Genomic DNA, 69,411 nt, shown 5'->3' with positions numbered 1-69,411 from the left:
GGCTTCTTTACTTCCCCACGAGGCCTTCCAACATCCTTCCTCCACCAGGAGACTGTCTCTGGTTTCTCCTGGATAGAAGGGATTTGTGTAGACAGGAGAGAAGAGGCAGTATGGCACTCTCTGACTTTGGCAGGGGTTCACAATGGACTCTTCCTCTCTCAGGGTACTTTTGGCTTGTATGATTCTTCCAAGACACTCTTCCATCCCCAATCCCTGAGCTCCAATCTGCTCCCATGGGTGGGGTCTCGCTCAATCAGAAGACCCCTTGATTTTTATGACCATTTATAATTCTGCCCTCAGCCCCCAGACATGTAGCCTCTTTTGACTGAGGTCACCTCACGCCTTGGGGCAAATATCTTCAACCAGATTCAAGCTAGTGTTCCCCAGCACGGCCCAGTCTGATATTCAGGATACTGTCCAGCCCCCTGAAACAGTACATGCACTTCTTTCTGCCATTATCAGAGCAGGTAGACAGCCATGGTTCATTTCATATACTTCTCAGGTATGAGTCAAGCACTACCTCCTGTGTCACTTGAGCTTCTAGAGATGCATCAAGCTCATCAGGAGGTCTGACTGAAGTGCCTTCCTTCTTTCATTCCCACAAATGGGTGGAAGTGTACTCATGGCTCATCAGTGCTTTCCAAACATTTTTTTTTTGATATTCAGAAATTCCAACAGGCCTTTCATACTCTTGCAAAACCAATTTTTATTTTTTTAATTTAATAGACTTTATCTTTTAGGACAGTTTTAAGTTCATACCAAAATTAGAATAGGGTGGAAGGTACAGAGTATTCTCATATCTTCCCTACCCCCACACATGCACTGCCTACTCCACTATCAACATCCTCCACCAGAGGGTACATTTGTTACAGTCCATGAACCTACATTGTCACATCATTATCACCCAAAGCCCATAGTTTACATTAGGTCTCACTGTTGGTGGTGTACATTCTGTGGATTTGGACAAAGGTATAATGACATCTATCCACCATTATAGTATCATGTAGAGTTGTTGCATTGCCCTAAAAGTCCTCTATGCTATGCTCATTCATCCCTCCACCTAAACCCCTGGAGACCACTTATCTTTTTTTTTTTTTTTTTTTTTGAGACCACTTATCTTTAATTGTCCCCATAGTTTTGCCTTTTCTAGAATGTCATATAGCTTGAGTCACACCATATATAACCTTTTCAGATTGGCTTTTTCCACTTAGTAATGTGCATTTTAGTGTCCTCCATGTGTTTTCATGGCTTGACAGCTCATTTCTTTTAGTGCTGAATAATATTCCATTGTCTGGATGTAGTACAGCTTATTTATCCATTCACCTAGAGAAGGATATCTTGGTTGCTTCCAGGTTTTGGCAATTATGAATAAAGCTGCTATAACCAGTTTTTAGTCACCTCTTTTACAAGTCCCGCCTAGGCAGACATACTTTGGAATGGGGAAGCATCACCTGAACCTGAGACTGAAATAGTTCCCTATCTATATCCTGTTACACAAGAAAATGAAACACCAAGGCAACTTATAACTTCAGGAGGGGAAAGTTATAAATACATAAAATGTAATCATTATACTATACATGGCTTAGTGGTGAATACTACTTATATATGCTTAATAATGTAAATATTAAATATTGATTGATTCAATAATTATGGTAGAAAGATAATTGGAACAACTGACAAGGGGAAATTGTTTTGTCAGAGTGGATGGGAACAGGACTAAGAGAATGAATTCTCATTTTCTATGGTAAGCAGTCAACAGATCTAAATGGAAGAATCAAGAAATATCAGTATAGGCATGCCCTTCAGAAATATGAAGGAAGGATCCCTAGGTGGCTCCAGCGGTTTAGCACCTGCTTTCGGCCCAGGGCGTGATTCTGGAGTCCCGGGATCGAGTCCCACGTCGGGCTCCCTGCCTAGAGCCTGCTTCTCCCTCTACCTGTGTCTCTGCCTCTCTGTTTGTCGTGAATGAATAAATAAAATATTTTTAAAAAATAAAGAAATATGAAGGAAGAAGGGTGCCTTGCTGGCTCAATCAGAAGAACATGAGACTCTTGATCTCGGGGTTGTGAGTTCAAGCCTCATGTTGGGCATAGAGATTACTAAAAAATAATAAATAAACTATTTTAAAGAAGGAATATAAAGAAAGATACCTGAAGAGTTGAAAGTGAGTGAATTGGGGTAATGTTTTCCATGACAAGCTTCTTAAAATTGTCTTTTTAAACTATGGGTGCATATTAAGTTTCTTAAAAACTTAATTTTTAAGAAAGTTATTTATTTATGAGAGAGCACATGCAAGAAGGCACAGGAAGAGGAAGAGGGGAGAAGAATCTCAAGGACACTCCCTGCAGAGCATGGAGCTTGATGTGGGGCTGGATCCCACCATCCTGAGGTCATGACTTAAGACAAAACCAAGAGTCTGATGCTTAACTGACTATGTCACCCAGGCATCCCAAGAAACTTAATTTTTTAAACTATGTAATAAAACATAGAAATTATCTAGAAAGTAGATGATAACTTGACTACAAGAATACTTTTGCCCTTAATGAGAAGTAATTTGCATGAAGCTAAAAGCTATTTTGTTTTGTTTTGTTTTTAAAGATTTATTTACTTTTTATTTTATTTTTTCAATGATAGTCACAGAGAGAGAGAGAGAGAGAGAGAGAGAGAGGCAGAGACACAGGCAGAGGGAGAAGCAGGCTCCATGCACCGGGAGCCCGATGTGGGATTCGATCCCAGGTCTCCAGGATCGCGCCCTGGGCCAAAGGCAGGTGCCAAACCGCTGCGCCACCCAGGGATCCCTAAAAGCTATTTTGTATAGCCAAAAAGCTAACATTCCAGGGAAAATGATTCCCTGTAGCCTTCTGCCTCCAATATGATATGAAAGTATACCCTCCTATTTCCAAATAATCTTGAGATAACCAATGGATTTTCCTATAGGATCGATTTAAGCTTATATCATGGGGAATTTGTTTTCCCCACTGCCTTACCTGGTATTATATATGAGAGATAACCAGGTTACCTAAGCCAGTAAGAGCTACTTTGTTGACCTAGAACTAACTCATGATCACTACTTTTCACTTCACCATGGAGCCCATAGCATCGCTGTACAATATCCTATCAAGACTTTTTAGGACAGGGGGTGAGAGAAAAAGATCAGTAGAGAAAAGCAGAGATATGTTCTTTATGTAACCTCCATGAGGGCAGGGGCCTGTCTGTCTTGTTCATCTCAGTATTCTCAGTGTGTGACATATAATTAATGTTCAGCAGATATCTAAGTATCTATTGAATAAATAAATTGAATGATTCTAATTCCCCATTTTCCTGAGGTCTGTGAGCATTAGAATAAAGTTATTATAAATATCTATAGTTCATAGATACATAAAAAATTAATAGGTAAAGTAGCTCTTAGAAAAGGGTACTCGGCAGGGAATCCCTGGGTGGCTCAGCAGTTTAGCGCCTGCCTACGGCCCAGGGCGTGATCCTGGGGTTCCGGGATCGAGTCCCACATCGGGCTCCCAGCATGGAGCCTGCTTCTCTCTCCTCCTGTGTCTCTGCCTCTCTCTCTCTCTCTCTCTGTCTCGAATAAATAAGTAATTTTTTTTAAAACAAGGGTACTCACTGCATATTTTGAGCAACCATTACAAATATAGGAAATGTAAAATCTACAAATTGCATGAGGAGATATGCAAGAATGCTGATAGTAGCAGTATTTACAACAGCAAGATATAGCAGTAACCTAAAAGTCCAGCAACAGAAGACTGGGTAAATACAAACTGATAACCATGTGATGGTATACAGAAGTGAAAATAGGGGATCCCTGGGTGGCTCAGTGGTTCAGCACCTGCCTTTGGCCTGGGGCGTGATCCTGGAGTCCTGGGATCGAGTCCCACATCGGGCTCCCTGCATGGAGCCTGCTTCTCCCTCTGCCTGTGTCTCTGCCTCTCTCTCTGTGTCTATCATGAATAAATAAACAGAATCTTTTAGAAGTGAAAATGAACGAACTAGAGCCAAAATAGATATAGCTGAACTACCCAAAAGTGTAACGTTGAAGGACAAAAAGCAAGTCACAGAAGAATTCAAATAATATGTAAAATTTTCCTTTTTTAGATTTTATTTATTAGAGAGAGAGAGAGAGAGAGAAAGAGAGAGCACACAAGCAGAGGGAATGACAGGGAGAGGGAGAAGCAGACTCCCTGCTGAACAGAGAACCCAATGCAGTACTCGATCCCAGGACTCTGGGATCATGACTTGAGCCAAAGGCAGACTGACTTAGCCACTCAGGCACCCCTATATAAAAATTTGAAATACACAAAGTGATATTGTTTTAGGAACTTCATTTGCAGTGTAAGTATAAAAATTTGTGGAAATAATGCATATCACATATTGAATGAATGAACATGCTTTTAAAAACCAGCAGCCCTCAGGATACCTAGCTGGCTCAGTTGGAAGAGCATGTGACTCTTGATTTTGAGGTTGTGAGTTTGAGTTCCACACTGGGTGTAGAGATTATTTAAATAAATTTAAACTTTACAAAGAAATAAATAAAAACTGCCAGCTTTCAAATGAAGTTTTTTTTTTTTAATATAAAGCACTTTATTTTTGTTACGTTCTTTTTAAAAGATTTTGTTTTTTCAAAAAAAAGTCTTTCAATCTCTACACCTAACATGGGGCTTGAATTTACCACTTTGAGATCAAGAGTCACATGCCCTACTGACTAAGCCAGCCAGGAAGGTGCCCTCTATTTTTGAATAGGTGATTATATGTGCACATTCAAAAGAAAACTGAAAGGTATTTCAGTAAAAAGTATTTTCTTCATCTCATCCCCAGCTACTAAATCCTTCTCTTCAAAGGCAAATACTGTTATCACATTTTTATGCTTCATTTCAGACCCCTGGAATCCAGAGGTGGTCTGTTCATTAACAAACACACATGTTTATTCTGTACCTGCCACAAATTTTCCGGCTCTTTTTTCTTAATGAGTCTGGCTAGAGCTTTATTAATTTTGTTGATTTTCTTTTTCCTTCAGAAGAATGAACTTCTGTTTTCATGGATTTTCTTTATTGTTACTGCTTTCCAGTTGATTGATATCTGTTCATTTCTTTATTATTTTTATAATTCTGTGTGTTTTGGATTTAATTTGATCTTTTTCTGGGATCCCTGGGTGGCGCAGCGGTTTGGCGCCTGCCTTTGGCCCAGGGCGTGATCCTGGAGACCTGGGATCGAATCCCACATCGGGCTCCCGGTGCTTGGAGCCTGCTTCTCCCTCTGCCTGTGTCTCTGCCTCTCTCTCTCTCTCTCTGTGACTATCATAAACAATAAAAAAAATCAACAAAAAAAAATAATTTGATCTTTTTCTAGTTTACAGAAGAGACTTAGATTACTACTGATTTGAGACCATTTTTATTTTTCCAATACAAACATTTGTTTTTGTTTTTGTTTTAGTTTTTTTCAATACAAACATTTTAATACTACAAATTTCCCTCTGAAGATTGCCTTGACTGCATCCCCAAGTTTTTTGTATAATTTCGTTTTCATTCAGCTCATGGTATTTTATATTTCTCATCTTTTGAGAAACAAATTACGAACTAAAGGACAGTGTTTATGTGAAGTTCTTTTTGCCTTTAGCTTTATAGTTTCCAGTTAGAGCACTTTTCCAAAGTTAATTAGGGTCAGCTCCTTTTTTTCCCAACCCCACCAGTGAGGTTCATTTGTCACAGTCTTTAACTACGTCTTGGGAACCTTGCACATCTTTACTAATTTTTAAACATTTGTGTACAGTAAAATTTACTCTGTAAGCATTTTTTTAAATGCAATCATGTATCCACCACATTGGTACCATAAAGAACAGTTCAATCACCTAAATACCTAAACACTAGGTGTAGGATTTTATTATTTATTTATTTATTTATTTATTTATTTATTTATTTATTTAAATATTGAAGTGCATGTGTTTCTTTATTTTATTTTTTTTATGACAGTCACACACACACACACACACACACACACACACACACACAGAGAGGGGCAGAGACACAGGCAGAGGGAGAAGCAGGCTCCATACACCGGGAGCCCGACGTGGGATTTGATCCCGGGTCTCCAGGATCGCACCCTGGGCCAAAGGCAGGCGCCAAACCGCTGCACCACCCAGGGATCCCTAGGTGTAGGATTTTAATTGACTACCTCCCCCACCCCCAATCTCTGACAACCACTGATTTGTTTTCTGTCCCTATAATTTTGCCCTCTTCAGAATGTCGTATAAATGGAAGCAAACAGGGATGCCTGGGTGGCTCAGTGGTTGAGCATATGCCTTCAGCTGAGGTCTTGATCCCAGGGTTTTGGGATCGAGTTCTACATCAGGCTCCTTACAGGGAGACTGCTTCTCCCTCTGTCTATATCTCTGACACTCTGTGTCTCTCATGAATAAATATATAAAATCTGGAAAAAAAAATGGGAGCCTTTGGGGTTTCATTTTTTTTCATTCATATTGATTCAATTAAGATTCATCTATGTTGTTTCATGAATACATCTATTCTTCCTGTTGCTGAATAAGGTCCCGTTGCGTGGATAGACCACTGTTTGCTTATCTGTTAACCTGCTGAAAGGCATATTGTTTGTTCCCAGGCTTGGCTGTTAGGAAGAAAGCTACTATAAACATTTAGTGTAAGGTCTTTATGTGAACATAAGTTGCTGGGTTGTATGGCAAGTGCATATTTAACTTTATAAGAATTTACCAAGTACCTTCCCAAGTGGCTGTACTGTTTTGCACTCCTATCAGCAATGAATAGCATTCCTGTTGCTCTTCATTCTTCTATTTGGTGTTTTTGGTTTACTTTTTTTATTTTTATTTTAGCTATTCTGATAGGTATGTAATGGTATCTCTTTGTGTGTGTGGTGTGTTTTATTTGCATTTCCCTAATGACATTTTTTTCATGTTTATTTGACACCCACATATCCCTATAATTTCTTTTTTTAAAGATTTATTTATTTATTTATTTATTTATTTATTTATGTATTCATGAGAGACAGAGAGAGAGAGAGAGAGAGGCAGAGACATAGGCAGAGGGAGAAGCAGGCTCCATGCAGGGAGCCAGATGTGTGACTAGATCCTGGAACCCCAGGATCACGCCCTGAGCCAAAGGCAGACACTCAACTGCTGAGCCACCCAGACATCCCCACATCCCTATAATTTCTTTGGTGAAGTGACTATTCGGTTCTTTTGCCCATTTTTCCCTTGGGTTTTTATTTTCTTACTGTTGAGTCTTCAGAATTCTTTATGTATTCTGGATACAAATCTGTTATTAGATATGTGATTTGCAAATGTTTTATCCAAGTCTGTAGCTTGTTTCTCATCCTCTTTGCAATGTCTCTCCTCATTCTTTTTTTTTTTAACCTGATGATTAATATTCCATTGTAAGATTTTCTTATACTTTATTTAGCCAGTCTTAGGTAGGTAGACATTGATGTTATTTCCAAACTTTTGCTGTTATAAACTTTAATATCCTTGAATTTATGGTTTCCTTCCTTCCTTCCGGCTTCCTTCCTTCTTTCCTTGCTTCTTTTTCCTTCTTTCTTTCTTTAAGAGAGGGAGAGAGTTGGCAGGGGGACAGAGGGAGAGGGAAAGAGAGAATCTTAAGCAGGCTTCATGCCTAGCGAAGAGCCAATGAAGGGCTTGATCTCACAGCAGTGACATGAGCCAAAATCAAGAGTTGGCACTTAACTGACTGAGCCACCACCCAGGCACCTCTCATGGTATTATTTGTAAGAATCACTACTTTTTCCTTTCCTGTAAACTGTCTGTTGATTTTTATCCATTTTTCAATTGATTTTTAATCTTTTTTTTTATTTTTAATCTTTTTTTGTAATTCATAGGACATGTTATAATTCTTTACATGTTATAAAATTTGCCTTTCTGGGGTGCTTGGCTGGCTGTCAGGAAGCCCGTGACTCTTGATCTGAGAGTCATGAGTCTGAGCCCCATGTTGAGTGCAAAGATTACATAAATAAACTTTTAAAAAATAAAATAAAATTTGCCTTTGTGTGCTTGAGATGCAATTTTTTTCAGTTTGTCTTTTTTTTTTTTTGCTTTCCATGATTATATTTTATTTTCATGAAGTCAAATGTATCAATCTTTTTCTTTAAGTCTTCTGAATTTTGAATTATAGTCAAAAGGCCTTCTCCATTTCTCCCAGAAATTCTTTTGGTACTTTTATGGTTTCCCTCTTTCCATTTAAATCCTGGATCCATTTGGCATTTTTCCAGGTGTAAGATATAAAGTGTGTATTTAGCTCTTTTTTCTCCACAGATGCTTTGTAGTTGTCCCAAATCATTTATTGCATGAAATCTGTCTTATCTTCATCAGTTTGAAATACCAGATTTGTTTAATACTGAATGCCTACCTGTGTTTGGGTCTATTTGGGAATCTCTTCTGCTAATTTGTGGAAATAATTAGGCATTAGTACCTAACAGTTGTTTGTTATTGTTATTGTTTGTTTGTTGTTTGTTTAAACTCTGTGCTCAATGTCAGACTTACACTCATGACCCCTACCTAGATTAATGGTCGCATGATCTACTGAGTGAGCCAACCAGGCACCCCTGTAACAGTTTTAACTAGTAAGACATGATAGTATGTTTAATACTTGGTCAGGCATTTTCAGAAATGCTTTCTTGTTAATTTTTCCATAAGAAAAATCTAGCTCCAAAACAAAGTCTTTTTTTTTAATTAGGATCTAAATAAATGTCTGCTATCTTAATGATGTAGAGTCTTGCTAGTCAAGAACATAGCTTATATTTCTATTTATTCAAGTCTTTTTCTGTATCCTGTAGAATTTAAATCTTCCTTTCATATAGATTGTGTATCATTATTGTAAAATTTATTCCTAGGAATTTTCTTTTTTATTGATTTGTAAATGACGTCTTTTTTCAACAAAAAATGATGTCAAAAAATGATGTCAAGATGTATCATGATGTCAAGATGTAATAATGTCATTCCATTTTCTAAGATATAATGCTGTCCCTCTATGATACTGAAGTAGCCCCAGGGGAGCAGTCTACTTCAAATAATCATGAGAATTACTCATCTAGACTAGCAAGTAGATCTCAACTGGGTTTGCCCTTGCAACATATACTATGGGTGATTTTGACATACACTAATCAACCCTACAGGTGTTCCTTGTATTTTTAAGGACTCCAGCAGATATGACAGGCTGTGGTTCTTCAGTAGCTGATGGAAATGTATGTGTACCAGGCACTGTCTTAGGGGTTAAGGACACTATGATGATCAAGACAGCCTGAGCCCCTGCCCTCATGGAAGTTGATCACCTAGTCCTAGCTAAACAGAGGAAAGTCAGCAGATAATTGAATAATTATAAGGGTGCAAAGTTCTGCTAAGGAGCTATGAGGATGGAGCAGAGGTAATTTGTCAGGTGTTAACATCCTACTAACATCCACACCTGAGGCTTCAAGTACCTCTCAAATGCTACTCACTCACACATTACATCTCTCTGACTCCCCTCTGAGCTCCAGACCTGCCATTTACACTTGCTCATCAGGAGGTAGGGTCTAATTCCCCTCTCTTTGGATCTGGACAGGCTTACGTCTCATTTACAGCCAAGAAACTACAGTGGACATGACTCTGTATGATGTCTGAGGCTATAAAGTAAATGCAGCTCTACCTTGCTCTCTGGGACACTCATCCTTGTAGCCTTCAGCCATGGTGTAAATAATCTGACAGCCCTGAGGCAGCCATGCTGTGAGGAAGCCCAAAGTAGCCCATACAGAGACCACATGGACAGTCTCTGAGGCCCCAAGAAGAGGGAGAGGCCCAGCCAGCCCCCAGGTGCTCTATCATTCAGTAGTCCAGCTTTACATTAGAAACCCAAGTTAGGAGAGCCTAGCCAAACTCTTTTCCAAATTCCTGACCCATAGATCTATGAGAGATGATGAACTGATCAGTGTTCTTTTAAGCCACTAAATTTGGAAGTGATTTGTTTTGTAGCAATAGTTACAAGCATCTGGGCAGCATGGTTTTGTACATCTTTTCCTCCTACTTGGAATCCTTCCTGTACCCCTTTTGCCTAGTTAGCCTGTACATATCCTTCAGATCTTTGCTGAAGCTACAATGCTTCCTCATGCACCGTCCCTAAACCTTGAAACCTGGGTTCATAATGCCCTCATGCCATGTACCTTTCCTGGGTTTATAATGCCCTCATGCCATGTACCTTTCCTTCCTATACTTATCACAGTTGCATTTGGAGATTCTTTGACAAGTCTTCAGCTCCACATAAAAGCATTCAGTCCATGCAGTTACACAGTAGTCCAGGCATGGCAAACTTAAATGCCAACAGGAAGGGAAAATAACATAAAAGAGAGACATGGGCAGGGTGGGGACTGCAGTGAGATGAAAAGAATGTGCCCATCTATAGGCCACGCAGGCTGCCACTCTGTGTGCTCTGTGCAGCCAAATCTGCCTCATTTTTAGAGATTATACCAAACCTATTATTATTACCATAATTTTTTTGAATATTTTATTTATTTATTTGAGAGAGACAACACAAGCAGGGGGGAGGAGCAGAGGGAGAGGGAGAAGCAGACTCCCCTGCTCCGCTGAGCAGGGAACTCAATGTGGGCTCCATCCCAGGACCCTGAGATCATGACTTGAGCTGAAGGCAGATGCTTAACCAACTGAGCCACCCAGGTGCCCCTCAAACCCAGATTATTATGTAAGGTGTTAGAATGGTACCAACTAATTAAAACTAAAAACACGGATGAAAGAAAAAGGAAGAAAAACAACAAGCTGAAGATTTAATACTCCTTGGGGGCTTTAGAGGGGGAAGAGTTGTTTTTGTTTTTCCATCAGGTCAGCAGACATCAAGCACAGGTCTAGAAATCAGTCAGACAATACATATGATCCCTTCAGGTTCAGGTGGTCCCTAGCGGTTCTCAGTACTCCTTGTTTTTTGAGAAAGACTCTGAATTCACTTTGTGTAAACAAGGAATTATATTTAAGTGAAGCATAGGTTTGCTGTGGGGTTGGCTGGGTTTAGAATGGGCCACTTAGATTTGCTTTCTCTTTTTGTATTGTGAGTCAAATTCTCTTCTAAGGGCTGTAGACTTCTCGACTCTTGCCAAATAATAAGGGATTTTTTTCTTAGAGATGAAGATGGAAATAAGAAACTGTGACCATTAAGTAAATTACACTGAATTCTGTGTGTTCCTTCCTAGAGGATAAATTATATGTATTTGTAATAAGGAATGGGAACATGCAAATCATATAAAAACCCTGTGAGAAGTTGCCTTTTACCTAAAAATTATACTTGGTACTATCTATGTATCTATTACAAAAAATGGAAAAAGAGATATCAAGCCATGAAAAAACATGGAGGAAACTTCATATATTATTAAGTAAAAGAAGTGAATCTGAAAAGACTGCATGACTCTATATGACATTTCTGGAAAAGGCAAAACTATGGAGTTGTTGAAAAGATCAGTGATTGTTAGGGGTTGAGGGGAGGAAGGCGGAGGCAGTACCCTAAGAACATGTGACCCCTGAATGACACATGAGAACGACACATGATCAATCCTAGCAAGAGCAGACTGTAGCCTAGGCTGCTCAGAGCAGCACACTTAAAACTTCACAACTCTAAAGAGAGTCCTATCACTCTTCAGATGAGTAAGATGAGACAGGATATCAAACTCTAAGTATTTTTTTTTAAAGATTTTTATTTATTTACTCATGAGAGACACAGAGAGAGAGGCAGAGACACAGAGGGAGAAGCAGGATTCATGCGGGGGGAGGGAGGGCATGCGTGGGACTAGATCCACGGATTCCAGGATCACGCCCTGGGCCAAAGGCAGGCACTAAACCACTGAGCCACCAAGGGATCCTTCAAGCTCTAAGTCTTACACCGTACTGGGCAAGATAGGAAATTGTTCCTATTTAACTACAGGGGGAACCGAGGCCCAGCTGTATCAGGATCCAAGTTGTGGAATAAAATCTGAAGGTGGGATTAGGAGAAGAAAAATAGAGGGATCTCCCCCTCAATATATGGAAGGAGGGAAATGAGACTGGAAGTCATCCATCCATCACTTGGGTCCCCATGGGTGATAGTAGAACAGGTCAGAACACCCTCTTCTACCTTTACACCTTTGAAGAGATTGTGAAGGGACCTCAGCTTTGAGTTTAAAAAAACTCCTTTGTGTCTGCACCTTTACCCAACTGACCTATGGGGTCCAGACTGCTTAGGAGTTAGAAAGAGAAAACAATTCTCCTTTAGCAGAAGGCTAGAGAATTATCTGAATGTTGCTTACCACTTAGGCGGTAACTGGACAGTGAAAGTCCTTGAACAGTTTTTGGTGTCCTGACATTCAATCATTTTACAAGAAGCAGAGTTAGGAGGCCTGGTCCAGAGAAAAGTGTCCTCTGAGATGGGGGCAAGACCCCAGAGCCATGTTTGGAGAGGCCCCTTCAGCCACAGGACCTCCTATCATGAACTTAAGCAGATTAAACTGTATTGCCTTGGCAATAAAGATTGAGCAATGGTTCGATAGAAAGATACTGAGTAAAATAGGCAGAGACAGAAAATAAACAGTTTTGGGGCAGCCTCGGATGGCTCAGCGGTTTAGCTCCACTTTGGGCCTGGGGCCTGATCCTGGGGACCGGGGATCGGGTCCCACATCGGGCTCCCTGCATGGAGCCTGCTTCTCCCTCTGCCTGTGTCTCTGCCTCTCTCTCTGTGTCTCTCATGAATAAATAAATATCTTAAAAAAAAAAAAAGAAACTGTTTTTTTTTATTTTTTATTTTATTTATTTATGATAGGCACACAGTGAGAGAGAGAGGCAGAGGGAGAAGCAGGCTCCATGCACTGGGAGCCCGACGTGGGATTCGATCCTGGGTCTCCAGGATCACACCCTGGGCCAAAGGCAGGCGCTAAACCGCTGCGCCACCCAGGGATCCCAGAAACTGTTTTTAAATAGTGGGGAAGCAAAATAAAATAAAATAAAATAAAATAAAATAAATAAAATAAAATAAAATAAAATAAAATAAAATAAAATAAAATAAAATAAAATAAAAAATAAAATAAAATAAAATAAAATAAAATAAAATAATAAATAAATAAATAAATAGTGGGGAAGCTGTTCCAGATTGAGCAGGAAAGAAGACCCATCAGCAGCTCTTCCTCTGTTTGCTGCACCTCTCACAATGCGCGCATTATTCTTTCCTGAGCGTGGATTCTAGAGGTCCCAAATTTTCCACCATTAACCCCCCACGCCCCACCCCTGTCTAGGCGTGCTGCTGAAAACCACTTAGTTTATCCAGAGCTGGGTCAAAGAAATAGCAATCTGGCACTTCTCGCCCTTTCACTGACTATAACAATGACCGATTTTATTTATTACGAGCTTCACCGTCACTAGAACGTAAGCTCCATGAGGGCAGGGCTTTTTGTCTGTTCATTTCTATATTCTCAACTCTTGGAGCAATATCTTGCACACAACAGGGGGTTCGATAAACATTTACGTTAGGAGGAACTAAGGGAAGGAGGGAAAGAAGGACCGGAGGCGGGAGAAAAGGAAGGACAGCGTAGAAAACGCGAAGGACGATGGGGGCGGGGGGGGCGGGCGGAGTTAAGAAGGCCGGCCCAGCCTCGTTGCGCGTCCAGTGGGGAGCCCTCAACTCCCAGCAGAACTACAACTCCCAGCTGGCCCCGGGGGCCAGGGCGGGCCGCCGAGACCCAGGACCGACCAGGCCCCATCCCGCCACGGCTCCCGGAGTGCCTTGCGAGAGCAGGCGCCCTCGCAGCGCCCGCCGGGACTTGTGGTTCGGGCCGCGGGTGGGGGTGGGGCCGGGCATGGAGGCGGGCGGGGGCCGGGGGCGGGCGCAGGCCCCTCCCCCGTCACTTCCTGCGGGGCTGCGGGCGCCGGAGCGGCTCTTCAGCGTTTGCGCCGGCGGCCGCCGCGTCTGGCTCGGCTCCCCCTTCCTCTGACCCCCGGCCCGGCGGCGCCCGCCTCCTCCGCGGCCACTCCGCCTCTTCCCTCCGCCGTTCCCTTCCTCTTCTCCCTTCTTCCTTCCTCCTTCCCCTCTTCGCCGCCCCCGCCGCCGCCGCAGCCGCCGCAGCCGCCGCCGCCGCCGCCGCCCAGGACCGCCGGCCGGGGGACGAGCTCGGGGCAGCAGCCAGGTGAGGCGGCCGGGCCGGGCCGGGCCTGGCGGGGCCCGCGCGGGCGCCGCGGCCGCGGGGAGGGGGGCGGCGGGTGGGGCCTAGGCCTCGGCGGGCCCGCGCGCCCGGCCTTCGTGCCCGGGCCTCCGTCCCGCCCGCGGGGCCTTCCCGGAGGAGGCGGGTCCTCGCGCGCCCCCCCCCCCGCTCCCCCGCCTCGGGGCGCCCCGCGGCCTGCAGCCCGGCAGCCCCCGCTCCCCCACCCCTTGCTGGGGCCAGAAACAGGTGCCACGCCGCCTTTGGCGATTCCTCCTCGCGCGCGGGGACGCCGAAGTTGTTCCAGGGGCGGCGGGCGGGGGCCTGCTCCGAGTCCCCGGGACCCCGAGACCCCGAGACCCCGAGCGCGCCGTGCCCCCCGCCGGGTCCGGGGCGCGGTGCCTCCGAGCGCGGCCCAGGTGCCTCGCTCGGGTGCCAGTCCCCGCGCCACTCTCTCCGGCAAGTCCCTTCAACTCTTTGTGTGTGTAGGTCGGGGAAAGGGGCTAACGCGGCTGCTGCCTCTTGGGGCTGTTAGGGTTCCGTGAAACGGGGCGTGTGAGGCGCTTATCAGAGTGCCAGACCCACAGCGCGCCCCAGCGAGCCGCCTGCATGATTTATTAGCGTGATATTAAGGTATGGACCTACGGGGGCAAAGTGGGCTGGGAGTTGACCTACCTGCGCCCGTCCGGGTTGCCTTTGAGGCGGAAACGTCGCCAGCGCCGGGGCTTTGTTTTTTGGGTTGTTAACATGTGAGAGGGGCGTACGTTTAATTGGGACACCGTGTAAGGAGGCAGTCGGTAAAGATGCTGTTATTTGCATCTCCTCCGCTGAGCCAGCTACGAGATTTCCGCCAGCTCCCTCAGTATGAGCAACCTGTCCATTTTTGTTTGTTTGCTTTTGTTTTATTTATTTGTTTGTTTGTTTGTTTGTTGATCTTTTTCCCTCCCCTCCCTGCCATCATCCGGCTTCTTGTTGTCATTTCATTTCTGGGAAAGTTGCTGGCAGCCGCCTGCCTGGAGTTGAAGCCTTTCTGGAGCGCTCGCCCCGCGTGTCAGGTTCTGGAGGGGGCGGTGGGTGAAGCTGGCAGAGGTACAGGAGTCTGGTCTTTCCTTGCGCTACGTCTCTAACTTCTAACTTTTTTTTTCTTTTCTTTTTTTCTTTTTTTTCTTTTTTTCTTTTTCTTTCTTTCTTTCTTTCTTTCTTTCTTTCTTTCTTTCTTTTTTTCTTCTTCTTCACCGCAGCTTTGCTTTTCATTCCGTCCGTCCCCGTGGGGCCGACTTTGCTTTTAAAGCCCTGGCCCCACCTCCGTGTCGCAGTGTTGCTTATGTGGAAGTTTTCTTCTGTTCCGGCGAGGATGTGTGCTTCAGTCGGTTCTGCCTCTGTTCCCTGGCTGTGGGGACGTTTTTAAGGTCACTCTTCCCCTTCTGCTTGTAGCTTTCATTGTGGAGTGGGTGGCGGAGAGAGAGAGAGTTAATCCGGTTTTTTTTTTGATTGATCTTGGCCTTTCAGGAAATCAGTGTGCTTACCAAATATAAATTACATTGCTGCTTGCTGAGGTAAAAACTAAAAATACAGTTGGATGGTGGAGTTGAGCAGTTCCGGTCCTCCTGGTGACAGGTGGGATTTCTTTTTTTTTTTTTTTTTTTTAAACAGCAACTTTATTTGAAGCTACTGAGTTTCTTTTCATTCTTCTACTTGGTTGTGTGCACCTTTCCTTAGGGAAAAAGGCAACTCCACTCAACTCGTGGGCAACTGGTGGACGTTCACATTTACAAGAAAGTTGTGTGTGTGTGTGTGTGTGTGTGTGTGTGTTTGCTCAACGGAATGTACCTCCTGTATTGTAGGGCTGTTTTAGGTAGTAAATTTCTTTGCTGAATTTAAAGCCGTTTTGATGTATACCTGTCTCTCAGCATGTAAAGCGGCCTCTCCTGTTTTTTGACGTTTTCCTGTAACTTTCTGACAGGAGTCTTACTGTCAATTTCTAGTTTAAAAAACTTTGGATGACTCTTCAAAAACACCGAGAAATAGCTGTATGACAAATATGTCTTCTGCTACGTCAAAAATTGTAGTGTTGGGGAAATAATGCTTTAATATTGCAGTCGATAACCTTTAAAAAAAAAAACTATTACGGAAAACATTTAAAAATTGGATAACTGTAGAGAACCCCCATGTATTGGTCACTTAGCTCTGACAATGATTAACTTGTAGCCAAGGTCATCTTGTTTCATGTAGTACTTCCTCCCCCAAACTGGGTAATTTTGAAACAAATCCTGAACATCATATAATTTTACAAGATTGCTCCAGACTGTTAATCTGTCACAAAATTTACTTTAGTGGAATCTTAGTTCTCATTTTGTTTATTGGGCTTCTCATCTCTGTTCACACATGATTACTATACAGGAGAAAAAAAAATGAGTGGCCAAATTAGCTCTTGGTTCAGTGCTTATCCCTCTCAAAGTCATGTCCAAAATATTGCTTTGCTTTTTTGTGTACAAACGCAACAGATCTTAAGCTATCAGTGGTTATAATTGAAAAGGAATAAAAAAAAAACAAAAACAAAACAGATATCTATAAACCTGTTTTGGTGGAGACCTACCTGTTAAACCACTTATAATGGGGAATAACTTTTTGTCAAAGGTAAACTACAGTTAATAATTCATAATGAAACTTTCAAAGTTTCTTTACAGTAGTTGTGTAAATATGCTGGTGTCACCTTAGGTTAAGAATTAAGCAAAAGGTAATTTGATTTCAAAACTCTGTTGTAGGATTATTTTTAATAAGTGAATGAATTTCATAGGCTAGATGCTCTTGTTTTTCTTTCTTGTCTGAAAAGAGATTTCTCCTAGAATCGAAGTTGACAGGAATATTATGTTTGTCATTATTACTTAATTTTCAAATTTCTGGTCATGGACTCTTCACAGCTTTAGACAATTGCAGTTTGCTTTTAGGTAATTGTAATTTCAGTTACGTAGGTTTATTTTTGAGCTTGTTCAGAGGTAGTGAAAATGTGTGTTATGTTTTAGTTACTACAATCTGGGAGATTGAAAGGGATATGCATACCTCTTAAAATTAACTCTGGAAAAAAAAAAAACTAATCGGGTATCTAAGAAAGGGCACAAAATGTACTTTATTTAAATAAAAAAAATGCTTAGTGCTTCCCAGGAGGCTTAAAGTAAAACTTTTAAGTATTTGGAATTATTTCCATAAATACAGTTTGTTCAGACTAAATTGCTCTCTTTTAAGATTCAACCAGAAAACCCATTTATATACAGATTATTTTAAGTTTAGAAATGAGTATGACTCATAGAACTTTTCCCCCTCATTTCTGAAGTCTAACCCATTAACATTATTCTGAGTGTAATCTTTAAATGTTGGCCTATACTGTGCTGCTTCATCCAGTCTCCCCTTAGTAAGACAATGACGATATTTCATATAGGAGGCACAGAGTGGCTCTCAGCTTGCAAGGCAACTTTCTCTCTCTTGCCCTTTTGCTGGATGGAGTGAAAGTGAAATTCACCAGCATAAAAAAGAAACTTTTATGAAAAAGGCATCTTTTTGTTGGATGTCATAAGTCAATTCCAGGGACCTTGTTTTTATGAGCCTCCACACTGGATCATCTTACTCACTGTCATACTTTGTGACACAGAATTGCTCAGTTCAGGGAAATGTAAATTCTTCCCCTTTATTTTTTTAAAGATTTCATTTATTTATGCACAAGAGACACAGAGAGAGAAGCAAGAGACACAGGCAGAGGAAGTGCTTCTTAAGCAGACTCCATGCAGGGAGCCTGATGTGGGACTGGATCCCTGGTCTCCAGGATTAGGCCCTGGGCTGAAGGCAGGCGCCAAACCGCTGAGCCACCCGGGCTGCCCAATTCTTCCCCTTTAAATGAGAACTTTTGAGGTTGCTTTCTTTCTCTTGGAATGGAATTCTGCAGCGTTCAGAAATGTTTAGAGAATTTTATGGCAGATTTTGTTTCACACTAGACCTTTTGCTTCACGCTAAACCTATAACAGGTTGTTTTAAATTATAAACTTTTGGTGACAGATCTTTGTGGCTAACATGCTTCTGGTATAGTTTTCGGCATGAGCTTTTCCTTAAATAAAACCTCATTAAAATCAAGGTTTAGCATTATGCTGTTCCAAGAAGTGTAATTTATGAGTTAGAGATTGAACTCTGAGAAGACATGTTATTTGCTATCCTTATTTTTGCCTGACGTTTTATTATGAAAATTTTTAAATATATAACAAAGCCTAAAGAATGTTAGCGTATGCCTCTATATCTACCACCTGTTTTCTGCCATTGACATTTTACCACACTTGTTTTATCATGTCTGTTCCATTTGTCTGTCTCTTTGAATTCATTAATTCATTTTATTTTTTAGTACATTTCAAAATAAATTGCAGCATCAGCACACTAAATACTTGAGCACACATAGCCACCACAGTGAATTTTAATTTTAAATTGAGGCAGCCCTGTAAGGTGTCTCTGGATCTTTAAAAGCCAAGGGTTTTGATAATTTTTGTTTCAGATTTGCTTAGGCTCCAGAACTTTTTGCTTTTTTTAAAGAAATGTTTAATGAATTTTTTGCACCAAGGTGTGCTTATGTATTAGTCAAGTATTACAAAGCTTGAATAATGTTGGCCAAATCCTTTGTTCTCACATACTAAGGAGATAATAGGATTACAAATATATAGCTACGTTGATCTTAACAAATAACGCTAGGTGGTTGGTTTGGATATCTGTTTTGCTGACAATTTAATGCTCTGAACTAGAAAACCTTACCAAAGAAAATTATTTATTATTAAAAAAATGGTAAAATGAGCAAATTATTGCAAAGAGCTTAATTTTTTAAATATGTACATTCCCATAGTAGGGAATAAGGTTGATGTAAAAGTGATCTATGTCACCAGATAAGAGCAGGTAGAAACAAATTCTCTGCAGACTTAGTTATATTTTCTGGAATTATACAAGTTTGTTTATTTGTTGAAGGAGTATATTCAGGGGGCCCCTTCAAAGTATATTTACTGAAAGCAAAAAAAGTAGGAAAATCTATCCAAGAAAGTATTTGCTTTCGATTAAAAATTAGTCTTCTGAATATTAAATTTGTAGCCCATCTGCTTCTGTTTAATCTGTAATCTAATTTGGGGGAGAAGTGTGATGACTTTGTGAGTTTATAACAGTAATGGGAGCAAACCAGGCTATTTTATTATAATATGATACACAGGTCATAATTGTTCTGGAAGGTTTTTGTTAAACCAGACTACAAAGTCTAAAAAAATTTAAGTGCCCTGAGGTCTTTGCCTAAATAAAAAGGATTGTTCATTAGATTGTCTCTATATTTGATGTAGTTTTAGAATTGGTTGTGCAGTGAGTGGGTTGATTTTAGTCAGCATGTTCTCTGTTCCCATTTAAAATGTTTTTTACAAGTGGTGTGTAGCTATAAGTTTATATTTATAGATGTTTATGTGGCTGAGGACAGGATTAGTAAATTTGCTGGATAATAATACTTGCTACTATTTATTGAGCTCTTAACCATGTGGTAGGTAGGTTAGGATTACAGGGTGAGGGTTATTTGATGCAGGAAAGGGATCTGAACGGTCAGATTGAATTTATCTAATAATATAAAAGCTGCTGTTCATCGAGCTCTTCCTTGGTGCTAAAAGTTGAAGTAGATGATTTATGTTGTATTTCTGATACTTGAAAACGTCTTTGCGGACATCAGTTCTAGTAGCTGCAGATACTGAGGCCTGTCTGGGAGGCCAGGTAACTGGAGTGAGGTCTTCAGCTGTTTTCACTGAACCACACTTCATCTCTAATTATGTTCGGGTGCTTTTTGTTTAGGACAGTAGTTTTCTTGTGTGTCACCAGTGCTTCATCATAGCTAGGATGATTTTTGTTCACTAGAACTTCAGACCAATTTGAAAAAAGTCTGTTTCAGTAATACTCAGTTTTTAAAATGAACTCTATTCATCATTCCCTTGAAATGGACTTATAGTTTACTTTTGTTTGTTGTGATAGATTGCTACAGTCACATTAAACTAAAACTTGTAAGTTGATTCAAAGGTTTGTGGGGTGCAGGGAACTACTTAGAAGTAAATGGGGAAGAAGAGGAGGTTTCATTAACCTGTGTATTGTAGGAGGCTCTCCTCTAAATTATTGCTATAATCCTTCATGAAGTTCGTTAAAAATGACTTATGAACTATAGACAAGGTTGTTGCTAAGAACATTAGTTTCTTTAGAATTATAATATTCCTTTTTTTTATTTTAATTTTTATTTATTTATGATAGTCACAGAGAGAGAGGGAGAGAGGCAGAGACACAGGCAGAGGGAGAAGCAGGCTCCATGCACCGGGAGCCCGATGTGGGATTCCATCCCGGGTCTCCAGGATCGCGACCTGGGCCAAAGGCAGGCGCCAAACTGCTGCGCCAAAAACAAAAAAACAAAAAACAAAAAAAAACCAAACTGCTGCGGGATCCAGGGATCCCAGAATTATAATGTTCCTACTGGATATGCATTAACTAAACTTCCAATTAACTTTATAGGCCTTGGTGATTGTTTCCCTCTTTGCTTTCCAGCCCTAACATCCCTTTCCTTGCTGATGGTATTGGGAATATTTCATGTAACTTTCTGTTTAGTATTGAACTGCCTCCTTAACAGTTTTTTTTTTACTTTCTTTGAATCAATGATCTGCATAGGAAGCCTCTTTAGTTCTCCACCCAGGCAGTAGTCCTCTCTTAATGGCTAGTTTTAAAAGGCAGATCAATGAAATTAAACCTGCCTGTTAGATTTGAGGTTTTCATGAGATGGTGTGTGTTTCCGTTCTGTTTTATAACCTCAACTGAGGTGACCATGTAGCCTGTAATGACATACGTGTATCTCATTAATCACGAAAAGGTGTTGGAAATGTGTCTTGTCTGGGGATGAAGTGAGCACATGCTGCTTCTTAAGTTGTCTATATTGGCTCCCCTCAGGCACAAGCTTTTCGATCTAACTAGATCTTGTCTGATTCTCTCACGGTTTTGCTTTTTGAAGTCCATGCTTTCTATAGATTAAAATTAACTGAGGCATGAATTTTCTACTCTTGCAGATTCCACCCTGATACAAACAAGGCCATTGTCTGCTGATGCCATTGTGACTTTGTACAAAATGCTAGGCAGTCCTTTCCTCTTTTAGAAAGAAGATAATTTATATGTAATGATAAGTCTGATTATGCTTAGAGGCTTATGTTCTTTGTTGCACAATTTAACCAACCTGTGCTCATTGAAGCTCTATGACCCTTCACCTAGATGACAGTTAAATAGAAATAGAGTTAGGTAAATAATTCCCTTTTTATTTGTAGTATACGGAACCTTTACAGTCTGGAACATTTAGGATATGACTATTGCTGGGTACTGATTTCCCTGTTAAAAGAATTTACTTATTTAGGCACCAAACATAAAAAAAGAATAAGTTTTTTTTATAAAGTTCTTTCTAATTTTGCAGGGTTTTTTTCTTTCTTAAATAGCATGTTTTGAACAAGTATCAGTTATAATATATCCTAAGAAAGCGATATTTGACAGCTAACTTTGGTATGGAGTATCATACTTTACAGGCATTTTACCTCTATTACAAGTTAATCCACCCAAGCAGTACACAGTTATTATTTTATTAATCATATGAAATTGATGGTGGTCACCTCATTTAATATATTAAAAGGTTGAAGCCTCTTTTTTAAAGATTTATTTATTCATTCATTCATTCATTCATTCATGATAGACACAGAGAGAGAGGCAGAGATAAAGGCAGAGGGAGAAGCAGGCCCCACACTGGGAGCCCGGCACAGGACTCTATCCCGGGACTCCAGGATTGCACCCTGGGCCAAAGGCAGGCGCTAAACTGCTGAGCCACCCAGGGATCCCCGAAGCCTCTTAACATATTAAATGAAGCATTTATTATTCAACTCAACACCATAGTTGGGACCCAAACTCACATCTCTAGCCAAGACTCCTCAGTCATATCCGCACAGCCCTGTTCTCTTTGCCCTTACCCTAAATCAGCATCTTACAGCCAAAGGGTCTTTTTGTCCTTACATGTCTTTAGTTGCGAGATAATGTGTATTATAAATGATTTGTTATTATGAATTAAAATGCCACTGTGAATTATTTCTTTAAATTTGTGTCAGGTTCAAAGTTACTCTTGTATAAACATGAATTCCACAATTCATGGGACTGTATCTTATTTGTGCACTTCCTTCTCTCCAGTGCCTAGAATACTGCCTGCAGATAGTAGGTGTTCAGTAATTATTTGTTGAGTGAATAAAGCAGTGAATGTAATTCACTCTTTTGCATTCTAGTATGTTTTCTTGAGTGGGAAAGTAAGGGAGTTGGGCTTAACCCCCAGTTTCTCTTCTCTAACACTGCTTGGAGAAAGTAAGTGCCATGTAGCTACACTGGTCATAATCATGATGGTTTCGGATCATCATTTGAAAGTAGTTAGGGGATTTCAAAAACTGAGTTTGCTCACAGGAGTGTGAATGTATAGAGTGTCAGCTATCCTTGTCTTGTGTGAAGATGTCTGAAATCCAGATGGTTGCAAGCTGCTGTATTTCTCCCCCCACCCCCTCCTTTTTCCTCTGCTGTAAAGTTGTTGGCGGTTGTTCTTACTGTTGTCATTGTCTGACTCTAGCAGCTCCCTTTTCCCATTCTTATTTATTTATGTATTTCTAATTTTTTAAACTTCTGGGTTGGGCTGAAAAAACTTAAATACCCAAACCTACCATAATTGTTCCTCACAGATGGGCTTAAATTGAGGGGCACCCCTAAGAGTAGAAGACATGGGCTTTCCTAGGTGGTCTTAGAGATTTGTAAGGGCTGCTCAGAGGCTTTTTCCAGTTTCCACTCCTGCTAGTATTGTGAATGGGTGAGGTTATGGAGCTGCAGGCCTCTAGATTGGAAAGTTATTAGTATAGCATACTATTTGCAAAAAGAACTTGAATTGTTTAAAATACTGTAAAACAAATCAGTTTATTTTATTTCCGAAATTATTCTTTTTTTAATTTTTATTTATTTATGATAGTCACAGAGAGAGAGAGAGAGAGAGAGAGAGACAGAGACATAGGCAGAGGGAGAAGCAGGCTCCATGCACCGGGAGCCCGACGCGGGATTCGATCCCAGGTCTCCAGGATCGCGCCCTCGGCCAAAGGCAGGCGCTAAACCGCTGCGCCACCCAGGGATCCCTATTTCCGAAATTATTTTGATAGTGAACAGCTACTTTTATCCTTTGTTAAGTCACAGTAGCAGTGAGAAATTGAAATGAGTGAAATTCCTTTATGTTGTAAAAATGCAAAGGGTATCTCAAGGTAAGGAATTGTCTTTGTTACTAACTACAGTTGACCTGTGAACCACATGGGTTTGAACTGCATGTGTCCATTTATGTGCGGATTTTTAAAATAAATACAGAACAGTATTGTATATGTATTTTCTCTTTATGACTTTGTTCATCTTTAGCTTCTTTAGCTCTATTGGACAAATACTGTATATGATACATATAACATAAAACATGTGTTAATCATCTTAATGTTATGGGTAAGGCTTCTGGTTAACAGTTAAGCTATAGGTGATTAAGTCTTTGGGGAGTGAAAAGTTATACGTGGATTTTTGACTGTGTAGAGTGGGGAGTTGGCATCCCAACCCCTGTGTTGTTCAAGGATCACTTGTACTACCTTTTAAAAAAGAAGATACTTCTAGATAAATCTGATCTGAGAGTCTGAGAATGAAACTCTTATATCACCTGATATCCAGTTCTAAAGAATGATTATGGTTTGGATTTATTAGTGATAATGCACTTTTTGTATTTTGGAATTTAATATAAGAATGTTTTTGTACAAAGTATGTTTTTGTGAATTTTCCCGTGCAGTTGTATTTTCATGACCAAGTATATGGTAAGGGCATTTATGAATAAAATATTTAGCTGGTAGTGAAAAGTGGGGGGGGACCTCATGAGTTTAAAAACTAAGCTTGTGTGATCAGACGGTATATAATGCCCAGTTTCTTTCTTTAAAATTAGTTTCGAGATATTCACCACTCTCTTATTGTCATGTCTCCACAAAGTACTCTACCCAGTTTGCAGGCAGTTGTGTCTTTTGTGGATTCTACAGTGTGCTGCTTCAAGCCGTGAAATCATGCTTTCATCTACTTGTGGATTTTAGGTTTCCCCCCAAACTTGAGCAATATATGTCTTTGTTTTCAGAAATGATCTCCTCTAGTAAATTATTATTGTTTCTTATTTTCTAGGAGTTTCCTAACCACATAACCTCTTAGAACTGAACCAAAACAGCATTACTCCTGGAGCACCTCTTTTTAAGGTACACATAATTTGACTGTGTAATTTCAGGCCTGTTGATAACCTGTAATATTTTTGAATTTTTGAATGATCTTATGGAAAATGACTTTTACTTCTGGCTGTAATGTTAGAGAAACAGAAGAAATTGTATGCAGTCTGAATTTCTTTTTACTCTTGAGATTTAATTAGAAAGTAACTGCAGGGAAGATTGTTGGCAAGAATGTGAAACCCTTTAGCCAGCACTGCCATGTACTTTAAATGTCGAGACGTGAAAATTGGCCACTAAAGTTGTCATTAGACATAACTTGGTTGGTAAGCATCCTGTTCATAGCAGCTTTTGTAGATTGTCTTTGATTTCTCAGGTTATTTATGTAAAATGGTTTGGTTTTCAAACTTGTGGAGAGTATCACAACATTGTTTTCTGTCATGAGATAGGGCTGTGAATTAAGTTCCATTTACTGCTGGTTGCTTGTGATCATCTAGGCCAAAAACTTTGGAAGAGTTGAGGATTTTACAGTTTTATATCAAGGCACTGCAAAATATACCGCATCTGTTAATACTGCCTTGTATTTTAGCCCTTAACCTCTTAGAGCTGGAAGTATAGAATCATAACATATCACTGGTAGTGATTAGTGGACAAGTCAAACCCAACTTTCTTTGGGAATGAGGAAATTGAAGCATAAGGAAATCAGAGGAGTTGTACCAGGCTCAGTGAATGGATTTACACTCCTGTTTATTTAATGCTTTTCTTTTCAAAGGACTGAACTGTTACCATGCTTCAGGATTTCTTCATTATTTTAGTTCCAATTGCTACAGCTACCGAATTTCCTGTTAGAAAGTGTTCTGGGGAAACTGAGGCATGGGACAGTGGGTTGCCAAGAGTTGGATGGATAATTGCTATCTTAATTTGGGAGTAGAACTGAAAGCCACAACTCAGAAGTTTGATCTGATTTAACATTATTGGTTGCTACTTAGCAGCAAGGCTGGTTTCTTAGAAACTGGGTCTTGGCTCTGGTCTGTTTTGCATGAAGATGATGGTAAATGCAGTCGAGTTTCTAGGTAAATGGCACATAGTTACAGAATACAATTTCCCTTTTCTGAAAGAAAAAGCCAGTTAACTGTTATGTTGAACTAAGCCCCTTCTTATTTAAGAATAGGTCACACAGTACTACTCTGAAAAATCTCCAGCAGATCATGAATAGTTATTCATTTTGGTTGGTTTAAGACATTTGTCTATGTTTTTATAAGTTTAGATATTAAAAACATTTCCATGTTTGTAAAAAAATAGTATGTTTGACTTTAGTTATTTTTAAGAGCTCCTCCTAGGGAATGGAAGTAGGGAGCTTGATGAGGTTTCAAAGCTAGAAAAGAAAGTGAGGTTTGCAGCTCGTTAGGCTACAGAGGTAAAGTTTTTCTCACTTTAGTGTTTAGTTTGGTATGATGGTTTTTCCAGGATGAACAATTAAGAATGAATTCTCTTTTATGAAGTGTTTCTTTAAATGGACCACCCAGTGGTTACATTTGTGTGGAAAGAAAATCCTCCATTGCCCACTTGGCACCCAGCCAAGTGTGAGACAGGGGCCACATTCAGTCACTTGGATGCAAAGATCTTGAACAGCCTGGGTTGTTTCCAGGCATTATTTTTGGCTGATTTTATTGTCTTGCAAGTGATTGTGCCTCCTCAGGGCTACTTGTCCTGTCTTACTTTTGACCGTCAAGTACATAGTGGTCTTTTTGTTTTGTTTTTCCCTCTGTCTTAAGTAGTTTGGTCATATTTCTTTTAAAGAATCTTTTTATTATTGAGTAATTTGATATATGGCTGGCTGTTGGATATTATTTGCTTAACATTGCCTTTGTTATTTAGAAATGGTTGAGTAGGAGTATAGGTAGGAATATAGTGATTGCCATGTTTGTGTATTTGTGGCTGCCCTGCCTACAGGTGTTTGGATAATGTTTGGAGTCAATGAATTGGTATTCTGGGATCAGAGCCTGGATGGTGGATGCTGGTAGGGGACGAGAAGGTAGGGAGGTGTCATGGTAGTTGTGGGGGTGGGGTGAGTTTATTTGGAGAAAACATAAAAACCACATTGCAGCTGGAGAGATGTGTCCAAAAAGGATCTTAGAAATAACTGTTGGATGTAAAGGAATGATGTGGGCATTTTAGGTGTATTTCAAGGCTATTGTAGGAAAGTAGTTTATTCCTTAACTTTTTAATTGTTGCTGACAGAGTTTCTCTGAGGGTGGAGCCTCTCAAAACCTAAAGAGAACAAGATTAATAGATTTACAGTTGGTTGCTTAAAGATCTCTTTTTGTGTCTTTGAGGAAAAATTTAACAAATCGGTTTTTTCTGACACTTGAGAATGTACAATTTGCCGTATAAGGATTTACATGTAGTAAATGTTTAATAAATTTTTGTCCAATATTGAATGAATATACTGTCCAAAAATTTTTGTTCATACAGCTAATGCTTTATGGTGGCAAGGGACTGGAGTACTCTTGTGTCTGTGTACCCATACTACATAAGATTTTATGGAGGACTTTGAAGGGAGAGACTTTTGGTAAAATGTTTATGGCTAAAAGCACGTCCAGAATTGAGGTGATTTCTTTTTTTCTTCTCTTCTCTTCTCTCCTCTCTCCTCTTCTCTTCTCTCTTCTCTCTCTTCCGAACACATCTTGTTTGTAAACGTCACTTATTGCAAAGGGGAATGATGTATTGAACACAATACTATAGCTATTTCATTATAAGTCATGTATTACTCTAATTAAATTAAATATTAAAAGGGATGTTTTTCTGTAATTGCTGAAGTAGTTGTTTCATATTAACAGTGATTTAACAGTCTTAGTTGAAAGTGAGTAAGACTAAGCACTCTTGCAGATAGTTCTGTAAGCTATTTCTAGAAGGATTTGCCTTCTTGTATATTAAACAATTCACTCAGATGGTGCACTCATTATGGCCTAGTCTTGGTAGATCACTGCTGAGTAAAGAATTTGCATTTGTGCCTCATCACTTTTTTTTTTTTTTCTTTTTTGGAAAGAGAGAGGGGGCATGCTAGCGGGGAGAGGGAGAATCCCAAGCAAGCTCCATGCCCAGTGCAAAGACGACTCCATCTGACGATCCTGAGATCACAACCTAAGCTGAAATCAAGAGTCAGATGCTCATCCAACGGTCACCCAGAGGCCCCTGTGCCTGATCACTTTTTAACATATTATGTATAATTTAAAAAAATGTTTAGGGGTGCCCAGGTGGCTTGGTCAGTTAAACATCCAACTCTTGATTTCAGCTCAGGTCTAGATCTCAGGGTCATGAATTTGAGCCCCACATTGGGCTCCATGCTGGGCATGGAAAATACTTTAAAAAAAAATGCTTTTGTAGAGTTCATGTGCCCACATTCCCCTTCCCACAGCCCATTAAAGAATACGTGACACGGGACGCCTGGATGGCTCAGTAGTTGAGCGTCTGCCTTCAGCTCAGGGTGTGATCCCGGAGTCCCAGGATCAAGTCCCATATTAGGCTCCCTGCATGGAGCCTGCTTCTCCTTCTGTCTGTGTTTCTGCCTGTCTCTCATGAATAAATAAATAAATTCTTTTTTTTTTTTTAAAAAGTGACACTTGTTAAACAGAAGCTGCTAGCCAAGGTGAGACTCTTTATTTTTATGAGATTTTTGTGTCACCAAGCCAAACTTGGGACTTGGAATTATGAGTCTTAAAAAAAAAAAAAAAAAAGGTATTCGTAACTCTATCCTGTTGCCACTCCCTGTGTTCTAGTGCTTATATATGCTACATAATAAGGGTTTGAGAATAAAATGAACGTGTTTTCCTGAGTTGGTGTCTAAGCTCTTCTAAGAGAAACCAGAAGATTAAGGGCCTCGTCTGTGCTGGAGCCAGGAGGCAGGAAAATAGTAGCACAACACAGGCTTAACAGTAAAAGGTGCTTCCAGCGCCGAGGAAAGCTGGAATCTGTGTGTTTTCAGTTTTCTTTTCTTTTTTTTTTTTTTTAATTTCTATTTATTTATGGTAGTCACAGAGAGAGAGAGAGAGAGAGAGAGGCAGAGACACAGGCAGAGGGAGAAGCAGGCTCCATGCACCGGGAGCCCGACGTGGGATTCAATCCCGGGTCTCCAGGATCGCGCCCTGGGCCAAAGGCAGGCGCCAAACCGCTGCGCCACCCAGGGATCCCTGTTTTCAGTTTTCAACCTAATTTTACTGTGTATAAAACATTGTTCTTATATAGGAAGCCTGACAAATCACTTTAAGCTCTTCGGAGTCCCTAATTTATTTGGTGGAAAGTAATCCTTAGAGATAGGCTCAAAAGAAAAGACAAGTTTTAATGTAAGGATTTAATCTTTAGGACAGAATAGTACCGTTGAGCGACAGGTGCTAAATTTGTACAGAAGTAGGATCTCCAGAATTCCGTGATTCCCCTGAATGCTGCTGTGAATTCTATAAATAGCAGTAGTGAAATGCTTTATTTGTTGTTCTAGTTAATGTGGGTAAATAATATATTTTACCCCATTTATCTATGTTAGCTGCCTGGCTCCTGTTTGGGAGAGGAGCATCTGTTTGGGTAAAATATTAGCCTTAATTTTTTAGCATTTTGAGATGAAAAGGGGATTTTCTGTTCCTAAGAATATAAACTATTTATTAAATTAGTGAGATTTTATTTTGTGGGTTAGTGTACTCTTGTACTCCAAATAGCATCCTTGGCCCCTCTGTCCACTAGATACAAGTAAGTCCTCAGTCCTATTGCAACAGCCAAATAATGTATCCAGATATTGTAAGATATCTTTGGAGAACTGAATTGTCCCTTCTTTAGAACCATTGCATTAGATTCTCTTTCCAAGCTTGAAGACACATAGAAGTGTTTATGTGCTAATGAGTACTGTTTGTCCAATTTTAGTATTGGTCATGGTGGAAATTAGAAATTTGTAAAAGTATCCAGACTTATTAGGATTTTAGAAAATTTTTATTTGCAGTTTGGACTACTTGTTTTAACCAGTTGTTACATAGACACAACTCCAAGTGAACTTAAGGTAACATTTATGGGGCAGTCTTAAAGGCCATTTGTTCCCTTTTTCAACTTCTAGAAAATCTGTGTATTTATGTCTGTGACTGGAGATGCTGGCTGTGGGCCTGCTGTAGGCAGCATTAGCCAAAAAAGGTCTCTTTGGACCCCACCCTTTCTAAATTTAGTCCATTCATTCAGCCTCATACTCTCAGAGCAACACAGGACAGAATTAGGTTGCTGTTTCTTGGATGCAGGTAGGCTCTGGAGCACTTTGTTTTTGAATTGTTTTTTGACTTGTGACTAGTGGTTGGTAGTATGAAGTTGTGAGTATAGTATAAGTGAAAAAAAAATTTTTTTTTTTGGTAGAAAAATGCCCTCAAGACAGAGTTTAGAAAGAGAGGGGGAAGAAGGGAAAAGGGTTTGGGGGGCTTTGAGAGAGAAATCTTCTCTTTTGGCAGGTGAAGGAAATCAAAACGATGAAACAAAGTCCTAGCTGATTTCTGGATGGTTCTGGACTTGTTTCTTGGATATTGGCAACTTGTGTGCCAGGAGAGTTATCTAGTCTTTTTTTTTTTTTTTTTTAAAGATTATTTTAAAAATTTTATTTATTCATGAGAGACACAGAGAGAGAGACACAGGCAGAGGGAGAAGCAAGCTCCCTGTGGGGAGCCCAATACAGGACTCAATCCCAGGACCCTCGGATCATGACCTAAACCAAAGGCAGACAGACGCTTAACCACTGAGCCACCCACGTGCCCCAAGAGTTGTCTAGTCTTTACTGGATCTCCTCTGTTCCTTTGTTCTGACTCCAAAAAGTAAACAAGGAATAACTGCATTATGGACGATTTTGGTGAATAAGATGATGCTTCTGTCTCTATATCCAAAGTCATGTTTGACCTGAGGTGTTGGGGTTCTTTTTAGTTTTACAGTTCTTTTTGCTCTCATCAAGAGAGAATGTGCCCGAATTCCTCAAGTTACCTAATTGCTCTGATTGTTCATCTCTTTCCAAAGGTCCAGCTTTAATTAAAAATTATTTTGAGACTTTAAAAAAAACTAAAGTAACCATTACTTTGTAATAGAAATTCTGATTTATTTGCTGGTTTCTGTTTTGGTTAGCTTTTCTACTCGTTGTTGTTACTGGTTATTTGGGGGTACTTTTGGCTCGCTTAAATACATTCATCTATTTGAATGGTGTCCATGACTGTAAGCAGAACAGTCCTTACCTTTGACTTATGAAGAAATTTAAATGTATTCAGAAATAATGCCTTTGGAACTTAGAAGGTGAAGTAGACCATTTCCTCTGCTTCCTGGGTTCCACTCCCATCCACACTAGTGAAATTGCTAGTCTGAAATCTGTTCCTCTCTTTTTCATCTTTTCCACCTTTGCTTTTAATCATACAAACATTATAGAATGTTCTTTACTATTCAAATAATTTCTCAGGATCTTGCATGTTGGTGTAGATGCAAGTTTTATTTGGGGTCTGTAACTAATGAGACCATCTCAAACCTCATAGGAAAAAGATCTTTTATTGTCATAAGGAAAAAGAAACAGTAGAAGTAAGAAATTCCTGTCTTTCTTCAGTCAGCTTAAAGGAAAACTGTAAGGGTGCCAGCCTGAGCACGTGGCCCTTCAGTGGAAGCAGTGTGTACATTCACACACTAATGGTCTTAGGAACCAAGTGTGCTTTCACCTTCTGATAATTTTGAGACAAGAAATCTTTACCGTATCCCATATAGTATGGAAAGCCTCTCCGTACCTTTTTTTTTTTTTTTTTTTTTTAGTTTTTTTTTTCCTTTTTTTCCCCCACATTTTTTTAATTAGACATTTTGAATACAGGCTGTAGTTTGTAATTCTTAATTTTCAACAATGAATGTCATTAAACCCTACTGGTGCTCTTTATAAAATAAACATGCAGAGCATATGGGTATTGCAAGTCATTTAAAAGCACTGTCAGAAAGTCACAAGGCCAGGAACTTCACTGTGTACCGAGGGGAACACACTTCTAATACATCAGCATAGCTACAAGCTCAGTGGGACTATTTTCATTCTTGAGTAGGTGACACCAATTTTGACTGAATATTGGCAATTACATATCTCCTCTATAATTTACCTTTTTATTTTCTTTCCCTTACAACTTTTAGGTAGAACTTTAGACTTCATAGCACTGAATTAACCTGCACTGAAAGCTGTTTACCTGCAGTTGTTCACTTTTGTTGAAAGTGACCATGTCTCAAGTTCAAGTGCAAGTTCAGAACCCATCTGCTGCTCTCTCAGGGAGCCAAATACTGAACAAGAACCAGTCTCTCCTCTCACAGCCTTTGATGAGTATTCCTTCTACTACTAGCTCTCTGCCCTCTGAAAATGCAGGTAGACCTATTCAAAACTCTGCTTTACCCTCTGCATCTATTACACCCACCAGTGCAGCTGCAGGTAAGCGTATGAATCCGAGTGTCTTCTTTTTCAAATGTTTTCTTAGCCTGTTTTTTGATCTGATAAGTAGATTGCAGATGTAGGGAGCTCTCACATTACCTTCCAGAAGCAGAAGAAAGTATTAACACCCACACTTCTTTGTTCCAGATGTAAAACACTTGGTTGTATACTGGGTTGACGGAGGCCTGAGTTGACAGACCATTTCAAAGTGTAAGAAAGGGAATTGTAAACTAAACTATAAAACCAAACTTATTAAAAAATGGTGGCCAACAGAAAGGATTGAACAGTAAATACCACTCTGGATATGTTTTGTTGTATGGGAAAATTCTGCTTTTAAAATTATTTCCCAGAACTGACAATCTTTGTATGTGAAAGCCCCTGTTTTAGATGTGTATAAAGATTATATCCCAAGCAAGGGAGCAGCCAGATTCACTGGAAAGCAAGAGAGTGCATTGGCATTTGTTAATTTTTATTTTGAACAAGTAAGTTTGAGATTCCAGACGTAGTTTAGAAGTCACAGTGAGGACCAATTAAAAATTGAACCAAAGAAGCAGAGATTTTTGAAGAGGAAATAAGTTTAGAAGCATTTAAATCTGTTAGGAAAATAAAAATGAACTAAGTGTGCTCATTGATGGAGCACCTGGCCAGCTCAGTCTGAATAACATGTGACCCTTGATATTGGGGTTATAAGTTCAAGGCCCACGTTGGGTTTAGAGATTATGTTTTTAAAAATTTATAAATAAATCTGCTCATTGATGAGAAAAGATTTGAAACACCTGAAAAATAAACAATTCTGAAAACAATATTCTGCTTTCCAACCTTTCCCCAAAGTGGCAAAACCAATTAAATGGGGTGCCAGCATGGGTGTCTCCATAGCAGAGTCACCTTCTAACAAATTCTTTCAACCCCTTGTGCCTGACAGTTTCCCTTGCATTTCCTCCTTCATTTCTCATTTCCTTCACTTTATAAATCTGTCTTAGAGTGTTGGCTCGTCCCTCTCTCAGCTGCACAACATCTGTCACACTACCTCTAGGCTTCCTTGGACTGGCTCACCGGAGAGCAATCTTGACTTGTCATCGTACCCAATAGATTCAGGATTCAGTTTTCCCCAAATTTGCCATTGGAGACCATCTTCAAAGGAAATGTCACAGACTGTTTCAGTCCTCTGGGATTTACTGCTTTTTTCTTCTAATGTGCTCTTACATCCACATCCTACTGACTTGTAAAACTCCCACCTCCAAGGCTGTTTTATTTTACTTGTATAATTCTCAGAAGTAGATAAGATCTGAGGATGGCAGCCTCTGGAGATAAGACTAGGGGTGCCCCTGGAACGAGAAGTTAGCCATGTGGGAAATGACAGTCGTTGTTTGAGAAATGGCATTGGCACGTTGAGTTTTGTGCAATAACCGACAGGGTCCGGCTGACAGCTGTTGTGGTAACCAGTGTGTCTGTGCTCACAAGACCTCTGTGTAATTCCCGTGGTTGGTTATAATAACAGTGCTTCATCTGATTTCAAATCTTGCTTGCTGCCATGGTTTAGTTATTCCCCCTGGCCTCGGTTCTCTCTCTTGGGAAGACACACTTTCCTAGGTTCCCTGGCTTCAGCCGGTTCAGAGAAGACCCCAGCTGTGTCTTCAAGCAGGCGCCACCATGTGGTTTGCAGTTGTGCATCACTGCTGCTCTGAATCCTTAGACCTTCTGCTTTCCCTCTTTTTTCATGTCCCCGGGAGAGCAGCAGTCCTATATACTGCTGGTTGACTTCATTGCTCTTACGTTATTTTTCAGTTCCTTCTAGCATGGCACACCCCAAAGAGAAAACCCCAATGTGTCTTGTGAATGAGTTAGCCCGTTTCAACAAGATTCAGCCTGAGTATAAGCTTTTGCGTGAGCAAGGTCCAGCTCACTGTAAGGTAAATATTGTCCATACTGCTTGTGCATTTATAACCCACCAGGAATGTTTTCTGTCTTTTTATGCTGTTCCAAGTGGTGCTGTGATGCAGAATACATGCTTTCCAGTCACTGAGGCTATCTTCAAGAGATGCAAAAGTAGAGATTTTGGCAATTCGCTTCTCTTCATCCTTGCAGAATGGGTCAAAGAAAAGACATGCTTCTTTTTGGGATATGTGGCTTTTAAAACTCCAGTTAGTGTGTGATTGTCTTTAGGATTCTGAATAGAGACAATTCCCAAGCACCTGTGAATGATTTCCTGTGAGTTTTCCAGGCTCTGGGCCTCCTGGCTACAGCCTGCTCTGGCTCCTTTCCTGCTTCCTTGCATGTGTACCTTAGACTGGGCAGGGAGAGGGGAACAGGAAATCCATTTTGCCACTTGTTAGCAATCCAGGTAAAAGGTTTGAAGATGAGAGGTAGAAATTAGTCTCAAAGTGAGTCCTTTGGATTGTCTCTGATTTCACTTATCCTTGTCTTTCCCCATATCTTAGAGAATGGAAGACTGACTGTAATTTAAATGTTTACTATTTGTTATTCAGGAATTCAGTCTTTGAAGCTTGCTTGATATCTGTACTAATGTAAATCTTGGAACTTAAATGTGTGCATATCTGGCTTTATCTTTGCAGCTGCAGTGTGAGAGAGGGTATGGTATCAGAGAAAAGGAATTGGGCCTCTATTTCCGATCCTAGCTTTGCAGTAAAGAGAATATAATTAAGGATGAGTTATTGGTCTCTTTATGCCTCATTTTTCTTGACATGCAAACCTCAAACCTTGAATGATAACAAGTTTCTTTTCATTTGACTAAAAGTAACATCAGCGGCAATCCTAAATAGGCACCATAGTGTAGTTAGGTGAGTCGCCTTTGGTGTCAGACAGATCTGGGTTTAAATCTCAGTTTCTTCTAGCTATGTGACCTTGGGTAAACTACTACTTTTTTGAACCTTAGTCTCCTCATCTGTAAAATGGGGATAATACCTACCCAAGTAGGTCTACTGTGAGAATTAAACGAGAGACTATGTATTAAAGTGTGGAGCACAATGCCTGGCAGTTAATAAGTCCTTCAGAAATGGTAGCTATTACGCATTTAAGAAACAGAAATTTGAAGAAAAAAAAAAAAGAAACAAATTTGTACTCACATGAAGCGAGTTTTAACATTATTCTAAAGCATGATCATATTTGAAATGTTTCTTTACTTTTGGAAGGCAATTCGTGATTTTCTATAACTGTTCTGTTTCTTCTACAGGATTTTTTTTGCAGACCTTAACTTTGGGATTCCCTTTATTAACTGTTTTCGGTATTTTTTGAAATACGTACTTTCTCACTTAAACTTTAGTGATACTGTAGATAATTTGGCTGTGTGTTCAATCTGTAACTGCCCTTTTTTTTTTTTAACCTTCAAGTTATTCAAAGAGGAAAAGATATTCCCTCCTAGGTGACTATTGGACTCTTTAAAAAATCAGTGGTATGGTGTCATTTTAATTCTCTTGAAACCTAGATTTTAACCCCCACTACTGACCCTCCACACAGGAGGCAGCAGAGTGGCAACAACAGGAGTGGGGAAGGTGCTGGAGAAAGGCAAGATTGTTGATGAAATTAACTCTTTGTTTCCTTAGCTTTTTTCCCCTTCAGTGTCCTTCTATGAAAGGATCATGAAATGCCCTGGAGAATTGGATAGCACTGTAGGCTCCTGCTGTTTTCCTGCTCAGGCCAGCCAGGGTTTTGAGTCCATGCTATCAGTGTTAAATTAGTAACCTTGTGATCTGCAGCATTAATTCAGAGGATCCCCTAATGGTTCCAGTGGGCTGAGGATTTTTAAATTTTTCTCAGTTAGTGGAAGCTATGCACTGAGGGAATCCTCAAGTTAAGACCTACAAGAAAAATCAGCTGTGAAGGCAAGTCACACCCATCCCTTTAGGCACCAAATTTCAATGATCTGGACATTTTCAAATGATGTAGATGGCATTCATATCAGCGTTTCTTATGTAAATTATTTGTAAATGAAACAGTGATATCCAGTGATAAAAGCAGAAAAATAAAAGCTCCACTTACTAAATTCCAAAGTAGTGAGTCTCCAACTTCTCAGTGCGTCAGTATCACTAGAGGAGCTTATTAAAGATACACTTGCTCTGGTCTCCTCCTCCTGCTTCTTAGTCAAAATCCCTGGGCATTTGTATTTTACTAAGCTTCCTAGATGAGCACCAAAGTTAGAGAATCACTGTGGTATGATGGGTCGTGTTGTTTTGATGGAGTATTAATTTAGTTCTGATAGGATTAACATAACCTAATTTTAAGAAAGGAGTGTGTATTTGGGTTATCTTTATATTTAAAACAGAATAAAGAAGCTTGCCATTATCAGCTTTTGCTGAGGATAAAATTAGCTGTTTTGGATGCCTCCTTGAGTTGAGAAACGTTTCTAGATCTCTGCTTGGTGTGGATCAGATTTTCTCCTCAAAGAGGAGGCAGTGTCTGAGTAGTATAGTCTTAGGGAAGTAGAAGGCAGTGTTTTAGAGCCTGGCTGACATTCCCAAATTTATTCAAGTTTTGGTCCTTCTCGGATTGTGTTTTCAGACAAGAGACCACAAACGCATGAGAACATCTTAATTTATATGAGATACTACTATGTTTTTAAATCAAATTTGCTATATTTCTTCCATGAGAAGTAATTGGAAGACAATTTCTATTTGGAGGACTTCCAAATAATCAATGTTTAATATTTTAATATTTAGGAAAATGTTTTCTTAATCTCTTTGTTTACCTCCATTTTTCAAAGCATAGTTTTGTCATAGAGTGCCGTTTAATGCTAGTCAATGATATGTATATCTTTTGGTGTTTATAAAAACAAAAAATGGGGATGAAGGGATAAATTGCCAAGATAATGACCAGGCCTTTTAAACCATGGCCATAAAAAATGTTCAAGGTCCAAGTGACATACTGTAGTCCACATCAGGTATCATGAATTGAGAGCTCACAATTTTCATTGTAGGTGTTTACAGTACAGCTAACACTTGGAGATCAGCACTGGGAAGCTGAAGGAACTAGTATTAAAAAAGCCCAGCACACAGCTGCTGCCAAAGCTTTGGAAGGAACAAAATTTCCTAAACCCATAGCCCGCCCTTTTCGTAGCGAAGGAAGGAATCCAGGTATTATGCGTGGGCCAAGACAGGTTCCTTTCAAAAGTGTGTTTAGAGGTACCCATTCAGTATGTATATGAATTCTTTCTTAACTAACGTGTTGATTTTGAAAGCACAGTTTCTACACTATCAGTGGCAAACGCTTACCTTTTCAGAATCCTTCCCCATACTCTAAAGCATTGGTTCCCAGGCTCTGGTCCCAAGGATGGACAGAAGGTCCTGAGGCGGGGGTGTGTGTCACCAAACAATTTCCAAGATTCCAGAAAAGCTTAGCACAAATACCTTTTGTTCCTTGATAAGGTTGTACAGATTGCCAAGAATGTAGGCTTTAGCTGGAATCACTTCAACCCAGGGTGGAAATATCAATTTTAACACGTTGATCAGAAACCCACATTGTCATACATGCCTCCTGATCATTAAACAGAAGGAGAAAATAACTTAAGTATTTATTACTCAAATACTATTAGTAGCTATTTCTTCAAATAAGGGACCCAAGCAGGGAGAAGAGTAACAGAGAAGAGCATCTGGTAAAAGCTCGGAAACCACTGACCTGCCACGGTGGGTGGGAGTGGCTGTTGTAGCCACATTACCTGTGAGTGGCTGTTTTAGCCACATTACCCGCCGGGCACACGAAGCCATCCCAGTCCCTTTGTACACAGGAAGAAATCCGGGAGATCTCAGCCATACCTTTCTTGTTGCTTTTAATTTCTTTGTGGTGTTTCGGATTCATTCTCCACTGCAGGTAAATTTTATGGGTCAAAACTGCTCTTAAGATGATTCAGGTTATACTTAAAGTGCAGTTGTTTGAATCATAAAGAAAATTTCTTTTGTTTGAAAGAGGCTGGTTATTTCTATGACCCTCTGATTTTGCAAACCCAAAGATATTCTTATAAATTTGATTCATGCACTAAATTTAGTCTAACCAGTTATGGGACAGAATCAAGTCATTTTTTATTTTCCTAAAGAGGCATTTTAAAGTGAATTTTTGTGTGCATTTAAGTTGAACTTTGCCATTGCTAGTGTTGTTCTGTGTTTGATGTGAAAGTGTTGTTTTCAAATGTGATTATGCACTGACATTATTCTTTCCAGCCTGGTTTTCCTTTTACATGTTTTTTAAAGGTTTATGAATTGGATGAACTGAGAGAAAAAAAATTGGAAAATAAACAGTGTGTGTTTTCTACAATTGATAATTCTGAGATAACTCAAATTATACTGCTCTTTTTTTTTATGGAAACAGAACTAATTTTCCTAACAAGTACTCTCACAGGTCAAATCCCAATGTAAATATCAAGATTGGAAATATCTGAATATTTTGCAGCCCTCAACTTGAGTTCTCCAGATATAATTTAGTTGCCTCCTCCTCAGTGATTCCACACCTTTCCTCATAGCACATATCCTGTTGTATAGTAGTTCTTTGAGAGTGTTTGTGTTCTTTGAATCCTCTGGGGCAAGAATTGTGTCCCTTAGCACAGGGCTTTACATCCAGTTGGTATTTAATAAGTGCATCATTCTCTGAAATAGTATGCATAAACATATCTCTAAGTGTAAGCCAATAACCCAGCAAGTCAGTACTACCAGTTATATTGGCTAAGGATTCCCAAACAGTAAAATGATTTGGACAGTCACAAGGGATTTTTTTTTTTAACTGTGGGATTTGATGTGTATTGGAACTGCTTCTAATAACTGGAATGAGGGGCTTCCATAATGATAACATTTTGTGCTAGTTGTTGACTCTCTAATAGCTCTTGTAGTGTATTTGATGGTGTTGACTATGTATTAATATCTAGAAATCACAGAAGATGTTTGGATTTCCTGACCTGATGCCTAGTGATGAAGTACTTAGATCCTTTCATGAAATGCATTATGAATCCAATTAGTAGAAAGCATGCTATTTTTAAATTTTATTTTATTTTAATGACCATCATTCTCATGTCAGAAAACAACCAGTTCTCTGTTTTGGTTCTGTGTTGCAGAAAGCATAACCCCTACTGTAGAGCTAAATGCACTGTGCATGAAACTTGGAAAAAAACCAATGTATAAGCCTGTCGACCCTTACTCTCGGATGCAGTCCACCTATAACTACAACATGAGAGGAGGTGCTTATCCCCCGAGGTATGTGTCTTGTTTTAAATATAAGTGAAAATATATCTCATTTTTGACATGGAAGAACAAAATCTGTAGATTGTGGAGCACATAATGATTTGGTCATCTTTAGGCTTGCCAAATGTTGAAGTCAGCTTTAATTGTGCTGGTGCTTTTGGAACTGTGTCTTGATGCTCCTTTAACTCCTGTTGCTGGCAAGGACCTGAGCATATTCCTCGCTAGCAGTGTGGCTATGCTTGGAGAAAATCTGGTTAAAGATCACCTTTCTAACCACTTTGTGTAACTGAGTCATATTTGAGCATGATTCCCACAACATCAAGATTCTTGGGGTGCCTGGGTGGCTCAGTTAAGCATCTTCCTTCAGCTCGGGTCATGATCCCACTGGGATTGAGACCACATCGGGCTCCCTACTCTCTGGGGAGCTGGCTTCTTCCTTCCCTCTGTTGCTGCTCCCCCTGCATTTGTGCTCTCTCTCTCTCTGTCAAATAAATAAATACAATAAAAAAAAAAAAAAAACAGGACTCTCAGCATTCATAGATTTGATTATTGTTTATTGGGTACTTTTTGATTTAGAACTTCTTTGCTTTGTAATAGCCTCGGAGTACAAATGCAGTAAAATACTAATTGAAATGCAAAAACATCATGTGTTAAAAACCTCCTGTTGGCAGTCATAAGACATTAGTGGATAGATTAATGATCAGAATGGAAGTCTTCCTATCGCTGCCTGACTTGATAGCGGCAAAGCCATTTAAAAAATACAAGCTCGAAACGTAAGAAGCCAGACTCTGCCAGGCTTTAGACTTGTTGGGGTTTCTAGAAATGAGGGTCCTTCCTAAAAAAGCAAAAACACTTTGGTTACAAAATTCCCGGCCTTTTCTGGAGGTAGTCAGGTGTGGCTCTCAGATATGAGAACATAGAGCAAGTTAAGTTTTCTACCTCAGCCAAAACCTAATTCATTTTAGATTTTGTGAATTTGGATTAGCATTATAGATTGAACTCATAATCTGTAAGCTAGTCCATTCTGTGAAACATAAGTTTGCTTGCTAAAGAGTATTTGCTCATTCTGTGTGCCACTTCTGATCCAGTGTAAGCCTTCAAAATCTGTGTGTATATTGATAAGGAGTCCTTAATAGCAAGCAAGCCCTGATGTGATGAGGACCTTTGATGAAGGAAAGACCCGGAATTTGCCAGAGAAGGTATGAGAGACTTACTGATCTGAGACTGTAACTCTGCTAACCCCGTTTTTACTTTCAGGTACTTTTACCCATTTCCAGTACCACCTTTACTTTATCAAGTTGAGCTTTCTGTGGGAGGACAGCAGTTTAACGGGAAAGGCAAGACGAGGCAGGCTGCAAAACACGACGCTGCTGCGAAAGCCTTGCGGACCCTACAGAGCGAGCCCCCGCCCGAAAGACCGGAGGGGAGGCGGCTGGGCGAGCAGGTGGGTGTGGAGAGGCATCCACTCTGGGGCTTTTTCTGAGAAGATGCATTGAGAGCTGTCCATAATGTTTGTTATTTGGTACCTTACCCCCTCCTTAAAAAAAAGTCATAGCAAGAATGTCGGATGCCTTCTTTTTTCTGCGGTATAGTTTTGAGTGAAGTGAACGTGGTAGAAAGATTGACTCAGTTGAGTTGTGAAGCACATGTATGGATGAATTCTTTGGTGCAAAAGATTATGCTTGTCAGAATCTACTGTGATTTATGGTACCAGCTTAGAGAATTTTCTGAAGCCATTTTTGATCAGCTTCTCTGTTATATGGAAGTCCCTGTTATCTGTTGCTGCATAACAAACCATTTCAAAACTTAGTGGCTTAACCACCTGTAAGCATTTATTTTGCTCATGTATCTGCAGTGTAGGCAAGGCTTGGAACGGGAGCTGGTCTCTGCTCGGCATAGCTTTGGCTAAGTGGCTCTGCAGGGGCTAGAGGATCCACTTTCAAGATGGCTCCCTCCCCTCACATGGCCAGAAGTTGGTGCTGGCCATCAGCTGAGAGCTCGGCAGGGGCTCTGGTCCGAAGATCTTCGTTCCTCTCAGTTAACCTATGCAGAGGCTGTTTCCCATCCTCATGGTATGGGGTGCTGGGTTCTAAGACTGAGTATCCTAGAAGACAGGAAAGGGAAGCAGCTTCCAGTTTTTAAGGGCTAGACCCAGAAGTCCCTCAGCATTGCTTCTGCCATATTCTATAGGTCAAGTAGGCACAGAGCCCAGATTCAAAAGGAGGAGATACAGAACCTCCCTTTTTTCTTAATAGGTAAGATTCACACAACATAAATTCATAATTTGAACCATTTTAATAAGTGCAGAGGTCAGTTGCTTTTATATTACATTGACAATGTTAGGAACTCTGCTTCTGGATGAGAATAGTGTCAAAGAATTTGGGGGCCGGTTTTATCTCATGGTTGGAATAGGTTTTTAACTTCTTGAGACTAAATAGGAATGTAGGTTTTATGAAGTCAGTGACTGTTTTTCATTACAGTGTGTTTCCGTTTTCCAGTGTAATCACACATTTTAAAAACAGAGATCATCAGTTTCCAGGGTCCACTGGAGACCAAATAAAAGAAGGGACTGTAACTTAGAAGAGGAGGATTTCATGAAGTTAAAAGGATGAGCTTCTCACTGGTGAGATTTGTTAGAGGCAGTAGGTAGTGTAATCTGAGTCATTTTGGAATCTTTGCATTTTTTAACTTCACTTTGGTGCTAATGTAATTGGAGTCAGATGGGGTAGTTATTTCTCAGTTTTTTGTAGCCAGCAGTTGTTAAACGATTGCTGAACACTGGTATGTGGGTTGTCTGCTTCAGAACCACTTGAGAAGTTAAAAAAAAAAAAAAAATTCCTTGGTCCAGCCCACATGATTCTAATAGGAGTCTGACTTTTGCTTTTTTTCCCCTCTTTTTAAATGTGCTCTTGGAGTAGCTCTAAAGCTCAGTCAGGGCTTGGGAACCCGGTCCTAAGTATTATCAGTGCTTACCCGTCAGGTAGCCACCCCACTTGGAATCCTGTTTGATGGTACTCACCATATTGCCAAAAAGGAAGGTGCCCATTGGTGTCTCCAGTCTGATCCCACACTGGAGCAGTGTGGTGGGCTCTGGCCTGAGGGCAGAGGCTGGAGTGGATGTGCTTTCCTAAGCTGCATTTCACTGGCTCATCTGCCATCTGTACAGAGCTTTTCTGAGAGTAATGTTAAATCTCCTTGTGCCCTGTTCTACTTCTGTATAGTTTGAAATAGAGATAGTGTCCTTCAGAAATGGCTCAAAGACTGGTTTAACCAGTGCTGCAGAAACAAGAATCATTGAGTCAGATAAGACTTTCTTCGAGATAATAAATGAAACCCTTGACCTCCTGCCTCATTGAGCTGCTCTTGATTTACCAAACCTCCTGGATAAGTGGGTAGTAGAGTGCAAAAAGAGACAACTTCTGTTTGTTTTTAATTAATTAATTTTTAGATAAGGAGTGTGTGAGCAAGTGGGGAGGGGAGGAGCATAGGGAGAGGGAGAGAGAATCCCAAGCAGGTTCCACACCCAGTGCAGAGCCTAACTTGAGGCTCGATCTCATGACCTTGAGATCATTACCTGAGCTGAAATCAAGAGTCAGAGGCCCAACCAACTGAGCCACCCTAGCGCCCCAAGAGAGACATTTTTAGAAGGTATCTTTTTTTCTTACAGTTAGTGCATGTGAACTATAAAAACTTAAAAATTATACATCTTGGTGGATGTCACTGAATATATAATTAAATACATGTACCTATATATTTAACAGAAGTGGGGTGATATTGTATGGTAACCACTTTTTGTTTTTCATGGAACTGCTTACCATGAGTACATTGTCATGCCATTTACTTATAATTCCTTGGAGGACTCAAATTCATCTTGCATCTAAGCACTTCTTAATGGCTACAAAGTGTTTCACTGTGTGAACATACCAGTTTATTTTTTCAACAGAAGTTTAGTTATATGGGTTGTTTGCAGTGTTTCCTTTTAGAAAATAGGTAGTGAAGAACATTGTTGTAGTTAAATCTTTGTGCATGTCTATCAGTGTTTTTATGACCCACAGACCTGGAGTGGAATTGTATGGCTGTATGTATGGCCAAGTTCCCCACTAGAAAGATGATACCAACAGAGTGTGAGCAGCCTATTTGCCCCTAGCCCACCAGTATTGTAAATCATAATTTTAAACAAACTGTTCATTTTACTTTTGAAGGTTTGTAGAGCATGTGATTGTGTGGTGGATCAATTCGTCTTCTGCAGAACATGGCTAATAAAGACAGCAGTTTTTACCTACAAGGCAGATATGGTCTGGTCCCATGATGATAGGGCATCATGCTAGGTCCTGAAGAAATACCACAGCCCTGTCCCTTCCCTGGTGGAGCTTCATTGAACAGCTGACAGATGTTAACATCAGAATTATCAGAGTGCAGTGAGTGTTAGTGTGAGAAGTAGCAAGTATTATGAGAGCATCAGATGTCTGTCTTATTTATTTGAGAGAGTGGGGGCACAAACGGGAGGGGCAGGGGGAGAAAACATCTTGAGCAGGCTCCATGATGAGTGTAGAGCCCAGTGCAGGGCTTGATCCCCTGACCCTGAGACCATGACCTGAGCTGAAACCAGGAGTTGGACGCTTAACCAACTGTGCCACCCGGGTACCCCAAATGTCTCCTTTTTTTTTTTAAGGTTGTATTTATTTCTTAGCATGAGTGGGTGAGGGCAGAGGGAAAAGCAGGCTCCTCGCTGAGCAGGGAGCCTGATATAGGACTCAAGGATCATGACCTGAGCCAAAGGCAGATGCTTAACCAGCTGAGCCACCCAGGTGCCCCTAAATGTCTCCTTTAGATTGGAGTGATGGTGATGCATTCAGAGAAGTCCTTTCTGAGGAAGTGGCATTGAAGCAGAAACCAAAAATAAGCAGAACTGTGGGAGCAGCTTATGTAAAGGTCCTGCACTGGGAAACTGTCCCCTACTCCCTTTATTTAAAATCGAAGGCTTATGGTAATAAAGAATGACTTATTCCATGTCTGAGCTAGATGGTTAATAGCCACAATATTTGTAATAGACAAAACAGGACCTAGCTTAATGTCCAGTAGTAGGGAAGTAGTTAAATAAACAGATAACATTTGTCCAAAGGAGTCCCAGATCTAGAGGCCTGTAATGCATTGAGTAGTGGGAATCAAGAACCAGGGCTGTAATCTTGTAGATAGTATGATCCTGTTTGTGTTAAGCCAGCTGTTGTGTATGTATGTATGCATATGTATATGTTTGCTTGCACATAATTTCTGTCTTAAAGGTGGTATCAAGCTTTAAAAGTCTTTTTCTCTTGGTGGTAGTGTTGGAAGACAGACTTTTTAAAAAAAAATTGTACTGTTTGAAGGGTTTTTTTTAATACTACTTGTGTAAAAATAAATACATGCAGCTTCTTCTGGTCTTAAGTCTTCTCTTCTCTTGGGCTAGGGATGTATTTAGGTGAGACTTAACCTAAAATTGGAGACCTTGGTTTTCATCACTGTCTCAGGGTCCATTGGACCCAGTTTTCATTTTTGAGCTTCTTTTTCAAGCTCTTTAACGATTGATATTGCATGACTTGTATTCTTTTCTGGAGACCTTAAAAAGAACAAAGAAAACATACTTTTTTAAATAGAATAAAACTTATTCTGTCTTACAGTGATTACATAGGTCCTTTGAACCCTTCTGTAAATCTTTACCTTAGGGAATCTAAATTTTCCTTTGTCTTGAGACATTTTGCTGTTTGTCATCTTATATATCATTTCTTTTTTTTAAGATTTTATTTATTTATTCATGAGAGACATAAGAGAGATACAGACTCAGAGGCAGAGGGAGAAGCAGGCTCCCTTGGGGAGCTCAATGCAGGACTTGATCTCAGGACCCCAGGATCATGACCTGAGCCAAAGGCGGACACTTAACCACTGAAACACCCAGGCATCCCCTATGTATCATTTCAGCACTCTTTGTCATCATTCCTAAATATGCTGAGCAAAACTCAGATAAAAGGACATGGAATTACAGTGTAATCCCATGGTATCTGATACAGTAGTGAAATAACTCGTTATCGCATCATCCTCTGCTGTGCTTATTGTACTGCCCAATGCAGTGCATCCTTCTTCCAAGAAGATGCAGAAGATCGGAAACACTATCTTTTTCTTGTGCTCTTAGCTTTCTTTGAATTCAGGTGGGAATTTAGAATTTTTGTTTGCCTCTAATGGCAAAAAGAAGAAAATTGGCAGAGGAAGACCTTCCCATTATTAGGTAAACGTGAAGATAAAAGCAGAGGGATAGCAGTGCCTTAGTCTCCAGTGGTGATGGTAGAATTGAGAGTTCAAGCAAATCTCAGACTGTGCATCTTCAGATGGTATCTTAGATAAACTCCTCTCCCAAACTCAAGAATCAGCAAGTAAACAGTATATTTCTATAGTGTATGAAAAGGAAATGTGTATTCTCTTCTGGCCATTCAACAGGAAGGACTTTGACACACATTATTTTGTGACAAGAAGCTGGAACATCCTGCTTTGATTATTAAAAAGTATGTGACAACATTCTTTCAGTTCTTACGATGTTTGGCCACCAGAATTTATTTCTCACCACTTATTGTCTACAAAATAAGTGGACAAATGCAAAAGGAGATGTGTGTACAAAAGTGATTGGGAGGATATAGATGATAAAATAATGACAAAACTCTTTAGATCCTTCTTTGGGCATTTAGAAATCTAAAAATGAAAGCATTTTGTAGCTATGGAGCAAAGAAGATGGCTGTTCTGTCTTCAATACAATTATGAGTCAGTGTCACAAGTAGTGTGTTCTCATGATACCAGTACAAGAAGAATCAGAAGTCATGATAAGCTAGAATCCACTGGGGATGGCATCGCTGTAGGTGGGCTATGCTGTAGCTTCAGATATGCCAGCTGATGAGCATTTAGCTGCATTTAAAGAACTGCCCATTTGGAGTACATAAATGCCTTCCAGACTACATAGTGGAATAAAAACTTGGATTTGCTATTTTAGTTTCTTTTTGTTTTTAAAGATTTATTTATTTGAGAGAAAGCACGCACATGCACACAAATGGTGGGGGAAGGGGCACAAGGAGAGAGAGACTCTCAAGCAGACTCCCTACCCAGTGTGGAGCCGATGCTCCATCCCACAAACCTGAGATCATTACCTGAGCTGAACTCAAATGTTAGAAGCCTAACCTATTAAGCCACCCAGGTGCCCTGCTATTTTAGTTTCTTGTTAAAATCTCTAATGAAAAGATTTCTTATTGTCCTTTTATTCTGTATGTTATTTGTAAAATGACTAAATATAGAAAAATAAAAAGAGTCTGTTGGAGCCAGATAATAAATGGTGAGATGACTATTTTTTTCTGGCATACTGAGGGTTAAGCATGGTTCAGAGTGTTTTTTTCTTTTCTTAATGTTGCCTAGATTTTATTGCTGAACCATACACTATGGAATTGATGTTAACAGTAATTCCCACTTCATGAAGGTAAGACTAAGGCTCCACTGCACTTTCCCCATCTTACTGGGAATGGTATTTGTGGATTTGTTTTTGACTCATTCTGCTGCTTTCCCATTGCAACATTTTGTTCAATCCAGATAATATCAAAATTATTTATGTAAAAGAGCAACATAATCTCCCTTCCAAGTAAATGTATATCTATGTTTCCTGTTTTGCATTTTTATTTTACTGGCTGCTTTGTCCCTATTGAAATCCCTTTAGAAAAAAAAAATGAAATCCCTTTAGAAACAATGGCTTAGAGCAGTGAATCTCCACTCTGCTTGTAAAATCAGCTGGGGTCTTTTAAAAAAAAAATACTGTAAATAAAATGAATATCTAAGCCCTACCTGAAAAAAAATTATTATTATTATTATTTTTTTTTTTTCTGAAAAAAATTTAAATGCACTCATTTGGAGTAGGAATCTAGCTTACCATTGTCCTTGCAAGGCTCCCAAGTGATCCTGATGCTGCTATGGTTAAGAAACAGTGGCTTACAGTTTAAATTTTTGCAGTAGGTTGTTGTTTTCCATCAGACTTATGTGGAAGCTCAATATATAAAATAAGAAAATAGCATTTGATTAGTATAAACTTATAAGTTTGAATTTTATAGTATATGTGAAGTCAGTCAGTGAAAATGATTTATATTAATTTTCAAAACACAAAATTGTACCATATATTGTTTTCATTCATTAGCAAAACATGGCTGGGAAATATACATTCCCATTTTAAAATCATGATTAAGAAAAAAAAAATAAAATCATGATTAAGGCTGCCATGGGAAGGAGAGTGAGAAGAGCTGCATTGTTTTCCTTAAAAAAGAAAAAAAAAATTAATGTCAGTAGTTGTTAATGTTGACATTGTTAAATCCAGTACAGTTGTCTGTTACATTATTTATCTGTACTTTTCTAAATGTTTAAAATAGGTCATAAAAGCTAAAGCTAATTGGGCTGGTAAAATGAACAACAGACTTGAAAATTGGAGTACGTGCATGGTGATTGAAGTCTTATTTTAGCCTCAACACCCAGGTTATTTCTAAATTTTGTTCTGGTTGCATTAACATTTACTTAGCGTCAGAGTGGTGCCTTTGTTTTAACAGTTCATCTACTTAAAAAACCTCTGGATACCCTTCAGATAAACAGCTGCTCGGAAACCTTTTTTGTGCACAAAAATGAATTAACCTGTTAGCACAAGTTAATATGTTGACAGTCTCTAGTGTGTTAATACTTGGTACAAAACATACTTTTTGGGTTGCTTTTTAAAGATAAACAAAAAGGTTACCATTACAACCATTTTTTAAGTGCACATTTCTCAGTTGTGCAACTATCACTGTTACCCATTTTCAGAACTTTTTTTATCATCCTGTATTGAAACTCTGTATACATTAAATAGTTCCTTCCCCACCCCCCAATAATCCCCCAGGAGGAGCATCTGTTCTACTTCTGTCTCTATGCATTTGCCCATTTTAGATACCTAATATAAGTGGATATTCATCTTTCGTTGTCAGGCTTATTTCATATATCATGTTTTCAAGGTTCATCCATGTCATAGCATGTGTCAGCATTTCCTTCTTAAAGCTCCGTTGTGTGACCATTTCACGTTTTGTGTATCAGTTCATCTGTTGGTGGATATTTGGGTCGTTTTCACTTTTTGGCTACTGTGAATAATGCTACTATGAACATAGGTGTCCAAGTATCTGTTAGAGTCCCTACTTTTAGTTCTTTCGAGTATATATCTACTTGCAAAATAGCTGGATTATCCTGTAAATCTGTTTAGCTTTTGAGGAACCACCAACCTGTTTTTTTTGCACAGAGACTGGGCCTTTTACATCTCACCAGGAATGCCCCAGGCTTCCTGGTGTTCCATGTCCTTGCTAACACTTGCTGTTTCCTGTGGCCCTTCTTAAGGGGCGCAAAGGGGTGTCTCACTGTGGTTTTGATTTCCATTTCCCTAATGATGAGTGGTGCTGATGAGCTCATGTACTTGTTGGCCGTTTTTCTTCCTTCTTCAGAAAATGTCTATGCAGGTCCTTTTCCCATTTTTAAATTGGGTTGTTGAGTTGTTTATATATTCTGGATATTAATTCTTTATCAGATATATGATCTGCACGTACTTTCTCCTATCTGTGGGTCGTCTTTCTTACAGCATCTTTTGATGCACGGAGTATTTAATTTTGATGCAGTCAGTCCAGTTTATTGGCTTTTTCTTTTGTTGCCTCTGCCTTCTGTCTCCTATCCAAGAAGTCGCTGCCACATCCAGCGTCATGAAGCTTTTTCCTGACATTTTCTTCCAAGAGTTTTATGATTTTAGCCCTTATGTTTAGGTCTTTGATCCATTTTGAGGTAATTTTTGTATATGGTATAAGGTAGTTAGTTTTTTTTGGGGGGGGGGTTGCATGTGGAAATTTGTTTTTCTAAGCACCATTTGTTAAACATACTTTTTAAAATATAGGATTTTTTTTTTTTTTTTTAGTTTAAAACTTGTTTAAAATATAAATTTCACACCAAACCTCCATGGAACTCTAAGGCATTTTGCTTGAAGATTTCTAGCTTTAAAGATTCACGCATAAAAAGTCAGGCCCTCTTTCTGTTTAGGATTTAAACAAGAATAAAAGTAATGTTAAGTTAATAAAGCCACCAGAAGTGCTATGCAAATAGTTCTGACCAGGGGCAACCCCAGTGGCGCAGGGGTTTAGCGCTGCCTGCAGCCTGGGGTGTGATCCTGGAGACCTTTAGCGCCCTTGTCCCATGTCAGGCTTCCTGTATGGAGCCTGCTTCTCCCTCTGCCTGTGTCTCTGCCCCTCTCTCTCTGTCTCTAGGAATAAATAAAATCTTAAAAAAAAAAAAAAAAAAAAGTTCTGACCAGGCAGAGTGTGTGAAGTGAAACCTGCCCGGAAAGAATGCTGCCATCATGGCAAGAGAGAGAATTAGAGAATGTCTGGGATGGATTTACTGGTGTAGGATTATATTCTTGATTGTATTAATTTTTTTAACTTAAGAGTTTTGTTCCTTTTCATTATAGTGTGAAATATTGATCCATGTGGGTATAAGATTTATCTGATAAACATAGAAATGCACAACCAACAAAATCCTAGATAGTCCTACATTTTGCCTGTGCAGTGGTTTTAACCATGGGTTCTTGTCAGAGAGTTCTAGTCTTGGAACTAAGATTTTATAAATTCTTTGATAAAAGTCACAGTAATATGAAGAAAAATGCAGCCCTTTTGCCACAATCTGGGTGGAGGGGAGGCGTGGCTATTAACTGAGCTTATCTGGATTCTCTTTGTCACTGCTGCCTGATAGAGAGTCCACGTTATCAGCTTGCACAGAGAAGATCTCTGCCCTCCCCAATCCCAGCCCTGGCTAGAGGAAAATGAACTTGTTATAAAGATAGAGTCTCAGCCTTTGTTGAGCTTGCATTTGATTATTTTGCACTTGAATTTCCACCAGCAACAGGAAGTACAAGATCTGTACATAATTTTGCACTTTGTTCCATTGCATCCTTTTTTTAAAAAGTGGGTTTCCAGGGACTATGTCCAAATAAGAAACCTGCATTCTTAGGTGGAGAGATTTCTGTTTGAACTTGCCACATCCCACACAGAGCTGTCTGTATTCTGACTTTTTCCAAAATGTGGCTTGCCCATCCTCAAGGAAGGCTCTGGAAGTCAGTCACTCTTCCCGAACATCCCTGGCATGTAGTTGCACCACGATGAGGCTGATTCACACCCCCGAGTCTGTTAGGTGTGGGTCATTTTATGGTGGATTTATGAGGAACAAGCTGACCCAAGTGTGAATATCTTTTTTTTTTTTTTTTTTTAACCTTTAAATTCACTGACACATGGCACACAGGTGGCCTTCCTTGCTAGGATAGTGTACTCCTTAAAGCCAAGGTTCAGTGCTTTTAAGGTTTATCACAGCTAGGACATTGACAGTTTTTCATGAGTTAACTACTAAATAATTATTCTTCCTTTAGGTGAATGGAAGAGAATCAGAAGAAGAAAATCTCAATAAATCTGAAATAAGTCAAGTGTTTGAGATTGCACTTAAACGGAACTTGCCTGTGAATTTTGAGGTAAGCTTGTTTTACATGTAGAACTCCAGTTTAAAATACTGTTGGAATGATTTTTTCCCTAAATAACACTGGAATAATCATCACATACACATGAACCTGTAGATTGAAGACTCAGACTTCTTAGGGCTTGCTAATTTAGGAGCAGCCGTGCTCCTCCAGAGAGTCCACGGATGGTCTTGGTAGATATGTGAGCCTACCAGAATGGTTTTGAAGATAGTGTGTTCTGGAGAGAGTCCATTGTTTTCATAAGACTCTCAAAAGATTCTGTTACTCCCAAAATGTTAATCTCCATAATAGTCCCTAAGAATCACGTAGTTAAAAGGACATCAGTTGCGCCCTTGCCCAGCATTTGTCCTATAATTCACCCCTTTATGGTCTTAGAAACAGTAATTAATGGGTTGTTAGTTCAAAATGGAAAATAAGGTACATTTAGTACATGTTTCCTTCAAAGACGCAGTGAGTCCAAATAGATGGGGCAAGTAAGGGAGGTTAATAAGTTTCCCTTAATGGTCTGACACACGGTGAATCTTTGCAGATCCTTTCGGTTTCCATGCTCGGTTATGCAAGTTTGTGTTTTACTATGCAATGTAGATTTCTTTATCAATTCTTTGGTCTTTCAGAGATGACTTTTTTTGCTTGCTTGTTTGCATGCTTGAGAGAGGGAGAGAGCATCTGCACACCTGGTGTGAGGGCAGGGATGAGCTCAGGGTTACAGAGGTGACTGCTAGGGCCCTAGATCCCTGTGAAGCTTGCCACCTATTCCTACTGATTGTTATCCTGCCTGAGAGTCACAGAGCTTTCTGGAACCCTAGTGGAGGAGTACCATTTTGTTTTTGCTCTGTGGGATTTGAGGACCAGATTGCTTCTGTCCCACTTCTACTGTGTTTAGATTTCAGAGTGGTTTTTCAAGCTTGTGTTCAGGAATAGGTAACACATAGCAAGGGATTGTCTAGTAGTCACATAAAGGAAGTTTTGGGAGCGCCCTCTGGTGGGGAAATATCCCTTTAAGGTAATCATTTAAGATGTTCCAGTTTGCACGCTGGTGGTGGTGGTGTGGAGTATGCTAATTTGAGTATTTACCTGAAATAGCTCATCTGTCAAAAATACATATTACTTATGTTATTATCTTAGCAGGGGCTTTCATTTTTTACCACAGTTCTATCTCATGCACCTGGAAGATTACTTGGTACCCACTGGATGCTAAGGAAGTATTTGTTAAATGAATGGAACAGTTATTTTTTTTTACTAAGTTCTTTATAGTAAAATTTATCACATAGGAAGCTGGGTTAGAAGTGTTTAATAGAGAAGGCAGGAATCTTTCCTGGATTCTTCAGGGAAAAAGTGTATATGGCTTGGCTTTTGATAAAATATATAGTTTCAGGTAAAAAATATGATGGTGCTGATTGATAAAATCACCAGGAGGCAGTTATGACCTCATTGCACTAAATCCATTGTAGGTGGAACTCCAAATTTAGATCGGAGGGCTCAAGATGTGAGGAGATGATGGAGTGATCTCTGAGATGCCGGGGTGGGGCTGAGCAGTTGGAAACCAGGCTCTCAGGCTGGGAGGTGGTGTGTGAGGGGCCCTTGGCAGCTCTGCAGTCCATCTGCAGGGGCTCCTGTCAGCTGGATTCCTACAGGCAGACCTCTTCCTTTGGGGGGCAGTGAAGGCTGCTCTCACAGGGTCCACCAGTTCTCGCCTGGGGAGCACAGCACTGCTGTTTTTGGGCTCATTTGGTTTTCCTAGCCATTTTTTGAATGTTTTATTTTGAAAAAGTTCAGACCTGTAGAAAAGTTGGAAGAATGGGACAGTGAATTTCTCCTTCACTGAGATTTACTAATGATTAACATTTTTTAAAATAAGATTTTATTTATTTATTCATGAGAGACACAGAGAGAGAGGCAGAGACATAGGCAAAGGGAGAAGCAGGCTCCCTGCGGGGAGCCTGATGTGGGACTCAACCCCAGGACCCTGGTACCACGACCTGAGCCAAAAGCAGATGCTCAACCACAGAGCCACCCAATCATCCTGACTAGTGATTAACATTTTACATTTGCTTTCTTTTTCTGTGAATGCACATGTTATTTTTTTTTCTTTTTACTCTTGCTGGGTCATTTGAAAGCAAGTAGCAGGTATCAGGATTCCTGGTATTTCAGCATGTATCTTTTAAGGACAAAGACATTACCTTAAATAAGCACAATCTAATGATCAAATACAGGAAATTGAGCATCGCTTTAATTCTTATGTAACTTACATCCTATATTCACATTTTGCCATCTGTCCCTCCCCTGTTCTTTATGGCACGTGTTTTCTTGTTCTAGTGTCCAGCACAGGATCACACCCTGTATCTGGTGGAAGCATCTCCTTCCATCTGCGATAATTCACAGCCTTTTTTGACATTAAAAAAAATTATTTATTTGAGAGAGAGAACATGAGCAGGGGGAGGAACAGAGGGAGAGGGAGAAGCAGAGTCACCACTCAGCAGGGAGCCTGAGACTCCAAGATTCGGAGTCCCAGGACTCAGAGATCGTGACCTGAGCCTAAGGCAGACGCTTAACCAACTGAGCCACCTAGGTGCCCCCTTTTCTGACATTTTTAAAAGGTACTTTGTAGAATGGCCCTCAATTTGATCTGCTTGTTTCCTCATAATTAGTTTCAGGTAATACTTTTTTTTTTTTCCTTCAGGACACCATAGAAGTGGTGTCAGTTCTTCTGAGCATCATATAAGGGCATTTTACTCTATCACTGACATTAGTTTCATGGTTTACACCAGAACTTCACTTCAAGGAGACTTTCTTTCTCTTTGCAATTCATCCGTATCCTGCAAGGAGATCTTTGAAGGTTATGCTTTAGGAGATTTTTTCAGTGTTTCTAGTACTCATTGATAATTCTTCCCAGCATCAGTCACTAGGTGGATTTTCTGCCTTTCTGAGCTGACATTCCACAGGAAATACCCTACCCCCTTACTTTTAATTTTTATTAGCATAGGTCCACACTTCTTTTTTTACTCAAAGTGTTATTTCATTATTGTCATTAATTAGGAGGGTGCCTGGCCTGCTTAGTGAAGCAGTGTGACTCTTGATCGTGAAGTCATGAGTTCAAGCCCCATATTATGTGTAGAGCTTACATTTAAAAAACAAAAAAGAAAAAGAATCATGGTTCATTATATTGTCATTCATTTTGATATTTAAATTGCTATTCAGCTGGCTCTTGTATCCTTTGATAGTCCTCTCTGAGGATGTTTTGCGGGGGGACGATTAGTTTTTTTAAGTTATAATTTTTACAGTAAAATCCACCCTATTCAGGTTTGTGATTTGATGTGTTTTGATGAATGTATACAGGTGTGTAACCACTACTGTAGTCAAGACCTAAAACTCTTTCACCCCATAGTTGCCCTGAGTCCCTTTGCAGCCTGTTCTTTCCTTCCATCCTTGGCCACAGGCAACCACTGATTCGATTTCTTCCCCTATGTTTTGCTCTTTTCAGAACATTACATAAATGGAATTACAGAGTCTTGCTTTTAGTCTGGCTTCTTTAATATAATGCAGGTGTCGAGTTGTCCATGTTGCACAGATTAGTAGTTCCTGTCTTGTTATTGCTTGAGGAGTTGCCAGTGTATTGGACACAGTAGCACTTACCTCTTACCTGTGGCAGGGCAGAACATTTGGGTTGCTTCCAGTTGTTGGTAATGATGAATAAAGCTATCATAAACATGCACATACATCTGCACAGATGTGTTTTCATTTCTCTTGAGTAAAAATTTGGGAGTGAATTTGCTGGGTTGCATGATAAATCTATCTTTAACTTTATGAAGTGTTGTTAAAATGTTTCCAGAGTGGGTGTATCATTGTACCTTCCCACAGCAGTGTGGGAGAGTTTGAGTTTTCTGCATCCCCTCCAACACTTGGTATTGTCAGTTTTCAAAATTTTAGTCATTCTAGTAGGCGTGCAGTAGTAACTGGTTGTGATTTTTATTTGTATCTCCATGAGAACTAGTGATAGCATCTTTTTTTTTTTTTTAGATTTTTTTTTAAATTTTTATTTATTTATGATAGAGAGAGAGGCAGAGACACAGGCAGAGGGAGAAGCAGGCTCCATGCACCAGGAGCCCGCCGTGGGACTCGATCCCGGGTCTCCAGGATCGTGCCCTGGGCCAAAGGCAGGCGCCAAACCGCTGCGCCACCCAGGGATCCCCTTTTTTAGATTTTTATTTCTTTATTTGAGAGAGAGAGGAAGAGAGAGAGAGAGCACAAGCAGGGGGAGCAGCAGAGGGAGAAGCATGTTCCCTGCTAAGCAGGGAGCTTGATGTAGGGCTCGATCCCAGGACCCTGAGGACCTGAGCTGAAATCACCAGTTGGATGCTTAACCAACTGAGCCACCCAGGCGTCCCTGAGCATCTTTCATGCGCTGCTTTACCATCTGTGCATCTTCTTTGGGGGAGCATCTGTTCACATCTTCCTTCATTTTTGTTATTGAGTTTTATTATTGAGTTTTGAGGGTTATTTATATATTCTGAATACATTCTTTTATCAGATATGTATTTTCTAAGTATTTTCTCCCAATATGTAGTCTGTCTTTTCATTTTTTAAATAGTATCTTCCAAAGAGAAGAGAGATTTTAGTGGAGTGGAATTTGCCTAATTTTTCTTTTATGTTTTCTGGATGTTGTGTGTAACCTAAGACACCTTTGTGTCACATAAAGTCATTCTCCTGTGCTTTCTTTTTTTTTTTTTTTTTTTTTTTTCTCCTGTGCTTTCTTCTAGAAGCTTTATGACTCATTTTGAGTTATGGTTTTTATATATGCTATGAGGTTTTTTCCTCTTCTGTTTGTCTACCCCATTGTCCCTGCATACTTACTTCTTACCTACCCTCTTCAGATTTTGAGTGAACTTGTTACTTTCTGGTACAATGAAATGTTTTAGCCTTACTTTGAACTTTGCCTTCTCAAGTTTTGGCACCAGTAGAAATGGAAGTTCTAACAGAAATGGCCTCAGCTGGTCCTGCAAGGAGCCCTGGTTCCCTTTCACAGAGAATGGCATGTGGAGACCAGGATGGGATACCAAGCGTGCATGTTGCTGGTGGAGGAAGGGTCATTGCTTCTAGGCCGTGTAGGCAGGTGGCTCTAGAAAATACCTATATTTTCAAAATTCTTAGTTTATGCCTCTAATTTTAGTCCAGCATCACAAGGCTCTTTATCTTCATTCCTAATTCCATACTTTTAGCTCCTGCTGTCTGTTCCTGTGCAGTAAAATGTGCATGTCTTCAGTGTCCAGCCCATTCAAGTCCATGGTCCGCCACCAAAATCAGATCTAGAGTGTTTCCGTAACCTCCAGCAGGCCCTGGGCTGTTAACACCTGCTCAGAAGAAGCTGTTTTCTAAAATCACTATAGCTTCATTTGCTTTGTTCTTAGACCTCATATAAATAGAATGATATAATATGGATTGTTTGGTGTCAAGTCTCTTATCCTCAAGTGTTTTTGTGTCTTGTCCACGTATGTCACTAGCTGTGTGATATTTCACTGTATGAATGTAAAGCTGTGTCCTGTTGATGGACATGTAAGTTGTTTTCACTTTGGGAACTATTATGAATAAAGCTGCTAAGGCTTCTGGTGCATGTGTGCACCCAGAATTGCCAAGTCTAAGGGTAGGTGTTTGTAAAAATTGTCAAACTGGGGGCGCCTGGGTGGCTCAGTGGATTGTCTGCCTTTGGCTCAGGTAATGATCCAAGAGTTCTGGGTTCGAGCCCTGTGTCAGGCTCTCTGCTCTGGGGAGTCTGCTTCTCCTTCTCCACCCTACTCATGCGCTCTATTTCTCTCTCTCTCTCTCTCTCTCTCTCTTTCTCTCTCAGATAAATAAATAAAAATCTTAAAAAATTTAAAGTGATTGAACTAGTTTGTGCTCTGACCAGTTCCACATCCTTGTCAACGCTTGATTCTGTCGATTTTAATTTTAGCCATTTTGGAGTGTTGTGTATATTGCAGTATTTCATTGTGACTTCAATTTACATTTCCTTAATGACAAATGATAATTATTTTGTCATATACTTATTGGCCATTTAGAGATCTTGTTTCGTAAAGTACCTGTTCAAGCCTTTTTTTAATTAGATAGTTTGTTTTTTTTATTACTGACTTTTAGGGTTTCTTTCAGTATTCTGGATATAAATCCTCAGATACATATATTGTGAACATTCTCTCATTCTGTGGGCTCCCTGTATTTTCTTCATGTTGTCTTTTGATGAGAACAGTTTTTAATTTCGAGGAGCTCCGATTTTGTTTTCTTTATGGCTGGTACCTTGTGTTTTCAGGAGCCCTTTGCCACCCACATGCTCAGGGCCTATTTTCCTTATGTTTTCTTTGGATAGCGTTACAGTTTAGCTTTTACGTTTAGGTCTGTTCTGGCTCCCGTTCGCTGTTGCTTATGGTGGAGTTTGAGACTGTGGTTCAGCTTTTTTCCCATGTGGATATCTAGTTGCTTTTTTTTTTTTTTAATTTAAAAGACTTCTGATTAAAAAAAAAAAAATCTTTTGATGCACTTTTGGTGTGTTTACCAGAAATCACAAGACTGTATGAGTGCAGGTCTATTTCTGTGTTCTGTCCTGATTTATTGATCTCTTTGTTTGCCTTTAAACAATACCTTGAGGGTGTAGTTGCTATAACTTTATAGGAAGCCTTGAAATCTGGTAGAGTGAGTCTTCTAATTTAGTTGTTCTTTTCAAGAGTGTCTTAGCTAACCTAAGTTGGGTTCAATTTTTACTTTCCATGTGACGCAGTAAGAACTTATACTTAGGTTTCTGTTCATATTCAATTTTAGTGTTTTTCTCCCATCTTTGTTGACTTATTTTCTATTTTTTTCTATTTTTAACATGTAAAACACTAAATACTTCCAAAAGTCAAAACTATACAGAAAAAGATATATTCATAGGTGTCCTCTTGTCCCTTCTCTGCCCCAATCTCTCCCACTTGTCTAGGGAATTCCTTTTTTCGGTTTCTCCTTTATGCATACTGTGTTTCTTTTTGTGAAAATAAGCATATAAACACATCTCTCTTTTTATGTACATGTGTATATGTGTATGTACATATAAATCTTAACACGAAAGTTAGGGTACTATATAAACTCTTTTGCAGTTTGCTTATTTTTTTTTTTTTTTACTTAATGTGTACTGGAAATCACTGTCAGTGCTTAGAAATTTCTTGTTCTTTTTTTTTTTTTCATTTATTTATGATAGTCACACAGAGAGAGAGAGAGAGAGGCAGAGACATAGGCAGAGGGAGAAGCAGGCTCCATGCACCAGGAGCCTGACGTGGGATTCGATCCCGGGTCTCCAGGATCGCGCCCTGGGCCAAAGGCAGGCGCTAAACCGCTGCGCCACCCAGGGATCCCTTCTTGTTCTTTTTTAAAGCTGCACAGCAACCAGTGTTTAATAAGCTCGGGCTTGGCTGGAGGCTCAGAGCAAATATTAAACTTGAACCCCTTGTGTTGCAGTTATTTCTGGGCTTTGCTGGGACAGCTTTCTTTCTGAAAGAAAGACATTAATAAGTCTGAAAAATAAGGAAAAAGGGAAGAAAAGCATTCAGGACTGTCACTGTTTCCTTTTGCTGCTGTTCATTGATGAGGTCCTGTCCATAGCTCCCCTTTCTCTGTGTTTCCTGGGAGGTAGTACGCTAAGCAGTGTGCCCTGCCACTTGCAGTAAGTGTCTGTCACGCTTCCACTCAGTCTTTCCCTCTAAAACAGGTTGCCCGGGAGAGTGGCCCCCCCCACATGAAGAGCTTTGTGACCAAGGTGTCGGTTGGGGAGTTTGTGGGGGAAGGTGAAGGGAAGAGCAAGAAGATTTCAAAGAAAAATGCTGCTATCGCCGTCCTTGAGGAGCTGAAGAAGCTACCACCCCTGCCTACAGTCGAGCGTGTGAAGCCCAGAATCAAAAAGAAAACAAAATCCATAGTCAGGGTAAGAGCCTCTTGATCGGAGAGGGTATTTCCATGGCCTGTTAATGGCTGGAGGGTGGTTTAGGAGATTCACTAGGTTGCTGACCCTAGTGACAGGAGATGGGTGCTGACATGCCATCTGCTAGGCCTGGTACAGAGGCTGCCTGGTGTAGTTCTCCTGGGAGCGCCTGGTCAGGCAAAGATGGGACACTGCGGGATCAGCAGAGGCACCTGCAGCTGTATGCCCTTGGCCGTGGATGAGGGGATGATCATGGGAGCTGTGTGCACCTGCAGAAAGAATGGCTGCATTGTCCTTCTTCCGTCTCGTTGACGGCTGCACTGGTACAAGTGCAAAGCAGATTTATGGGAGGAAAGACATCTGGGGCAGGTGTAGGAGTGAGACATTTCACCAAACACCTTCTTATTCTGTGGGATTTTTTAAGCCTGTCATGTACCTGTCAAAAATTATACTAGCCCCCTACTCCCCTGCCCAAGGAAGGGACAGGAGTCCATTTGGGCATGTTTAGGAATACTAGGGTCCATTCTATGATTGTCAATATCAAGATTGGCCTTTGAACAGCATAGGGGTTAGGATTGCTGACCACCACCCCCACCCCACAATGGAAAACTTGGGTTTAACTTTTGACTCCCCAGAAACTTAACCACTGATGGCCTACTGTTGGCCGGAAGTTTAACCAATAACACAATGGTCAATTAATACGTTTTATATATTAAATATTGTATTATATGTGTGTGTTAAATGCTATGTTTGCACAGTAATCTGGAGAAAAGCGAACATTATTCTTTTTTTTTTTTTTTTAAGATTTTATTTATTCATGAGGCACACACACAGAGAGGCGGAGACATAGGCAGAGGGAGAACAGGCTCCATGCAGGGAGCCCGATGTGGGACTCAGTCCCAGGACTCCAGGATCATGCCCTGGGCCAAAGGCAGACGCTCAACCACTGAGCCACCCAGGCATCCCAAAAGCGAACATTATTAAGGAAGTCATAAGGAACAGAAAATACATTTACTATACTGTACTGTATTACCAGAAAAAATCCACTTCTAAGTAGACCTGCACAGTTCAAACCCTTGTTCAAGGGCCAGCTGGAGTTTCACACTCTGTTAGACCCAGTGCACAGGAGTGAGCACACTGTATCTACTGCTGCAGCTTCTAGAAATCACCCCACACGAGCATTCCTTGGCACTGGGGAGGAACTGTGGGATTCTTTTTTTTTTTTTTTTTTAAGATTTTATTTATTCGTGAGAGACACAGAGAGAGAGAGGGAGGGAGGGAGGGAGGCAGAGACACAGGCAGTAGGAGAAGCAGGCTCCACGCAGGGAGCCCGACATGGGACTCGATCCTGGGTCTCCAGGATCAAGCCCTGGGCTGAAGGCGGCGCTAAACCACTGAGCCACCAAGGGCTGCCTGAACTGTGGGATTCTTAGGTTCTTTCCACATGGTGTCAGCTTAAGGTTGTGTTTGTTTTGTTTCTGGATTTTGAGCCCTTGTTAAGAAAGCTGGGGACCCATCTTCTAACACAGACTTTTGGGGGAATTTTAGGAATAGTGTATTTTTGTATTTTTTCTCTCTTCATTGTCAAATAGAAATTTCTTGTTAAAAAGATGTTTCAGGGATGCTTGCCCACCTGCCATGGGATATTGATGTTGGTTTTCCAGGAGGACCTTTAAAAAAAGTCACCTCAGGGGCAGCCTATGTGGCTCACTGGTTTAGCGCCACCTTCAGCCCAGGGTGTGATCCTGGAGACCCGGGATCGAGTCCCACCTTGGGCTCCCTGCATGGAGCCTGCTTCTCCCTCTGCCTGTGTCTCTGCCCCCCGCACCCCCCCCTCCGTTTCTCATGAATAAATAAAATCTTTAAAAAAAAAATCACCTCAGAACAATCCTAGAAAATCATTAAGCATCTTTTAATTTTAAGACGGTTTTAAAAAGAGCTGATTAATTCTGGGCACTTAGATTAACATAAAAGTAATGTTATGTTCTGTCCTGATCTCTGAATTGGCAAGGTCCTTTCTGTGGCTAACGTGGCACATAGTTTCTACATTAATTGTTCCTCAGCTACAGAGCAGCACAGACTGTGGCCAGGGAATGAACCCGATTAGCAGACTGGCCCAGATCCAACAGGCGAAAAAGGAGAAGGAGCCAGAGTACATGCTCCTCACAGAGCGAGGCCTCCCACGCCGCAGAGAGTTTGTGATGCAGGTAGGTCAGCATGGGTTGTGGGCAGCCCTTCTCTGACCATGCCCCATCTCAGCTGGATGGGGTCCAGGGGCTCGGTGCCTTCCTGTGAAGGTCAGGAACCGTGCACCAGCCCAGTGGGCCCCCTCCCTGCCATCAGACATTAGCAGTGTTAACCATATCGCTTGCAGTGATTTGATGCCTTAAAATATGCCCTTGGGGGTGGGGTGCTCCAGGTCATGATTGCTAGGGTGTGGGGTTGCACAGAGGAAGAGTGTTTCTCTTCATTACATCTCCTGGAAGTTTGTATTGTTTTTTTTTCAAAAGGTAAATCTTGTGAATTCTGTGAAACGATCTGTTCCTGTTCCTCCTAATCCATCTGTAGAATCTGGAGTTTAGGGCTGGCTCTTCTTAGATTGGGATTACACTTCGGATTAGTGCAGTGTTTTCCTTGTACTTGTGGAACGGTTGGTCGTATCGGCAGTCTACGTTGTGATTTGAATTTAATAGTATTTTCTGGTGAAAAACCCAATACTTGAAAAAAAGCCAAAACAATACTTTTGCATAGCAGTTCATGACTTCTGAAGCACCGTCACTTAGCCAAGTGTGTTATAACTATCCAGGCAGAAGGCAGGAGAAGTCCTGGTCCTTTCAGGCTAAAGGAAGATGGTAGCGTGCTGAGAGGATCAATAATTTGGCCAAGATCAAAGCTGGTAGATGGCAAGGGCAGAATTCAACCCCAGAGCCCTTTCCACAGGCCAGGGAAGGTGTCCTTGACTCTCAGTTCTGTGACATGGACTTTTTGGTTCTGGTCTTTGATCCAGACCAGCCTGAAAGGGATTTATAACGGTGGTATGTGTTGGAGTATGTGTAAGAATGAACTCTCTTAAGGGAGGATGGCCTGGTGGGAAGGGGGGATGCTGTGTGTATAGATGTGTACACTTGTGTGAATGTCACTGACAGGATGGATAGCACAGTTTACAAATAATATATGAAGTATATAATACTCTTTACTGTTGATTTTCTCCATCTGTCACTTCAGCATAGCTGTCATCGACAGTGTTGTAAAATCAGAGTGCATCTAAATGCTTGCTTACTGTCCAGTTCAAGCAGAGAGACTGCTCATGCCGTTGACAAAGGAACGTAGTTCTAGCATGAGAATCGGTTGGTATTTTTGTTTACAAGATGAAAGTAAAACAAGACATGTTGGAACTTCCCTCAGTTGCGAACAATGAGTGACCTTGTTGAATCAGATAGTTTTCAGAGATTGGATGGATGTTCCTGTCTTTTGTGCAGTCACAGCACCCTGGCTGCAGACTCGACACACTTTTAAGCTTAATTTGCATCATTGATTTTCCTCCATCATGTAAGTCTAGAGGAGACAAGAAAGCGCCGAAGGCGTGCTGCGTAGCGTTGGCAGGTTTCCATGGGGTGGTCACTCTGTGCACGGCTGTTCGCAGGCTGTCCGAGTGGCCCCTAGGGTCCCAGGCTGGGCAGGGGGCTATATGGCAGCACACAGATGCCACTGGTATGAAGAACCCCAGAAGCACAGAGAGGTTTGAGATGGGAGTCACACTAGGGAGTGGTGAGCTTTCAGAACTGATTACCTCTGTCTGTCCAAGTAATTCTGAGCTGCTGTAACCTCCTGTGTAATAGTGGCTGCCGCGGGCAGCCAGTGCTCTCCAAGGTCCTGAGCGTCTGTGTGGGGCTGCCACGGGCACCCTGGGGCAACCGTTGAGCCTCTGGCCGTTGTTGGGTTCTTTTGCCAGCACACCGATGCCTGACCAGTCTTCACTCTGGAGGGGTCAGCACTGGTCTGAGTCCTGACTTCGTCCTCATGCAGGTGAAGGTGGGAAACCACACCGCAGAAGGAGCAGGCACCAATAAGAAGGTGGCCAAACGCAACGCAGCCGAGAACATGCTGGAGATCCTTGGTTTCAAAGTCCCACAGGCTCAGCCCACCAAACCAGCCCTCAAATCAGAGGAGAAGGTGACTGCTCGGGGCTCTGTGTCCTTGCTCTCTAATTGCAAGATGACCTCCTCGCTTCGTCCTAGGGGACTCTGGCGCCTCCGGGGCCGAGCTTCAGGGCAAGGCTTCATCCTCCTGGCAGTAAAGCAGCCCTGCTGAGCAGCGTCCTGTCCATTCGGAGCATTGTAATATGGTCAGAAGGGAACTTGCATGTCCACGGCTCCCGAGTGTGGCTCTGGGTTAAGTCGTTCTTGTTTCCATGTCTCTGTGGTCGGGGACGCTTCACTGGAGGGCAACTTGCTCCTCTCCACCCATAGGGTGATGGGCCAGTGGGCTGGGGATGAAAGTGTCTGATTCTGTCCTCTCACAGTGAGGCCTGCATGAAAGATCCACCAGTGTTAGGCTTCTGCTAGCTGGGAAGCAAGCATTGGATTTCCTGGGACACCAACAGAGTGTGATTTATGGAACTAAGGCTGTAGTTGAGATTCGGGCTTTTTTTTTCTTTATGAATTGAACACTAGATAAAAGCCGAGATTGGTAAGCAGTACCCTCAGTACCCTCAAGCATGTCCTTGACAGAGCTTGTTTCTTCCACTGAGAAGTCCCAGGATGGATTCCCTTCCAGAGCCAGCTGTGCCAGCCATGGGCCGTGGCATCTGCTGTGGCCACCACAGACACTCATCAGAGAATCGGCATAGATCCTGGAGTCGGTTTTGGGGATTTTTATTCCAAAATCTGTTAGAGGATTCATAACATCCTTACCTTCTCAGAAGACCCGTGTTTAACAACATTTTTATCTCCTTTTTCCCTGCATCTGTTATCTTTCGAAATGTCACCTTCCCTTTTAATTGGCTATTAGTTCCAGAAGAATCCTTGTTTAGCTTTCATCTAAAAGCCTCTTTTCCTACCTTGGGCTCTACCAGTCTAGCATCTCTGGCTCTCTCTGGGTAAATGTTCCCTTGTCTTTCTGTGAGCACAGAGCTGATTTCAACACCTGGCTCAGGGTGATTGTTAGCTCCCTCTTGTGGAGGACAGGCAGTGTGGGCGGGAGCATACTGGGTGATTGTTAGCTCCCTCTCGTGGAGGCTGCCGGGACAGTGCGAGCCAATCAGTGGTCCCGCCTGGGGGCAGGGCTTTTCTGCTAGTTACCTGTCCATGTTTCAGAAGACTATAAACCACAGATTAACGCAGGTTGGAATTTGTATAGTTTGAGAGAGTAGGAACTAATTTCACAAAAGTTTGATTTATGCTCATGGACTTTCTTTTTTTGTTTTTTTAAGACACCAATAAAAAAAACAGGGGATGGAAGAAAAGTAACCTTTTTTGAACCTGGCTCTGGGGATGAAAATGGGACTAGTAAGTGTGAAACTGTTAATATTGTCTTGATCTGAATGTGATTCTGGGATTTGCGTGGTTCCTGGAACAACGAGCAGTGTTGAGTTCTGCGTCCTCCCCGTGTCGTTGTGTGCTCTGAGGAAGGGCCAGTGGGTTGGAGGAGGTCTTTCCCAGCAGCGCATGTGGCCTCCTGTTGACCTGTGTGTGTATCCCTCCCTAGGCAATAAAGAGGATGAGTTTAGGATGCCTTATCTGAGTCATCAGCAGCTGCCCGCTGGGATTCTTCCCATGGTGCCCGAGGTGGCCCAGGCCGTAGGAGTCAGTCAAGGACACCACACCAAAGATTTCACCAGGGCTGCTCCGAACCCTGCCAAGGCCACGGTAACTGCCATGATAGCCCGTGAATTGTTGTATGGGGGCACCTCGCCCACAGCCGAGACCATTTTAAAGAATAACATCTCTTCAGGCCACGTACCCCATGGACCTCTTACAAGACCCTCTGAGCAGCTGGACTATCTTTCCAGAGTCCAGGGATTCCAGGTAACTATCAGGCCTGAGCTGCACCCCAGTGCAGTCATCTTTTTGGGGGTTTTCTCAGAAAATGAGTCTTGCACCTAGTTTATTAAATCGGGATCTTTATATATAGAGGAAGAGGTGGAGGGCACACTGGGAGGGTGGAGGAGGGTAGGGAAAGTTGGACAAGCCTGTATGGTAACAGAGTAAGCTTGTCTTTGGTAATAAATATTAAAAAAAAATCCAAGCTGACCATAATAACAAATTTTCTAATCTTAATGGTAGTTATAGCGAGAATGGTTTCAGTATTCTGGTCCTTTCTGCCTAGTAAAAGATACGGCTTCTTTCAGACCAGGTGTTTAGTCTCCCCCACTACCTGCCCACCCCCGACTAGGCTTTTTGGTTAGACATCAAGGTTCTTGGAAGATTGTAGAAGCTGGGGCCCCTAGCAGCAGGCCCCTCTGACAGGGTCTTGCCAACAGAGCAGGAGTTGGTGGAGCCATGTCAGCTTGAGAGCGGGGGAAAGAGGTGTCCCTCCCTGTCTGCTGGGCCCCGGCCATATTTGCCACTTCCCTTCTTGGCCTCAGCTTTCTTTTCCCCTCAGGTTGAATACAAAGACTTCCCCAAAAACAACAAGAACGAATTTGTATCTCTTATCAATTGCTCCTCTCAGCCACCTCTGATCAGCCACGGTATTGGAAAGGATGTGGAGTCCTGCCATGACATGGTACGTTACCCAGTGGTCCTGGCCCCTGACTCTTGCTGGCCTTGGGAAGATGGGATAAAGGGTCTCCCGTAGACTTTGGTGGTTTTATAGATTTCATATTTTTGAAGATTTCTTCCTTAGTTTGTTGGATTGATTGCTCATCATCAGAATTCATCAGCTTTAGATACTCCTTCCCCTGAAGGAAGTGCTGACCTGGGGGATGGGACTTGGATCCTGGAGCTCTGCCATGAGCCATGTCCATTCATCTTCCAGAACGCAGACCACAGGCCCAAGTTCGGGCAGCAACAGGGTTTTGTTTTAAAGCAGGATTCAAACTACATAGTCTGCCACAAAGTCAAAAATACTAAAGGATATAATAAAATTTAACAGAGGTAGTGATTCAGGGAGGTAAACATGGATAATTTATTTTGTAATTTGTATTTCAGATTAAAAGTTGAAACATTAAGACAAAGTGTGGTTTAGTGGGACTGCCTGTGTGGTCCCTTGCCTCCCTGTTCAAACAGGGTCTTGTGCTGTGGCCCTGGGGTGGGGGGTCGTGCTCTGATTCTCTCTTTCGTCCCTGCTAGGCTGCACTGAACATCTTAAAGTTGCTGTCTGAGTTGGACCAACCGAGTACAGAGATGCCAAGAACAGGAAATGGACCAATGTCTGTGTGAGTGAGCTGTTCTGTTCATTTGCATTAAGTTCAAACTGTTCAACTCAGTAGCGGGACACTCCCTCCCCTCCATCACTTTTGTCCCTATCCCTGAAAGGTCTCCCTAGTTGTGGGCAGAGCTCTAGTTTTTTTAAAATTTTGAATAGGTAATACATTCACAGGGTTCAGACCCACAGTGATTTTCAGAGGTGCCCAGTGGTCAGCTCTGCCCCTCATGCAGCCCCGGCCCAGAGATCACGTGTTAGTTTTTTTCCTGTCTTTCCTATGTGTTTCTTTGTGCAAATACAGCCCCTTTTTTTTTTTTTTTTTTTTTTAAGATTTTATTTATTTATTCATGAGAGACACACACACACCCAGAGAGGCAGAGACACAGGCAGAGAGAAGCAGGCGCCACACAGGGAGCCCGATGTGGGACCCGATCCCAGGTCTCCAGGATCACGCCCTGGGCCAAAGGCAGACGCTCAACCACTGAGCCACCCAGGAGTCCCAAATACAGTCCTTTCTTTACGTTACTCCTTTTCTCCTGGAGATCACATACTACACGCATTCTCCTCATTGCTTTTTTCACTTGGTGGTACATCTTGAGAAAACTTGAACTCAGTGATCATAAACTGGTGCCTATTGGACTTCAGTGTCTACTAATTTCTTCTTTTAACATGGGTTAAGTTCTCTTATATTTCAAAACTGGCATCATTTTCATTTTTTTCTTCCTTGAAGGTGTGGGAGGTGCTGAACCTTTTCTGGCCACGAACCGTTGTAAAACCCCAACATATATACTGAAAATACTGAAACTGCTTTGAGAATTTGGAATTTCTGATACCTCCAGTGGGCTGAGAGACGTGCTGGGTAAAGAACCAGAGGCGGCAGTGGTGACGAAGACGGGAACACAAGGAGGCGGCTGGGGCTGCGCTCGAGGGTGCTGTGTTTTGTCCCCACACACAGGCCGCTGCCGGGGAGGGGGGCACAGCAGAGCCTGCCCAGTGGCCCCATGCACCTCGGTGCTGGGCTGTGGTCGCTGCTGTTGGGGCTGTGTGAAAGAAACAGGAAACAGAGCACGACCCTTTCTCAGACTGGCTCACTCAAACCCTTGGGACAAACCCTGGACACCCCTGCTGGGGAGAGGGGCCGTACACCAGTCCCAGAGCTGAAAGCACCAGAGAAAATCAAATGCTTCCTACTCAGCGCCAACTAACCATTCTAGTGTGCTCTGGCCCCCACCTCCTGTGGCACCCACACCATCACCACTGCTTTCTCTCCCAAAAGAGATACATATTCTTAGTTTTATTATTTTCTTTTGATTGAAAATGACACTATATAAATTTTCATCTGAGAGTTTCTCAATTGTATCTAGTTACATAGCACAGTTTAGAAACTTGTCTGAGACTGACTCAGTAATCTAATCAGCAAAGATCATATCCATGTGTATGTGGTTATACATTTTGACTTTATTGGACTAACCCAGGACCATTTCAGTGCTGCAAATAGCGTGCCCTCTGGTTTGCCTGAAACAGTCCTGGACTTCTCAGAGTCCTTGATGAAGTCTCCCACAGTTGTATAAATTGGACGATTTAGGAATTTTAAACTTTAATGATCATTTGGTTCCTTTTCTATTTTATTTTTGTTAATGCAACAGGACTTAAACAAATGAACTTTGATCTTTGTTTTAAAGATTATTAAAAAAATTGTGTGTATATACATATGGCTCTTGAGGACACGTAGCTTTCACTACACTACAGGATATGGTCTCCATGTAGTACATATAAACCCGCAGATGGATTTTCCTTGAGTGCTTTGTACTGTTGATTACATCTCCATGTAGGGCTGAAAAGAATGACCTGTGTTTATCTCTGAAACTGTGTTGCTTTTGATGTTGTGTTACTGTGCACAGAAGTTGTGCAGTAAGGTCCTGCATATGGTCCAGATGAAAAGCACCGTAGCCTTGCAAGTTAAGTTCTGCTTCAATTCATTGTTTACGCTGGAATTTCTTCTCCCCATGGAATGTAAGTAAAACTTAGTGTTTGTCACCAATAAATGGTAATACTAAATTTTTTTTTTTTTTTGTTAATTTATTCTCAAATGCCACTACTGCTAGGTTGGTTCCCTCCCAACCTGCCTCTTACCCTTTTTTTAAGAAGGAAAAAAAAAAACACTTTGTAATGCTCGTGACTTCTGTTTGGGCAAAATTCTGAAGATCTGAAATAACTTTATATCAAACCATTGATCAATAAACAGCTACTAATGAATTTTTGGTCCTTTTGAGCAGTAACTAAAGAAGGTGAGGGAAGATGTGAGTGAGGGTGTGAAAGTGCGGCGTGTGGGCACTGGGTGAGGGGAGGTGCCTCTTGTCTGGACCAGACACTGTCACCCAAAGAAGTGAGCCAGAGGAGGAGAGGACCACCACTCCCACCCCCACCCCCGCTTGCCAACTGCTAGTCTCCTCCCGTCCTGCAGGTGCTCTCACACCCAGAGGAGTCCAGGTGAGGCACAGCAACCAGGCCGCTGGGAAATGGCCTGGCAGCTTTCTGGTTTGTATTTTTGGAAGATGCTCATAAAGGTGGTTCGCTCTTATGAACTGGCCTGTGGGCTGGACTGCCAGAATGACATGGTCAGAAGGGGGTTCGTCAGCATTGCAGGGATAAAAAGCCATGAAAGGAAAAACCTGTCCCCTTCCCCAGTCCTGGAGTCTGCCATTTCTCCAAGGAGCTCTGGTCCCCTTTCATGACGACAGCATCTAAAACCAGGGTCTGGGGGGCACCTGGCTGGCTCAGTCCAAAGAGCATGTGATGAGTTTAGAGTGGTGAATTTAAGCCCCAAGCTGAGCACAGAATATTACTCAACAAAACAAATCAAAAAACAAATGAAACCACCAAAATCCGGGCCTCAGAGCACTCACTGCTACTGGGGGTTTTCTAGGCCTTCTGAGCAGAAATAGATGAAACAGGTCTGTGTCTAGGTGTGCATGTGCGTGTGTCCATGTGTGTACACTCATCCAGTGTACATACATCTAGAAGCCCTGCACTGATAGTGATTCCTCACGGCCCTCCTCTGTGTATCTTTAGTATCTTCCCCAGTACCGAGACTGTAGCCAACCCCCCCGCCTTGCAGCCACCTACTGCCTGCCACTGCTGCTCAGTGTCCTCACGCATCTCGCGGCCATGCCGCCTCCACCCGCCTCCACCCGCACTCTGCTCCCTGCCTTACACTCCCCCCCCCCCCCCACGACCCCCATGCTGCAAAAGGAAGATAGGAAGAGAATGGTCCCATTTTTGAAGTAATTCGCAACTTCTAGGTGGCTGTTTGGTCCTGATTGCCAAAACTCCAGAATGGGCAAGTTTCCCCGATTATCGGGGATGGTGTAAAAGGATTTCCAGGTTTCCTGGAAAGGCAGTTTTCCAAG

General features: G+C 41.1%; 1 protein-coding gene across 13 annotated transcripts; it reads left to right on the top strand.

Moving 5' to 3' along the window:
• The first annotated feature begins 13,922 nt into the window (after positions 1-13,922).
• STAU1 (staufen double-stranded RNA binding protein 1) lies at positions 13,923-68,257 on the top strand. Of its 13 annotated transcripts, XM_038572553.1 has the most exons (17): positions 15,688-15,801; positions 24,460-24,530; positions 26,970-27,104; positions 31,656-31,944; positions 33,730-33,854; positions 36,875-37,079; positions 38,996-39,134; positions 40,380-40,566; positions 50,593-50,691; positions 58,406-58,636; positions 60,697-60,840; positions 62,660-62,806; positions 64,065-64,140; positions 64,340-64,659; positions 65,237-65,359; positions 65,926-66,011; positions 66,732-68,257. In XM_038572553.1, the coding sequence occupies exons 4-17, from the start codon at positions 31,740-31,742 to the stop codon at positions 66,745-66,747; spliced, it is 2,103 nt and encodes a 700-aa protein (XP_038428481.1). In that variant the 5' UTR covers positions 15,688-15,801; positions 24,460-24,530; positions 26,970-27,104; positions 31,656-31,739; the 3' UTR covers positions 66,748-68,257. The 13 variants fall into 13 exon arrangements, with proteins under 13 accessions (XP_038428479.1, XP_038428489.1, XP_038428492.1 ...); XM_038572551.1 differs by lacking the exons at positions 15,688-15,801; positions 26,970-27,104 and adding an exon at positions 13,923-14,172; XM_038572552.1 differs by lacking the exon at positions 26,970-27,104.
• The last annotated feature ends 1,154 nt before the right edge of the window (positions 68,258-69,411 follow it).

Source organism: Canis lupus, chromosome 24, assembly GCF_011100685.1.
Source record: "Canis lupus familiaris isolate Mischka breed German Shepherd chromosome 24, alternate assembly UU_Cfam_GSD_1.0, whole genome shotgun sequence".
Lineage (NCBI taxonomy): Eukaryota > Metazoa > Chordata > Mammalia > Carnivora > Canidae > Canis > Canis lupus.
Note: the sequence above shows the minus strand (reverse complement) of the source record. Positions and strands in the feature narration are given on the sequence as shown.

What these genes read in the sequence shown, in the direction of transcription:
- STAU1 (XM_038572551.1), top strand. Translation starts at nt 31,740, where the DNA reads ATGTCTCAAGTTCAAGTGCAAGTTCAGAACCCATCTGCTGCTCTCTCA. An exon ending in AAGGTCCAGCTCACTGTAAG is followed by an intron (nt 33,855 to 36,874) that starts GTAAATATTGTC and finishes TTTTCATTGTAG; the next exon opens with GTGTTTACAGTACAGCTAAC. An exon ending in TTTCAAAAGTGTGTTTAGAG is followed by an intron (nt 37,080 to 38,995) that starts GTACCCATTCAG and finishes TCTGTGTTGCAG; the next exon opens with AAAGCATAACCCCTACTGTA.